Source organism: Euphorbia lathyris, chromosome 7, assembly GCF_963576675.1.
Source record: "Euphorbia lathyris chromosome 7, ddEupLath1.1, whole genome shotgun sequence".
Classification (NCBI taxonomy): Eukaryota; Viridiplantae; Streptophyta; class Magnoliopsida; order Malpighiales; family Euphorbiaceae; genus Euphorbia; species Euphorbia lathyris.
In genome coordinates this window covers 55,764,804-55,834,425 of record NC_088916.1, presented here as the reverse complement: position 1 = coordinate 55,834,425, position 69,622 = coordinate 55,764,804, and the positions used below count along the sequence as shown (strand labels likewise).

Sequence of the window (69,622 nt, the reverse complement as noted above, 5' to 3'; positions counted from 1 at the left end):
CGGTGCACGCAGTTATCAAGGCTGTTAAGACGCCTGGTGTAGAAAAAAGCATAAACGCTTTCACCACGGTGCACGCAGTTATCAAGGTTGTTAAGACACATGGTGTAGAAAAAAGCGAAACGCTTTCACCTTGGTGCACGCAGTTATCAAAACCGTTAAGACATATGGGTGTAATAGACCATGAATGCACACGGATCAAGGTTGTTAAGACACTTGGTGTAGAAAAAAGCAAAACTCTTTCACCATGGTGCACGCAGTTATCAAGGCTGTTAAGACACATGGTGTAAAAAAAAAAGCAAAACGCTTTCACCTTGGTGCACACAGTTATCAAAACCGTTAAGACATATGGGTGTAACAGACCATGAATGCACACGGATCAAGGCTGTTAAGACACTTGGTGTAGAAAAAAGCAAAACGCTTTCACCATGGTGCACGCAGTTATCAAGGCTATTAAGACACATGGTGTAGAAAAAAGCGAAACGCTTTCACCTTGGTGCACACAGTTATCAAAACCGTTAAGACATATGGGTGTAACAGACCATGAATGCACACGGATCAAGGCTATTAAGACACTTGGTGTAGAAAAAAGCAAAACGCTTTCACCATAGTGCATGCAGTTATCAAGGCTGTTAAGACACTTGGTGTAGGAAAAAGCAAAGCGCTTTCACCATGGTGCACGCATTTATCAAGGCTGTTAAGACACATGGTGTAGAAAAAAGTGAAACGCTTTCACCTTGGTGCACACAATTATCAAAATCGTTAAGACATATGGGTGTAACAGACCATGAATGCACACGGATCAAGGCTGTTACGACACTTGGTGTAGAAAAAAGCTAAATGCTTTCACCAAAGTTCAGGCAGTTATTTCTATTAAAGCAATATCCATAAAGTTCATCAAAATCACATTCAATTCAGATTGAATTTCAAGTGATTGGGGAGCAGGAATGATTGAATCTAGAAGAGTTCAGGTTCAAAATCAAATCAAAAGCATTGTTTACACTGAGCTCCTTGCAAAAGAGGAATCTACCTCAAAGAAGAATTTACATCAAAGAGGAATCTACCTCAAAGAAGAATTTACCTCAAAGAGGAATCTACCTCAAAGAATAATTTACCTTAAAGAGGAATCTACATCAAAGAGGAATTTACAGAGGAATCTACATTCAATTAAGATTGAATTTCAAGTGATTGGGGAGCAGGAATGCTTGAATCCAGAAGGGTTCAGGATCAAAATCAAATCAAAAGCATCTTTTACACTGAGCTTCCTGCAAAAAAGGAATCTACATCAGAGAGGAATCTACCTCAAAGAGGAATTTACCTCAGACAAAACAAGCTAACGGCAGAAGAAAAAGCTCAAAAAACGATTAAGATTAAAATCGTCAAAAAAAGCGTTGAAGTCATAACCTGTTAAGTCATTCACCAGGCTTAGGTATGAACTGTGGAGAATCTTTCGACAATTCAAACGTCAAAGAAACATTAAATTGTTGCTCAACCAAGGACGGGCTATCGACAAAATCAGATGCGGATGTCATGTCCGTAAGGCCAGGGTCCGTAGTTGTTTTTTCCGATGAAGAGCAAAAACTCTTGCCTTCTTTCGCAGATGTCAAGGATGGAGTAATCTCTCAACCAATCGTGATATGACGGAAAGCCTTTAAAAAGTGACTAAGAGGATTTTTCGCATACTGAAGAATAAGAATCTCAGATGAATATCTATCTAAAAGTTTGGAATGCGATGGACGTGAGACGCCTCGCCTAATCCAACACCAGCTCCATGAAAGAGGAATGTTCCATATCCTTTCAGGAGGAAAAACAACAATCCCTCTATCTTCATACTTCTCGATGGGAAGGAGATCATCGATGAATAATCCCTCCTCACACATATCGGTCCTCTAAAGAGAAAATCGCCTGGATTTGTCCTTGAGAGATCTAAGGAGGTAAAAAAGATGAAAAAGGTTGACGACTGGAACTACTCCCTTTTTCTTAACAAAGCGTGTAAAATGCCAGAAGCAATCTCCATCCTTGAGGATGAAGCTGAGACGGAGACAATTTGTTGCTCTTCAAAAATCCATGAAGAAAGAAGGTAAAGGAAAACGAACTCCCATTTCCAACAAGACCTCATGAATGGCAAACGATTCTGAAGGCGCAAAGGCAAAAGAAGTCTTCGAGTTTGAAGGGAGGCGGACCTCCCAATCAGATGGAAACAAGAACATTGTCTTGAAAGCACGAACATCATCTTGTGATAGACAAGTAGGAACACACAGGGCTAATACATCCAAGGAGTGTGGCCCCACTGCTTTGAATATGTGTCTTGATGTTTGCTTAGTGCGAACCACGATGAATATTTTCAGACGAAGTGATAGGGGTATTTTACCCCTATCTTTTAGCGTGATTTACGGGTTAATTTTAGAAGAAATAAATAAGTTTAATTGAAAAAATAGAGTGTTTTAATAAAATAACGAAATAAAAATAAATTCCGTACTTTCGGTTAATTTTCCGTATTTGTGATTAATATTAGAAAATAAAACGTCAAGCTAACTCGGCTCTCGAGAATTGTATTTCAGGTACGAGCAAGGAGTGAAAATCCACCACAACACGCGGGGCGTCTCATTCCTTACGCGGGGCGTGAAACACCAAGTCAGAAATAATTGCCCTATCCACAGACACCACGTGGGATCTACTCAGCATACGCCAGGCGTATACCACCATACGTGAGGCGTGGAACATGTGTCAGAAATGATTAGCCTAATCCTGAAAGTCAGACTGCATGGTCTCCCTGAGTCAACTATCCATACGTGGAACGTACCACCTTACACGCGGGACGTGTAAGGAAGTTCTTCAATGCAAAAAGTTCAGAGACTCATTTACGCGGGGCGTGCTTCAACTATGCGCGGCGTGAAAGACCCAATTCAAGCAATAAAATCTCAAAAACTCAAACACGCGAGGCGCATCCCAGTCTACGCGGGGCGTGTTTGAGACAACAAGATTTGGAATTGGTCCACATGCAGGAGATTTCTGACGGAATGGGCAAACACGCGGGGCGTTCCACACCCTACGCGAGGCGTATCATGGGAATTCTGCACAAAATCATGTTCCTCCATGCTTGCACCTTGTGGAATTACAATTTTACCCCTAGCTTGATGTGTATAAATAAGAGTGACTAGCACTCATTTGACACACCTTTACACACCTTGTAACATATACCTTCTTGAGATTAAACTCTTGTCATTGTAGTTTTAGATTTTGTTTTTAGGCTTTATATAGCTAAACTCTTCCCACCTTGAGAGCTTGTTCGTTGATTCCGGCATTCCATCAAAGTTCCGCTCCATCTCCGTGCACCAAGCTCGAAAGCTCCACCATCCAAGTCCTAAGAGACGGCTTTGAGTCCGGTTAGCTAGTTCCGAGGGTGGATTCTTCCCTTTACACTTGCTAATTAGCTTGCACTCATCCTATGTACTAGGCTTGGTTGTAATTCATATTTACATTCTCCATATTTATAATTTATGATTCATAATCTCTTTTTCTATATATGTGTTGATGTTTGTTACTTGTTTTGATACTCGTAATTGATTATTGTGTAGGAGAACGCGATTTTCGACGCCATTCGGGCTATCTTTAGGGATTCATATAGGTGTTGCCTTACCGGAAGTGATGCTCCGGAAACCGTAGGAATTGACAAGCCACGGAACTTACGGGCCCTAATTTCTGGTCCCAAGCATTAGACACGCCTTGACTAGGAACCACGCAGTCTAAGTACTTCACGGGTCGGTCACACTACACATAGTCGTCATTGCAAGAGTAAAACATTAACTGTATATGCATTAGGAGTCATTATTTATCATACTTATAACTTATCGCCATCCGCATCATTTTCTAGAGTTTCGTTATATAAATTCACCTCACCCGTAGTTAGGAGTAGTTTGTAGTTGGTCCCCATATCAACCTCAAAGTATTCACCGCTTAAATAACGTATAAAATCGAGTCGTTTAATAGTTGCAGTTATAAATCCCGTGGATTCGATACCCGGTCTTAACCGGATTATTACTTGATACGACGGGGTACACTTGCCCCTAAGTAGTGACGTCTAGTAAAGATAGAGCATTTAGAAAGATCACATCCATATCCATAGCACATTCACATCACGATACATTCATAAACCGCTATACTAGACGGCACGCCATCACGAAGTAAGCCAGCTGCAGAAGAAAAAGCTAAAAATGATTAAGACGAAAAAATGGAAAGGTTCGAACCATGGAAATCGTCAAAAAGCGTTGAGGTTCGATCGCAAAAGACGTTTGCGGGTTTGATTTTTTGTAAAGACAAAAATCGCAAGAACGTCATAGGATCGATCCACACTCAAAATAGAAAAAGCGCAAAAAAGGGCCAAGGTTCAAGTTTCGTTCAAAATCGCGAAACGTTGAGGATCATTTTTATTCGAAACGAAAAAGCGGTGGAGGCTTGAGTTTTGTTGAAAATCGCAAAAGGCGATTGAGGATCGATTTCATCAAAAACGAGAAAACGTTAGCTCGAGTTTTGTTCAGAATCACAAACGTTGAGGATCGTTTTTATTCAAAATGAAAAAACGGTAGAGGTTCGAGTTTTGTTCGAACTCGCAAAAACTTCGAGGATCGTTTTTATTCAAAACGAAAAAAAGCTGGAGGTTCGAACCATGGAAATCGTCAAAAAGCGTTGAGGATCGATTTCATCAAAAGCGAGAAAACGTTAGCTCAAGTTTTGTTCAGAAACGAAAAAGCGGTTGAGGATCGTTTTTTAATTAAAACAAAAAAGCGGTTAAGGATCGTTTTTTAATGAAAAATCGATGAAGGCTCGAGTTCCGTTTGAAATCACAAAATTCGAAACGAAAAATCATTAGAGGTTCGGTTTCTGTTTAAAATCGCGAAGGGTCAATTTCGTTAAAAACGAAAAACCATTAGAGATTCGTTTTCTGTTTAAAATCGCAAAAAGCGGTTGAGGATCGCTTTTTAATTGAAACGAAAAAAGCGGTTGAGGATCGTTTTTTACGAAAAAGCGGTTGAGGATCGTTTTTAATTGAAACGAAAAAGTGGTTGAGGATCGTTTTTAATCGAAACGGAATAGCGGTTTAGGATCGTTTTTTAATTGAAACGAAAAAGCGGTTGAGGATCGTTTTTAATTGAAACGAAAAAGTGGTTGAGGATCATTTTTAATCGAAACGGAAAAGCGGTTTAGGATCGTTTTTTTTATTGAAACGAAAAAGCGGTTGAGGATCGTTTTTTATGAAAAAGCGGTTGAGGATCGTTTTTAATTGAAACGAAAAAGAGGTTGAGGATCGTTTTTTAATTCAAACGAAAAAGCGGTAGAGGCTCGTTTTTCCATTCGAAAGCGTCGAGAGTCATTTTTTTTGTTAAGCGTTTGCCGATTCGGTTGTTTAAAAAAAACATAGAAGTCTGATTTTATTCAGAAGCGCAAAGCGTCAGGGATTCGAGGCTGTTCGATCCCAAAAATCGTTTGCGGATTCGACTGTTTGAAAAAACAAAAGTCGAAAAAACCTTATAGGTTCAGACTTATTCAAAATAGAAAAATCGCAAAAACGGAGAAAAAGAAAAAATGCACAGTCAATTATCTAAGTTACAGATTGGTTAAACGTTTTTCTCCTATTCATTTAACCGATATAACATATTTTTGCATTCCACAGATATAAAACTTCGGAATCAAGGGAGAAGCTAACCTGAAAACGAAGTTTTTCCCGAGGCCAAAGGAATCCAAGACTAAGCACAGAGGAGAGAAAATCGGTGCACTTGAGGTAAAAAAACAAATCCTATGCTAACATCCTTAAATACTGAGGATATCTTATGGAATCCTAAAAGGAATAGGATTCTTATATTTATTATTATTATTATTATTATTTATCCTATCCAAAACAGAATGGGATTTTATTTCCTACTAATATTCTAGATTATCCTGTATAATCCCAGACGGAGAGGATTCTGACGTTCGTTACAATTCTAATTTATCTCACGAGGTAGGGTTCTGAACCCATCTTTAGTGAAGATAGAAACTATTAAGGTTATCCTTGTCAGGGTAATCAAGCCAAGCTGTATCCCATGAAAACGCAATAACGGGAGAGAAAACCGATTTTTTCTATCTTATCGGGAGAGAACCCGATTCTTCTTCATTCCTGTTTCTAATTCTGTTTTCTCTTCTCGTGCAAAATTGATAATCCTAACAGGAAGATTCGTGCTGCCATTTTTTAAAATCATTTATCGAGCGGTTAAGGATATTTATTTTTCTCACTCTTATTTTGGAAAATAATCAGAAAATAACAGTGGGGAGCAATTGATATAACCACTACCCACATACTCCATTATCGTCCTAGATAATTGTACCCACGTTCAGCACGATCTTTTACCGATAGCTCACAGGTAACTTCCTCCCTTATTCCTATAAATAGGTTTAAAGCTGAAGAGGAAAGGGTTGGCTTTAGGAGAGAGAAAAGAATACTATATTTTAGGGTATCTGACTTAAGCATCGGAGCGTTTGTGGGAAGACCTTAATCCTCAAGGAAGATCAACCTTCATCCAGAGACGTTCAACCTTCATCCAGGGACATTCAACCTTCATCCAGAGACGTTCAACCTTCATCTAGGAGGTTCGATCCTCAAGGAACGTCGACCGTCGTCATCCTGATTGGAAGGACCGCCTTCCTTCAGAAGTTCAACATTGATCTCACATTATACAAATTTATTGTTTAGTTCAGGCTACAACAATATGTATATGTTCTGGCTTCACGATTTTATATGATCTGCGAAGCCTATTTTATTTCGCAGTTTGCGAAGTAAAATCATAAACCGCGAACCTGTTAGGGAAAATATTAAAACTCCAAATAAAGGTTCAATGCACAAAACTAACTTCATATACACAATATTTATGGTTTCAAAAGAAATTATGAATGTAAAATGAACATAATACTTATATGAAGAGCTTGGATCGTAGATTGATATATGAAAAATGAAAGATTCATAATGAATGAGTCTAAATGAATAGTACTATTTTTTGAAGGTTGGATTCCCAATATAAAAAGGAAGGAAATGTCTAAGTTATATATATATATATATGAAGAGACAACAAAGCCTTAGTCCCAAAATGATTCGGGGTCAGCTAACATGAACTATCAGATAAAACCGTGAAATCAAGTCGTGTCAGCGACACAAACTCTCTCCCTATATATATGAAAAGTATTATAGGTAATTCCTAAAATAAAATAGTCTAGAATGTAGATATATAATATGTTTTGTAATGGGTATCAATATGTAAATAGATCTCTAATTTGGGCCAGTTTTATAAATTTCGCTTTCATTTACACAACTTACATTTTTTTAATCTTTTAGGAGATTGCGGACCTCTTGTGCAAATTAACCATTGAAGTTTATTTAGCGCTTAAATTAAGAGACAATTACTAAACTAGCCCCTTTTAGGGGGTTAGTTTACATTTCTAGCTCCTTTCAAAAAAATTTCCAAAACTAACATATTTTAACAGATAACTTCCAACTTTGCCCTCGTCTTCTTCCCAAACATAACTTTGTGTCTTTCCCCCTCTTTCTCTCTCTCTCTCTCTCTCTCTAAAGAACAAAACAATCTACAGAACGACTACGAATACTACAACAATCAATCCAACCCACAGTTCATACAATAAGATTTCTACAATCATGTAAGTTTTTCATTGGTTTTTAGTTTCATTGAAAAGATTTAAAGCTTAGACCATTCATCGTTAAGATCTAGCAGTTTGTTTCTCTACAACCCAATGTGTTTTGGTTCTCTTACTTTTTCATGTTTTTCCTGGTCGTGCGAACCCAAAAAACAGTGGCATTGTTGTCTGAAAATGCATTTTGGTTGGAACATCAGTTTTGGATTTTTCCCCGACAGTGTTGATATCTGTCGATTTCTGATCAATATCGACAGATATGATGATATTGCATCGTATCGATATTGGTCAATATATGTCGATATTGTATTTGATATCGACATATATCGACTGAAGTTATATGTCGATATTGTATTTGATATCGAAATATATCGAACGAGGTTATAGTCTTCAATGTCGATATTTGTCGATATCAAATACAATATCGACATATATCGACCAAAGTTCCAAATAATATATTTTAGGCCTAATACACAAATAACCCCCTGAACTTGTCCAAATATTGCAATTGCCCCCTCCAACTTTCAATTGTAACAACTTACCCCTCAAACTTGTCCAATTGTAACAACTTACCCCTTAAACTTGTCCAATTGTAAAACACAACCCCAAATTACTGACATGGACTGCAATTGAAGAAACACGTGAAATACAAAATCTGCAACGCTCGTGGAGTATGATAATCAGATCTTTGGCATGATACGAATCCGGGGAAATTTTTTTACGGTTGCTTCAAATACGGGGTAAAAAAATTCCCAATTTGGGGTTATGTTTTACAATTGGACAAGTTTAAGGGGTAAGTTGTTACAATTGAAAGTTGAGGGGGGCAGTTGCAACATTTGGACAAGTTCAGGGGGTTATTTGTGTATTAGACCTATATTTTATGTTCTAAACCATATTTTGTGTTCCAAAAAATATATATTGGTTCTAAACCATAAGATTCAAATTGATAATAATATTTTTTATATTAATAAAAAAAACAACACAAAACAAAAAAAAGTACATAAATATAAAAAACTAAAATACCTAAATTAAAAAAAACCTACAAATAAGTATTATCAGGACCCAATATTGCATCAGCAAAGTCCTTTTTAGCTTTCTCCAACAGCCTTTTGAGAGACTTCACTTCTTTCTTCAATCTTCTCTTTTCATCCTCAACTGACTCAAGATAGTCAGTCATTGATTCACAGACAAAAGACATGGTCTTTGCCATGCCTTTCATGAATCTAATAATTTCTTCCGTGTCACCATCACGGAAGGAACCATGAAAATCAGAAATGAGTTTATCAAACTCAGGAAGAAGAACTGGTGGTGGAGGTGGTGAAGAAGGTGGCGCTTGAGATGCAAAAGTTGATCCTCTCTCCATCTTAAATTCTAAAGGGAAAAATGAAAGTTACTATAATGAAGAATTATGAACATACAAATCATATATTTATAGAAGAAAACACCGAGATGTTCATGGGGAATCTCAACAGCCAACACAAAACTTTAATGATAGATTGATATCGTGGGGAATCTCAACTGAAATGTTCATAGGGAATCTCAACTTTAATGATAGAAAACATTGAAATGTTCATGGGGAATCTCAACTGCACTTAAAAACATCTCTTGCTCTTCTATGAAATTTAGTGGACAATTAGATTGTCGATATCTATGTGATATTGATAATGCATTTTGGTTGGAACATTAGTTTCAGATTTTTCCCCGACAGTGTCGATATCTGTCGATTTCTGATCAATATCGACAGATATGATGAGATTGCATCGTAGCGATATTGGTCGATATATGTCGATATTGCATTTGGTATCGACATATATCGACCAAAGTTATATGTCGATATTGTATTTGATATCGACATATATCGACCGAGGTTATAGTCTTCAATGTGGATATTTGTCGATATCAAATACAATATCGACATATATCGACCGAGGATATAGTCTTCAATGTCGATATATGTCAATATTTGTCGATATCAAATACAATATCGACATATATCGACCGAAGTTATAGTCTTCAATGTCGATATTTGTCAATATCGACATATATCGACCGAAGTTATAGTCCCAAATGTCTATATCCATTGATATGTTTCGATAGCTTTCTTTAAGTTACAAATAATATATAATTCATTATTTATGAAATGCAGAAATATGTCCACCCCGAATACTTGTTTGTGTATGCTTTCTTGGGATGGAGAATGGAAAAAAGAGGGGCCCATGGACACAATGATATACATTGGTGGTCAATCGAAGGTGCTCCATTTTTCAACGCCAACTGATTATCAAACGTTAAGAGAGAGAATTTACGCTTCATTGAATGTTGATGCAACCTCACATGACATACATATGGCAATGCACACAACATACGGTCTAAATAAACTTTTTGGAAGATTAGCAGCCATAGTGGAGGACAATGATATTGTTGAATTCGTAGAGTTTTATCGATGGAATAAACCCGATGTGATGCCATTATATGTTTCTATGACACCACGAACAAGTGTTGCGGAAGTACATCGAACAAGTGTTGCGGAAGTGCGAACAAGTGTTGGAAGAAGAGACATGCTCATCTTTCTTCCTCTTTTGTCCACGATCATGCCGATAGCACTTGTCACGGGGCCCGTCCGAAGGCCTAGCCAATGCCCCGTGTGGCGCCGAGGTTTCCCCGACACTCGGCCAACCAACACCATCCGAAGGGGTCTATCCCCTTTTAACCGAAGGCATCCCGTCAATTCATATATCCGTAATCCGTCCCGGGGGGGTTTATCGTGGGTAAGCCTCCACGTATAAAGAACTCGCACTATGGGCCCACCCAAAGTGTCCGCCGGGATTCCACCCGAACGGAGACATCCGCCTCCCTTCCCGAAGGCCGGATGCCCGACTCTCCTAGTCCCTAGTGGACTAGGGTGGATCACTTAACCCAGTCCCGACAACTGGCCCAGGGGTTGGCGGAGATCCGACGCCTGAGACCCTGTCCCCCCTATAGTGTGTCTTATACCAACTCGGGTCATACTGTCGCAGGACATACATAAGCTCCATACACCACAAATATTCCAAAGGTACGTCTAGAGGTTCCCGTTTGTTCTAATCTTTTAGGGAGATTCCTTATAGGATATATTAAGCCTATAGCATTTGGATCATGCGGGGAAAGTTGCCCCATTTGGATATATCATAAGCTAACATACAAGTAAGCTAATAAAGAAGTTAAGCTAAAATGAGCTAACATAGGCTAAAATACCTAATTGTCGATATCTATGTGATATCGACAATTAGGTTGTTGGTATCTATGTGATATCGACACATATCGACCAAACACTTACCAATTGCAGATAGGATATCGATTGATATCGACAAATATATGCACGAAAATAGAAGATAAACAAACAAGGAATGGAGGGTTTGGCGATATCACATTGATATCGGCAACTGCAAACCCAGATGAACCCTAACACCAGAAGAAGTAAGCAAAACGAAAGATTCCTTCTCAAACCCAGCAAATGTACATACAATCAAGTTATTCACCATCTTTTTCGTCATTCCTTCTGAATCCGATTCGTTCTCTGAGCTTCGCGTTCTCGCCATGTCCACTCGAAGTTAGAGAGATTCGTCGGAGGAAATCGTCGGATTCGCGCAATGAAACGTCGGTAAGCTAGAGAGAGAGAGAGAACGGGGTGTTAGGTTAGAGAGAACGGAGTGTTAGAGAGATGAAGTTCATTTATTAATGATGAGGGCAAAGTTGAAAGAATTTATTGAAATATGTTAGTTTTGGAATTTTTTTGAAATGAGCTAAAAATGTAAACTGGGAAGGGGCTAGTTTAGTATTCTCCCTTAACTAAATTAATTAAGATTTGCCGTTTCAATGGTCATGATTATTTGAGGAAGAAAGAAAAGAAAAGATGATGGCATTGCGAGGTTCCACGTGGAACATCGCGGTACTGCAGTAATCATCAAACAGAATAACGACATCAATTGAACCCAAAGCATATCCATAGTTTCTGCAAATATTCACATGTTTGCTTGCCATTTTCATTCTCCAATTCGCCCTTCGCCTCTTCCCAACCACTATCAATGGCCTCCAAACCCTAACAGATCAATCTTCCCTCACTCCCTCACTTCATTCAGAACCCACCCCTCCAGACTCACCCCTACAGTTCTCCAACAAGGAGCTGAAGCTGTACCTGTATCCCCTGTTTCACTACCAGGCCCACAAATTGATGCTGATGGAGGTCAAGATGAGGTCTCCGTTCCTGTTAATGTCCTTGAAGATAAAAGCTTGGTTACTTCAACCAGAGTTAAGAAGAAAAGAGTAGATGTTGAGGATAGCTTCGATGATAGGTTCAAGCTTCGAAATGGAAGAGAGGTAATTTTTCTCATTTTTTGAATTGCTTGTGGTGATCTTTTATTTGTTAATTAATTCACAACTTCAAATGCCTTTGAGAGTTTTGTCCAATGAAACTAAGAATAGAGAGACTTAAAAGTTGCATCCATGAGCTCAAGAAGGAAACATTATTCCAAAGAGGGTTGTTGTTGTTTAATCTAGGGATTCGATGCTTGTTCGTGGTCGTTCAATTGGAAAATTTGGCTCTGGTAAATGCATAAGGATAGCCTGATATGTAGAAGCTTCTCTGAAAGTAGTCTGGAACAACGTTATCCATTGGTTGCAAAGTAATTTTTTTGCTTATTTAGGTATATGAAGAAAAAGCCTATATAGTGGGTGTTGAGCGGAAAGGTGATACGGTGGACTTTAGTATAGAAGAATCCCTGAAAGAATTGTCTCAGCTTGCTGATACTGCTGGATTAATGGTTGTTGATTCTACATATCAGAAGTGAGTATTATGTGTTTTAAAGTTGCTTTCAGCATAAATACTATTGTGAGAACAAATTTTATTGTGCATCTGTGCCATGTAAACATGGAGGTTTCTCTTTCTATATCTTCTGTAGCAATTGATTGCAAGCTTCTATTGCTTAATTTCTTGTGCAGACTAGCTTCTCCGAACTCAAGGACATATATTGGCTCTGGTAAGGTTGCAGAAATTAAGAGTGCAATACATGCCCTGGATGTCGAGACTGTAATATTTGATGATGAGCTTTCTCCTGGGTAAGATCAGTAACTGTACATCCTATTATTTTGTTGTTTCTGGACAAATAATTTTTTATTTTACAACTAATGCTTCATTTAGTCTGATGATTCGCCTACAAAAATCCCATTCTTCTATTCTAAATTTGAATCAACTATATTTTGATGCATTCTTGAATAGAAATTATCTACAAGCTTGGCCTAATTATAGGCTTTGCTGAGTTGAGTAGTTCATATTTTTGTTCTCCTTCCTGTTCATGTTCTTGTTGTGGTTGTTGTTGGTCTTCTTCTTTGCTCTAATCTTAACATAGGAGTTAGGTTATTATATTTATAATCCTAAACAAAAGTAGTTGTTAGTCTTGGTTCTCCTGGTTGTCAACATTCTGTTAATACCTTGCATATTATGCAAACTTTTCATTTTAGGCAATTGCGCAACTTGGAGAAGGCTTTTGGCGGAGATGTTAGAGTTTGTGATCGTACTGCTCTTATCCTGGATATCTTCAACCAGCGAGCAGCTACACATGAAGCGTCTTTGCAGGCAAGATTACTGCTCTGTTTTCATTGAAGTCTCCTAATACAGACATGAGTCAAATTTTTTAAAGACGATTTGGACACCATCAACAAACCCATTACTAGTGAAAGGAAAAACAGTATGGGAAATCGTAATGACATTGATGAGGCTTTTCTAGGTTTCATTAGCTCAAATGGAATACCAGTTACCTCGATTAACTAGAATGTGGACTCATCTTGAGCGACAAGCAGGAGGACAGGTGAAGGGTATGGGTGAAAAGCAAATTGAAGTAGACAAGCGTATCTTGCGAACTCAGGTATGTTGTGGTCTGTGGATTGTTAATAAATGAATTACTCTCTCCTTGATTAGAAGTCCCATGCCATCCAAGGAAGAAAGTAATTTGCTTTGCTATCTCATGTCTCTGCCCTTTGGAATTTATGGTTGTATTTATTTATTTATTTTACATATTTGTTATCTCTACTGAGTGATATCACTAGGACTTGTGATCCATTTGTCTTTCTAGATTGGTGTTCTGAAAAAAGAGCTAGAATCTGTAAGAAAGCATAGAAAGCAGTACAGAAACAGGCGTGTCTCAGTACCTGTTCCTGTAGTATCCTTGGTAAGTAAACATGGAAAAGAGTTAGTATTTTGATTTATTTTAAAAAAAGAGTAAGAAGATGCCCTTTTGCTGGAGTAACTGATTACTTAGTTATGTCATGCATGTGAGAACTTAGGTTGGCTACACAAATGCTGGAAAGAGCACACTTTTGAATCAATTGACTGGTGCTGATGTTCTTGCCGAAGATCGTTTATTTGCAACCCTTGATCCAACTACAAGAAGGGTTCAGGTTAGACAAATATCAATTTTCAGAGAAAGAGAGACTTTTCTAATAACATACTTATTGTTTATTTATCTTTCGAAACTTACCTATCTATTTAACTTTAAGTAAATCTTAGTGGATAATTTTTTTTTTTTCTGTCAAATACTTCTATGACTATCTTTTTCTCCAATTTCATAACTTCATAGAAATTTGTGCCAAAAGGATTTCTATCCAAGGCAGATCATTAAATTTAGTGGTAACATTACATTTCATTTGGTTGCTATCCAGATGAAGAATGGGAATGAGTTCCTTCTGACAGATACTGTAGGTTTCATCCAGAAATTGCCTACTACCTTGGTGAGACCCTTCTTTGTTTTCTTTTCTTTCATTTTTCTGTTCTTCTTGTCTTATTAGCTTAGTTATCAAGGGAGAGTTTGAATAAATTTACTAAGCAAATAGTGAAGTACTCACCCTAGGTTGAAGCTCAACTAGTTCCGTTGAATCTGTCTAATGACTGCTTCTCAACAGATTGCTGCTTTCAGAGCAACATTAGAGGAAATATCAGAATCATCACTCTTAGTCCATGTTGTTGACATTAGGTATAATATTGTCGTTCATCATATATTCAGTTTAATGTTTCATGATGATTGCTTTTGTGATCTTAAACTTTGTTACCATGCAATTCAGCCATCCACTAGCCAAGCAACAGATAGATGCAGTGGACAGGGTTCTGTCAGAATTGGATGTATCATCAATCCCAAAGTTAATAGTTTGGAATAAGGTACCTGTACATATTTTGTTAGTGATAAAAATACTGAAGCCTGTAATTGAACTGTTAAATGTTGTACTTGTCCCTTGTATGCTATCGTGAATCTTGAACTCATTTTTCCCCGCCTTTATTGCTTAATTTTGTGGAAGGGAATCACTAAAATGATCCTCTTTTTTTTTTTTCTGAACAGGGTATTTCTCAGTTTCTATCCTCACTTCACTTTTTTTTTTTTTTTTTTTTGTACTTTTTCTATATGATCAATTTATTGGAGGATAATAAATCCATGCACTTTATCCATCCTTCAAAGGCTGAATGCAGTATGCCTCAATTCATTGACTTTGGCAATCAACTGAGACACTATAGCAAACACTTCTTACTGTCTCTTAAAAATAACTTGAGAGTGATCATGTGATGATTTCTAGCTATGTGATAAGTCCATTTTTGTGAATAAGTCTTTATGTAATTGCTGACTTTCTAGACAAATGTTTGCGAATAATGTATAGAATCTGCTGCGATTCTTTATCCAACTGTTGGCTTTCTAGACAAATGCTTGAACTAGAGTTCTGTTAAAAAGTCAAGCCTGTTTATGAGGAGGATGATTATTTTTTAAGCTACTTAAAGTTATAATAAGCCGTTTTATACTTCTTATATCAGGTTGATAGGGTGACGGATCCTTCAAAAATAAAATTGGAAGCAGAGAAAAGAGAAGATGTAGTTTGTGTATCTGCTTTGAATGGTGATGGTTTGCAAGAATTCTGCTTGGCAGTTCAGGACAAACTGAAGGTATAATGTCAATTTATAACACCTTCATTGAAGTTTGCAATGTGCTCGACTTTAACAATGTAAGTTCTTTATTATAGGACTCTATGGTATGGGTGGAAGCTCTGGTCCCATTTGACAGAGGTGATCTTCTCAGTACTATACACCAGGTCGGAATGGTGGAGAGAACTGTGAGTCTTAATCAAATCTTGGTTGATCGATTTCAGTTTTGTCGCGAAAATTGATCTTATAACATTCGTTTCTAATAACTTTTACGCCTTGATGAATAGGAATACACTGAGAATGGGACATTGGTGAAGGCACATGTCCCTCTTCGTTTTGCGAGGCTGCTCACTCCTCTGAGGCAGCTATGTCAAGCTTAATGTGCAACTGTTTATTCATGTAGTGTTCCTGAATCCTGATGTTGTATGTATGTATGTATATAATGGCAAACAACCATTTTTCCTCTAGTTTTCACTTTGATTGATTGATAGATCAATTGAGAGAGAGACCTGCATTTTTATAGACATGTCTTGTCCCATTTGCTTCTATGCAGAAAGCATTTGTACATAGTATAGGTCCTTCAGAATGGAAAATAATATTTCAAGTCCTGTCAAATCTGATGTAGTTCTCTACTTTATCGTTGATATTTGACTTCTTCATAAGAAGTATTTATCTGGATCATAAATATTTAACGAGCATCTCAAGCCAATATTGTTTTGCATGTTATATTCTTGATTGCCCTTGCTAGACAAATAATTACTAGAGTTGATTATTGGTGGTGTCAGAAACCGATAATAAACGTTTTTTTAGGCCTTATCAGTTTAAGTTTTTAGGTCAAATGATTCTTTGGCATGATGTCAGAGCCTCTTAAATCAAATGGTTGAGAATTCAGAGTTCATCTCTTGATGACTCCATTTGTGAATGGAATTTTAACACATAACAAGATGAACATGTGTTGTATATGCTTCAAGCCAAGGGGTTTTTTGGTATGCGAGGGTAGTTAGAAATAATAATAGAAGTTACTCTTTAGGTTTTACCATTCAATTTAAGCTTTTACATATAATGGTTCCTCGACATTGGACAAGAGAGCTTAATGTCACGGAGTAAAAGTTCTTGCGGAAAGGCAATATCCATGTTGTACCTCAAGTCTCCTGTATATCTTGAGGTTAAGCCTTTTTCTATCTCCGATGCTTGTTAGGGGAGTGGGGATATGCTTTTACGTATAATGGTTCCTCCCATCGGCTTGTCAGGGGAGTGGGGACAACTCCCGACCAGTGTGGTGTATAGTCTAGATAGCACGTTCATTCTTTATGGTCAAGTTCTAGACTTGCGACAAACTTTCTAGACTTAATTAGGTTGGTATGTCTAACTCAATATAGTTAAACATCCACGACATGTATTCACAATTAGCATTGTCCCGTATCGATATTTAGACTCACCCATATGCATTTTGCTTTTACACCTCTGTATCACAACTAATGGTTCATTACATATCCCATATTTAAGCTCACTAATATGCATTTTGGTTTTACATCTCCTAATGGTCCATTATATTAAGTTCAAATTTATAGTCCGTTACATTAAGTTCAAATTTAGAGATGAGATGAGAATTTAAGATGTTAAAGGAGACTGCCCCTACTTGTTTAAATAATTGGTTAGTTGTTTCTAGATCACCCTATAGTATAGTATCTACGTTTACTAAGGTAATAAAAATGTCAAAGGAAAATGGAGTTGTTGATGCAAGTTAAGCTCATGACAATGAAACAATCAAAACCACCGAATTGAGATAAAGATTCACACAGAAAAGGGTCAATACTCTTGGGAGCAGGTGATACTGAAAACACTGAAGCAGCTACAACTGCACATGCTAGAAATGGTCATAGCTATTCTGATCAATTCTTTAGGATTTGGAAGGGAGAGTGGTTGGATACATCATATAAATATTATAGACAACCAACCTTTAACTCCATCACTAACAATTGATCCAACACTTGCTATTCTCAATGGCTATTTCAGATGTTGCTCTCAGTTTCATTGCATTGATTGCTCTTTCATCCCAAATGTGTGTAGCTCACCCCGGTTTCTTCGGTTGGGGCAGCCCTTTCGCTGGAGGTCTGTTTCCCGAGTTTTATCAGTTTTCATGCCCTCAAGCCAATGACATTGTCATGTCAGTCCTAAGGCAGGCTATCGAAGAGGAGCCCCGGACGGCTGCCTCATTGCTCAGGCTTCACTTCCATGATTGCTTCGTGCAGGTTTTCTACTTCACTTAACACTTCATCTATGTGACATTGTAGTGATTTACAAATGCTTATTGAAAACCAGTCAAAATGCTGCATATCCTTGCAGCTTATGACGGAGGGTTAGGAGGGTCTTTTGGAAATCAAGAAAATTGCTGACGGATATTTCCGTCTGTAATTCAGAATCTGACAGTGATTTGATATCATTGATGGAATCTGGACGGAAATATCCGTCGCTGATGCTTAGTTCATAAAAAATCTGTTATTTTTAGCAAACTTTTGTCTATTGACCCCTGAATATTTGGTTCTGGTTCCGGCACTGCTTGCAGGGTTGTGATGCATCGGTGTTGTTGGACGATAGTTCAACGATAGTGAGCGAAAAGAAGTCCAGACCAAACAAGAATTCTCTTAGAGGATTTGAAGTGATTGATGAGATAAAGGCCAAGTTGGAAGAAGCATGCCCGGAAACTGTGTCTTGTGCTGATATTCTTGCCTTGGCTGCTCGTGGCTCAACTATACTGGTAAGCAAAACGACCTCAAGTTCTGAAATGTGTTAAACTTTAACTAGTTGTTGCTAACATTAATGTGGTAAAAAACACAGAGCGGCGGACCCAATTGGAAGCTTCCACTTGGAAGAAGAGACTCAAAAACTGCGAGTCTGAGTGGCTCAAACACCCAAATTCCAGCACCTAACTCCACCATCCAAAACCTCATAACACTTTTCAAGCGCCAAGGCCTTAATGAAGTTGACCTTGTTGCACTCTCAGGCAAGCCTACACTTTTACTCAATAACTAGTACATATATTGTAGGCAAAAAGCATCCTGAGGTCCCTGATCTTTCATTATTTGGTGCATTAAGCCCTCGATCTTTTATTTAGACACATTAAGCCACTAAGCTTTTATCATTTGGTGCATTAAGCCCTCGATCTTTCATTTAGACACATTGAGCCCTTGATCTTTCATATATGGGTGTATTAGGCCCTTCCGTAAATCAATTAATATATAGGTTTATTAAGGGAATGTTTGGTTAGGTTTATATAACTGCAGCGTTTCACATTTTCTCTGGACACTGCAATATTTTGGAGCTTTTCACGAAAAGCTCTTTTAATGAACAGTTGTTTGTAGTTACTTGTTATTGATAAAATTACCCTTCTTATTTCCACAAAATGTGCTTCAATTTTAACATTATTTTTATTTTTAGAACATAATTATCGAAAAACAAGGTTTTATTGTGTTCAATAAATTTTTTATTTTTTATTTAAATTATTTTTATTAATTTGTATAATATATTTTTTATTTTAGAATTTGTTATTTTTAGAACATCATTTGTTGTCACACCAAACATGCCCTTAATAAACCTATATATTAATTGATTTATGAAAGGACCTAATACACCCATATATGAAAGATCAAGGGCTGAATGTGTCTAAATGAAAGATCGATGGCTTAATGCACCAAATGGTGAAAGATCATGGGCTCAATGTGTCTAAATAAAAGATCGAGGGCTTAATGCACTAAACAATGAAAGATCAGGGGCCTCAGAATGCTTTTTGCCTATATTGTATTCCTTATAAGAGGGATAATGTCCAAATTTACCTAAAACGTTTTTAGAAAAGTGCATTTAGTCCTCAAAATCTCCAAAATTATCAAAACACTCCAAATTTGATGCATTTAATTGAATAATGCAGGAGGGCATACAATAGGGGTAGCAAGATGTGTGACCTTCAAGCAAAGACTGTACAACCAAAATGGAAATAACCAACCAGATGAGTCTCTGGAGAAAACATACTACTTAGGATTGAAGACAGTATGTCCAAAAGCAGGTGGTGATAATAACATATCTCCTTTAGATTTTGGGTCTCCAGTGAAATTCGACAACGCCTATTTCAAGCTGATTTTGTGGGGCAAAGGGTTACTTAGTTCAGATGAAGTTCTATTGACAGGGAAGGTTGACAAGACTATGGAATTGGTTAAGAGGTTTGCTGAGGATGAGACACTGTTTTTTGACCAATTTGCTAAGTCCATGGTTAACATGGGGAATGTTAATCCTCTTACTGGTTTTAATGGCCAAGTTAGGAAGAATTGTCGCCGTGTTAATTCTATTTAATTCATGAATAAAAATGTTGTTAGGTTTGTTTTCTTGTATCCATCTCATTGTGTGTTAACGTATCTGATTTTAGTGAATCCATTATCCATTTATGATGCTTTGTAGCAAATTGGGCATCTTTTTGCCAAACAATTTACTTCTTTGTAATGCCACTTGCTTTCCATTTGAAGTTTGGCAAATAAGAATTTTACAGATTCATTCACAAGTTCAACACATAAAAAGTATTAAATCGGTGAAAACACATAAATATTTACTTTGTTAAAAATAAAGTAAGCATATAAAGCAACTAAGTTTAATTATTTACCTATTATCTATGCACTATATAACAAGTTCAATAATAATTTAAAATTTTGAGATATTATTCGTTATTTGTTGGGTATGGTCTAACTATCAAGTTAACTTTTTCGGATGCTTGTTGACATGTGTTACACTTTGATGCAAAAGTTAATGACCAATTATAATAAGGAAAGTGGAATATCATTATATAAAGGGAGTGAAAGTAGATACTATTCATTTATAGACGGTTATAAGTGTGAAAGTATTGTTCTGCTCCTAGATTGGGGGACGGTGAGGTAGTTTCCATTATGTTGGGCTTGATGGACTTCTTTATGAGTAGGGTTTGTCATAATGGGATGTGATTCAGAAAATAAAGCGGCCTTTATTTAGATTAAGTCTGAAACATATGTCCCCCTTTTATCTTCCGATCTAAACATCGATGTAAAAGAGCAATTAATGAACTATGTCTATATTCCCAAGGCTTACTTGTTGTCTATCGAGGAGGAATGTGTACCGTTGATGTAATACTGACGATAAATTTTAATGATGAAAATGTATATAGACTCGGGCTGAGTCATAAGAAACATTTTCATCTCCAGTAGTTCTCGAGCGTAAGGCATAAATGTTATTCTATATTTGCATTTGAACTTCCCAACAAAAGAACCTTTCCAAATTCAAGTAATTTCTTCATTCCCACCCAACCCAACATATTTCTGCTTTCTATTCATGTCCCTTAGACTTTTATTTCTAAGGATTCATAGTTTGTTCTTTTGCTTTCTCGCAAAATGTCCAAACTTTCTTCTTCCCTAAACATTTCTTAGACCCACAACCCTAGTGAAGGATATTCTTCCCAACCATGGCTAAATACAAAAAGAAGTATTTCATTTCTTAAGCTTCCAACAACTCCAACACTAATATATGTACTTTATATAAAAAGTCAAAGAAAAAGTTATAGAAGTAAAGAGAGCTTATATATGGTTTTACATGCTAGATTTAACTATTGTCGTAGTCCAACCCTTCCAAAAAAGTGTTATCCAATTAATGATGTTTCTAGCATACTTACCCTAGAGGACTTGATATTAATCGCCATAGTATATTGAATTGAAGGTGCTTTTACATTAGAGATGTCTAGACCCGTGTTCAAACTAACAATGTAATGGATGACAATGCATTCATTTTTTGTATGAAACACATCTTGAACATGACTTTCAAGTTCCTTTATTACCATTTATTGTAGAAATTTTGGAAGACTTAAGGTCCGTTTGACTTTCAAGTTCCTTTATTACTATTTATTGTAGAAATTTTGGAAGACTTAAGGTCCGTTTGTTTTACCTACTGTTTGCTGTTTACTGTTACGGTTTGCTGTTTGCTGTTACAGTTTGCTGTTACGGTTTGCTGTTGCTGTTTGCGGTTACTGTTACGGTTTGCTGTTTGCTGTTAGAAAAAGATGCTTTTCCAAAAAGCAGGGATTCTCTGCTTTTGTAAAAGGCTGCTTTTCGGGTGTAAAAGGCAAACATGAGATCACTAACCAAACGCCTAATGCTGCTTTTCAATTATAAAAGGCAAACAGGAGATCACTAACCAAACATCTAAAACTCTCATTTTTAAAGTGAAAAGACAAAAGGATGCTGAAAATGAGAAACCAAGCACCCCTTTAATATTGCTCCAAGCTACATAACTCTCATTGCTTGGTCCTAACTAGTTCCCATGTACCAATTTTTTCGGCAAAGTTGATATGGATGAAAAATCCTTAAAATTTTATACGATTTTTAAAGTCTTTTGATCTGTTTTAAACTATTTTTCTTAGTGTTCTTAGTAATTTTCTGTTTTGTTTGCATTATATAGTTAATATTGATTTTCTAATGTTTTTAAACTTATTTTTAAGTTTTAGTGTGCCATTTTTAAGTTATTTTTAGTCATTGGGATTTCTAGTTTTATTTTAATCACTTTTACCTTAGTAATTTCGTTTTTTATGTTTAGGATAAAATAGACTTTTACCTTGTTTTATTACGGGATGTAAATGAGCCGAGTCGCTCATGAGCGGCTCGATAAAAACTCGATTGTGTTCGGTTCGATTTGTAAACTATTCGAGATTGAACACGATGAAACTTGGCTCGAAAGCTCGTAAGAGACTTGATTATAGATTCATGATAAGTATATAAATAAGTTCAATTATACTAATATTTGTGAAATTTATGAATATATTTATGAGAAAACTTGATTCTATTTTTTTTAATAATAATATTTCTTGAAATGTATAATAAAGTAGTTTGGTCTAAACTTTATTAGATATAAAGGAGAAACACATGTATTGGGCCATGGCCCAGCCAATTAGCCTCTTCCTCGGCGTCGCCTGCATTTTGAATCGACCATAAGCAGAGTGTTCATTTTAGTTTACTGGGCGTAGAAACAGTTTTGGCGGTGATTTTCAGTCCGATTAGCGTCTTACTTGTGATTCTCAACTGTTCACAAATTGCAATACTCAAAAATCAAAAGCCCTAGATACGGCGAAGTTGAAGTAGAATGGCAAAGCAATCGAGCGGGTGGATTGTAATGCAAAAGAAGAGATGGCCGCTGATGATTCTCACATTGTTCACTTTATCTTCTCTTATGGTGTTTTTCATGAGATCCGCTTTCGATTCATGTCATTCTAGCTCTAACAGGACTGGCTCTAGTACTAGTAATCGTTTTGGAGAAACGAAAGAAGGTTCTCAAGTTCAGAAACAGTCCATTTCTTCTTCACCTGTCAATGTAGCTCCAAATCCTCTTGATTTCATGAAATCGAAACTCGTTCTCCTTGTCTCTCACGAGCTTTCTCTTTCTGGTATTTTCAGTTGCTCTTTACATATGTGGTTTGTTTTCTGATCGATTTTGGGAAAATGAGTGGTGGTTTTGGAATATGCAGGTGGACCATTGTTGTTGATGGAGTTAGCTTTTTTGTTGAGAGGTGTTGGTGCTGAAGTTGTTTGGATAACTAATCAGAAACCTCCAGAACTTGACGAGGTGATCTACAGTTTGGAGAATAAGATGATGGATAGAGGAGTGCAGGTGATTTTCGAACTCTGTATCTGTTTATTGGTTGGTCTCAATGGTTTATTTTGGTCTGCTCAAAATATTAGGAAACAACTTCCACAAAATTCATTAGACAGCAAATTGGTCGTTGATGTTTCTTCTAGATAGATACACGAGTTAATGTGAAGAATTTTATGCGAGTCTGAGAATTTGAGGGAATTTTAGTAGTCATGGGATTGATGCCAAAAGCTTAAGTAAATGCAGTTGCCATTTCATGCAATGGCTTTGAGATCTGTCATTATCTTCTTAATGATGGGAAAACAAAATAAGCAAGATTAAGATTATATCAGCCTTTTGACACTACTAATGTGTATCTAATGAAAGCTTAGAGATATTATAACGTTAATATTGATTAAAGAAATTGGAGATTACATTTCGGACTTTGCCTTTCTTCTTTTTTTGCTGTCTTTAAGTTCTGTAGAATTCACATTTTATTTCTTGAATGCACAAACTCCTGAATTCAGATTGCTTCATTTATTACCTTTCTGATGCTCAGTTTTATTCTGATTAATAGATCTTCCCTGCAAAAGATCAGAAAGCCATAGGTACAGCTCTTAAGGCTGACTTGGTTGTTTTAAATACTGCTGTTGCGGGGAAATGGTTGGATGCTGTCCTGAAGGGGAAAGTTAAACAAGTTCTACCAAAGGTTCTATGGTGGATTCATGAAATGCGAGGGCATTATTTCAAACTAGAGTATGTTAAGCACCTCCCTTTTGTTGCAGGTGCTATGATTGATTCACATACAACAGCAGAATACTGGAAGAACAGGACACAAGAGCGGTTAGGGTATGCTTCTTACTTTGTAAGTGTCTGTTTTACTATACATTGATTCACACCAGAACTTGTCAATTTCTTATCTTTTTGGGATCCACATTGTAGATTATTTGTGTTTCATTTACATATATGTTTTGTCATGTTCGTACCTTTATTATTTGCATCTGCAGGATTAGAATGCCTGAAACCTATGTTGTGCACCTTGGAAATAGCAAGGACCTCATGGAAGTGGCTGAAGATAATGTGGCCAAACGGGTTCTACGTGAGCATGTTCGAGAGACTCTTGGAGTGAGAAATGATGATCTGCTCTTTGCTATCATAAATAGTATGTTCTACAATTACTGATAAATAGATTCACTTGGGGCTTTCTGTCAATTAGAGGTTTTCTTAATGAAAAGAATTGACAACAAAATAAAATGTAGTTGAGGGATGTCAAGGGAGGAAGTAGCATTGGAGTCCAATGTACAACCCAAAATATTTTGGCGAACACAACTTATGGAAACAGAGAGAGAAAGAGAATAGAAATAATGCTGATTGCCTTTACTCAAATAGAAAGAAATTATTGATGACATAAAACAAACACAAAACTAGGTATGCATTGAACTCACCCAATCCCCAGGAATTCTGTAGAATTCCTAGTCTGCCCCATAAGAACATAGACGAGCACAAAATCATCAAAATTATTAAAAGCATGACCCAAAAGTATAGGTAACCTCTAGCTGTAAACTCTCGTTAGTCCCCTCATTATCCTCCAGCTCACTGTGCCAAGAGACCTCCCTAGGCAGGCATAACTAACTGCCTATTTTGCTGTCAGCTGAGTAGCTCTTGCTTCCTTTCTTCCTGTATACTCTCCAATCCCAAGGTCCATTAGGTGAATGATCCAATTGGTGGCCCTCATATACTCCTCTATCAACAATTAGGTGGTGTGGTGAACATTGATCTATTTCATTCTATGGGGTTTGTTTATCCTTTTCTTAAACGAAAACGAACATATTTCCTTTGAGGGAAAGAGACTCGTTAATTGTCAAATTTAATGAGGAAAAATACCTTTGTCAATCTCTTTAAGGGAAAGATCAGGCATGTATCTATTCCTCCAGGGGAAGTAGCATACTTAGATAGCAATATTCTTGATAGCATGCGAGAATTGCGAGCATTAGGCAGGGTGTTTAATTATGTATTACATCAATTGTTGAATGCAATGAACATCTCTGTATTGTGTTATCACTTGGTACATATCCCTATTTTGGAAATTCTGTTATATTTTGACAAAAAAACCTTGGCTATTCTCTCTTCCTCCTTGTATATTTACTCTTCTTTGCATTATTATTTTTTGGTATCCGAGACCTACTCTACCATGCAATGTATTACTGGTTGGGTGCTGCATCCATAGAATGCGGTATTGTGCCTGCCACAAGTTTGATTAGCTGCTTTCACCAGGCTATGCCGTTTAATTTGTTACAGTATGCTAAAAGGCTAAATTCAAATTACAACCAGTCCTCATAGGATAAGTAATTCATGCAACTCTTCAATCTGTTGAGCATTAACATATGCCATTGCAGGTGTTTCGCGTGGGAAAGGTCAGGACCTCTTTCTTCGTTCTTTTTATCAGAGTCTGCAACTGATCCTGGAGAAGAAACTGCAGGTCCCATCATTACATGCAGTAGTTGTGGGAAGTGACTGGAATGCCCAGACAAAATTTGAAGGAGAACTTCGCAAAATTGTTCAGGAGAAAAAGATTCAAGATCGTGTTCACTTTGTGAACAAGACCTTGACAGTTGCTCCATATTTGGCAGCTATCGATGTTCTTGTTCAGAACTCTCAGGTTACTTGAGCATACTCAACTTCTCATTTCTATTGTCCCTTCTTTTTTTCACATTTCATCCTGGATGCAGGAAGGTATATCAGGGGCTGTCTTTAATCATTATGAACTGAATATTCATAAATTTATGGTGCATTTGGACTTTGTTTTCACAATTTTCTGTTCGTGCTTTCTTGATTTGAACATAAGATGGGATATGCTACCATCATCCCAAGGATGGTCAGTGGCAAAGAAGAGTTCACTTTTGTTAAAAAGAAAATAATCGTACAAATTCCCTAGTATTTATGTATAGTTTGCAACTGCAAAAATATTTCTCTAGAGAACCTATCTAAAAACCAACACCTAAGTCGATGAACTATTTTATTTGACAGATGTGCATCTTGTTGATGTTGCATCTATGGAAAACTCTGGAAATTACATATGATGTTAGCAGTAAAAACGGTGGATGTAATTGTTCGGAAATTGTTCATTCCAGCTGGATGACTCAATAAGCATTTGGCAGCAATGCATTTTTTTGGCATTGCTGCAATATTTGTGGGAGTTTTCTTTCATTTCACATCTTCTTCCATACAGCTTTCCCATTTTGTATATCACTGAAATTGAAATTTTCTATTTGTGTAGGGTCGGGGAGAGTGCTTTGGGAGGATAACCATTGAAGCTATGGCCTTTCAACTGCCTGTTTTGGTAAGCCTCTTAGTCAAAGAAAAATACTCTGCCTATCTTCCATATTTGTTGATTAGAAGAATGTAGATATAAAGCACTATTTGCCCCTCCAAAATGTTGGATAACCACTGTTATATATGGATTTGATTTATTCCTCTGAATTGCAGTGCATATGTAAAATTATTGGTGTCTTAAAGCAGCATTATCATATATATAATTGTTTGGATGACTATCCATTACAGGGAACTGCAGCTGGAGGAACCATGGAGATAGTAGTGAATGGGACAAGTGGGTTGCTGCATCCAGGTGGGAAAGAAGGTGTAATACCTCTGGCAAATAACATAGTGAAATTAGCGACACATGTAGAAAGAAGGCTGACAATGGGAAAGAAAGGGTACGAGAGGGTGAAAGAGCGGTTTTTGGAACACCATATGTCTCATAGAATCGCTTTGGTCCTCAAGGAAGTATTACGGAAGTCCAAGTCTTAATAGCTTGTGATCTCTCACACACTCTCACGGTTTTGTTAGTTCCTTGTATTATACGTGTTAGCAAATTCCACGGGTATATTGAAAACAAAGGTTCTTCGTGTCTAATGTTTATGACCTAATTACCATCAGCAACAATTTCATTACAGTGGAGTTTAAGTTTTAACTTGAAAATCAGTGTTTTCAGGAACCCACCACCTATTCCCTCCCTCAACGGCAATCATCCGTGCCCCTAAACTATAACATTATTAACATTAGATACATAAACTTTATTTAACATAAAAGTTTTTAATTTCTACATTATACTAGCATTAATATCTAAATTTAACCAATTTATGACATGTGAATATACATTTGCCTATAATAGGGAACAAAGAATTATGTAATTAAACTTGTTCATATTATTATTTTTTTAAATAGATTTTGTTTGATTTGGATTTTAAAGTTCTAGATTATTTTTTTAAACAAGTTCTAGAAATAAATTTAGGGTATTAAGGGACAAATAGCCTCAGATTTTTTAAAACTGTTACTTTAATCTCAATGTTAGTCTCAAGGTTTATGAAAATTGAGGTTCAAATAATGATAACATTTTGTCATTAATATTTCTTCAGAAAATGTAAAACTATCTTAGTGCCTTATTTCTAATATTACTAATGCAATAGTACAGCGGTCATGATGTATTTTGCCCGCAATCATCAATATTCAAGTTTAGTTGATTTAGATAGAAACATGGCATTCATTAGCTCAGTTCTTTCACATATGTTATTTGATAGAACAATTGTTAGTTAAATTGCTTTGTTTGTTTCTACAAAAATAAACTTAGAGTGCGTTTGGTATGACGTAATGCAATGTAATGTAATTAAAGTTGTAATGTAATCAAATTTGTAATGTAATGGAATGGAATGGTGATTCATAGTTAAATGTAAAACACCTATGTTTGCTTAGTTAAATGTAATCGTAAAATTTTATTTACATAATTAAAATCAACAAAAAAAAAACATGAAAATCATGAAATTAGTATATAATTTTTCTTGTTTTCATAGTATTTTTTTACATTTTTCTCGTTTTCTCGTTTTCCATTTTTCTCTTTTTTTCATGTTTTTATTTTGCTTTTTTTTTTCGTTTTTAGGTTTTCTATTTTTGTGCGTTTTTTAGAATGATGAGAAATGAGATTTGACAAATGAGAGGTTAAATGGAACTTTAAAATATTTAATCTATGGATTTCTCATTCCATTACAACAAAATTTTAAAGTGCAACCAAACATGGTAATGACCCTTCAATGTAATGGGCATTCCATTACAAAGCCCATTTACATCTTACCAAACGGACCCTTAGTACGAAAGTAATCAATTTGCGGAAAGTGTGTTGTATGTATATTGGAATGTTTACATAGTTTACAGAATAAGTTAAAACATATTAAAAAGGAAGTTACTTGTTTAATTGTAAAATTTGTCTTCTATGATATTAGAACCTCATAGTTTGACGTTGGTCGTTTTACTTTTCCAAGATATGTGCAACATACCTTGTCAAATGCATGTGTAACACATCTTCCACTTGCAATTTACCTTTTTTTTTACCGTTGGATTTGACTATATTTTAAACGAGTTGAGGAGACTATCAGAGAAGTTCAAGTGTCAATCAAGCTTTTTGAATAAATTCGGAAAATGATGTATTAATTTGTTTTTAAAAACAACCTTATTATAACTTGTTGAGCCTTATTATTATTATTATCTTGAACTTTATAATTTTAACTTGTTTTTTTGTTAATAAATATAATTTAGTTTTTTTTTAAAGAATATAATTTAGTTTTAATGATTATTATGTAGGCATATCTATAAGCAAATTTATTATTTTAACTATATTAATTAATTTTTTACTTCTTTTTTTTATAAAATTAATCTTTTACGTTTTTTTGATATAAGCAAAGCAATAATAATTAAATTAAATTAAATTGCAAAATGGGGTGACCCAATTCTCAAGCTAGCTCCGGTGCTTCGTTTAACTTAGATTGGAAAAGAAGAGTGATAATAAAAAGAGTAAATATCGAAATACCCTATAAAATCATTTGCGAACCGGAACGATGAGCAGCGACGGAGAAGAGGCAGTGCGACGTCGGAATGCGGTGGCGGAATATCGTAAAAAGTTACTCCAACACAAGGAGTTGGATTCCAGAGTGCGAGCTGGTCAGTCCATTTCTTTCAATTACTTCATCGCTCTAATACAGCTTCATTGATTTTCGTTTTTCTAACTTCTGTCGTCATTTCTTTAATTTTCCACAAACTAAATAGGTATATGCTTTTTCGCCGTAGGTTTCTTCTGATGAAACTTGATTTTTTTTTAATGGAGTTGAAAACTATTTTTGTTAATTCCCTGAAATTTGGAATGATTAATCTGTGAGTTGAAAAGGCTTCAAGTTTCTTTCTGAATTGAGTTTGAGGTTTGAAAGATGTGCTATTTAGGGTGAGTACTTTTTAGATTTTTTCAGTTTCATGAACTCTAATAGCTTAGACGGTTCTTTAGAAAAGAGGGAAAAAGGTCTAATGCCAAAGAGTATCAGTAATGTCCAGTTCTGCACTCCTGCTCTTACTGATAATTGTAGTTATTTGATTTTTTCTTAACATGATTCTGTTTATACTGTTGGCTTCATTCCTCTTTTTGTTTATTCTATAATCAATGGCTAGTCCTTCCACTTCAACAACATAATTTTTGGAACCCTATATGTGCTATGAAACTTGATTTTATGCATCGCATTGCACAAATGCTTCTAATTCGGCGAATTAGGCCTTTGTTAATTGGTGGTGACTGATGGGGGATACTGAGTTGTAATTGTGTTCGTACAGTGAGGGAGAACCTGAGATCTGCAAAAAAAGAATTCAACAAAACAGAGGATGACTTGAAATCTCTTCAAAGTGTTGGTCAGATCATTGGAGAAGTTCTAAGACCTCTTGATAACGAACGCTGTAAGCTCCTTTTCCATTCTTATTTTTCCTGTTAACAGAAGTTTTCACATTTCTTCTAGACTGGACCTTTATATATACATGTAATGTTTGGCTGCATTTTCTTGTTTGAAAATGTTGGGACTTGACTCTTGAGAATAACTTAGTTAGATCTTTTGTGACCGGCTTGACTGTTTTTCATTGGATAAATTGCATAAGTCTTGTTTTAAACCGTCTTTGATTCCATATATAATCTCTACTATAAAAAAGGGCAGCCCGGTCGCATTACGCGTCCCCGCTGAGCGAGGGTCCGGGGAGGGGTCCCACCACAAGGGTGTACTGGGGGCAAGCCTTCCCCTGCCAATTTATTTGGCAAGAGGCCGCTCCTAAGACTCGAACCCGTGACCTCTTGGTCACACGACAACAACGTTTACCGTTGCGCCAAGGCTCGCCCTCTATATAATCTCTACTATACTCTCCTTTATTTGGCTTATGCACCTTTAAGACAATCGATAATTATACAGTTAGTGACTTCTATTATGTTTCAGTGATTGTTAAAGCAAGCAGTGGTCCCCGTTATGTGGTGGGCTGCCGCAGCAAAGTGGACAAGGAAAAGCTAACTGCAGGAACTAGAGTGGTTCTTGATATGACGACACTCACAATCATGCGGGCTCTTCCACGAGAGGTAAGTAATCCGATTTTTCATTCTTTTCTGGCAGCATGACAAATTGAAGAAATGCCAATTGTAGTTCGTTTTTCTTCTAACTGTCAACCATGTATTTGATTTCTTATTTATTGCTATATGAAGTGCCACTTGATGTAATATGTACCTTCAATTAACAGGTAGATCCAGTTGTTTATAACATGTTGCATGAAGATCCTGGAAATATTAGCTACTCAGCTGTTGGTGGTTTATCTGACCAAATTAGAGAATTAAGGGAATCCATTGAGCTACCGCTCATGAATCCTGAACTTTTCATCAGAGTGGGGATTAAACCTCCCAAGGTATCAACAGCTCTGTCTTTACTTGCATTTTATAACAATTTGTTAGTCGTTGTCCCATTGGGATAAAGTTAGTTATCTTCTTCTCAATTCTCACTCTTTGCATCAGGGTGTTCTTCTTTATGGACCTCCTGGTACTGGGAAGACGTTGTTGGCTAGGGCCATTGCTAGTAATATAGATGCCAACTTCTTGAAGGTCAGATATAGTTTCTTATATTGATTCTTCCCCCTCTAGACTCTGCTTTTTTCATTTGGCTCTTTATGACATGTAGTTTTGAATTTTGATGAAGGTTGTTTCAAGTGCCATCATAGACAAGTACATTGGAGAAAGTGCTAGGTTGATACGAGAAATGTTCGGATATGCACGTGATCACCAAGTGAGAATCTCGGGTTTCCTGGATTATTATTTTTTCTCTGCAGTATATGCCTCCAGAGGCGAGCCTTGGCGCAACGGTAAAACGTTGTTGCCGTGTGACCAGAGGTCACGGGTTCGAGTCTTAGGAGCGGCCTCTTGCCAATTAAATTGGCAAGGGAAGGCTTGCCCCCAATACACCCTTGTGGTGGGACCCGTCCCCGGACCCTCGCTCAGCGGGGACGCGTAATGCGACCGGGCCGCCCTTTTTTTTTTTAGTATATGCCTCCAGAGTATTATAACTAACATTTATTTTTCTAGCCGTGTATCATTTTCATGGATGAGATTGATGCAATTGGTGGACGCCGTTTTAGTGAAGGAACAAGTGCTGATCGTGAAATACAAAGAACACTAATGGAGTTGCTCAATCAACTTGATGGATTTGATCAACTTGGGAAGGTAACTTTCGTATAAATTGTTCATTCAATCCAGCATTATAAACTTATAGTCAAAAAACTATAACGTGTATGTTCTTTGTATGCTGTTATATACTTATATGAGCTTTTTTTCTGCATGCTTTCAGTTTCATGCTTATCCAGGGGAGTTGCTTGACCATATTTTGTATTGATAGACTTTTTGATTGATTAATTATTATACATAATGAGTTTCATATTGGAACGATTTTCTATTGGCAATTTACAGAATAATATGGCACTTTCTTCAATATGCCCTCAAAGTTGAAATCTGTGAACTCGTATCCCTTACAATTGAAAATGTTTCTAAAATTGGATCTTTTTGCTGTCAATATCATGTATCCATAATCATGGTGTTGTGAATGTCTTAAGAGCTACTATTTACACATTTTCACGTCGTGTGTACAAATCTCTGCTTTAGGTCCTTTGTATATTTGGTGAAAGAAACATCATTTTTCTTCTGACTATCTACCGTAGGTTAAAATGATAATGGCAACAAACCGACCTGATGTTCTTGACCCAGCACTTCTACGGCCAGGGCGCTTGGACCGAAAGATAGAGATTCCATTGCCAAATGAACAATCAAGGATGGAAATTCTAAAGATTCATGCTGCAGGCATTGCAAAACATGGGGAGATTGACTATGAGGCTGTTGTGAAACTTGCAGAGGTAAGTCAAAGGGTAAGCTTTGCCTGTTTAACGGATCATGTGATTGGTGCTAATTTTAAAGATTGCTGCAATTATGTCAGGGTTTCAATGGAGCTGATCTCCGCAATGTTTGCACTGAAGCCGGAATGTCAGCAATCCGTGCAGAACGTGATTACGTTATCCATGAAGATTTTATGAAGGTAAAATTGATCTGGCAACCTTAATTTGTGTGGAGGGGTTTGTAGAATGTGGTATTAATTTAGATACGGGGTGTTGCAGGCTGTAAGGAAGCTTAACGAGGCAAAGAAACTGGAGTCAAGCTCACACTATAATGCAGATTTTGGTAAGGAGTAGAATTCCATTTGATTTGTGGAGCCAAGGAGTAGATGGCAGTGCATTTCTTTGTTTCAATGCGACTCATCTTACAAATATTTTACTTATTTTCATGTCATACTATAGAACTCTTGTTCCTCATTGAGTCTCAACTACATCTGTTGCTATTGGATATTATGTGTAGCTATTTAGAGATTTTTTTTTTTGCCATTACACACTTGGAATATATAGTTTTATCTTGTCTTTTACACTGCTATTAGATTGGTCTACCAATCATTTTGAGAAAAATTAAAATATATTGGTTGAAATTTTTCATTGATTAAAGTAAAAATACTAAACACATGGATTCAAATTTTTTTTTTCCCCTTTTTTGGCTTACAGAGTTTGTATCACGGTATGATTCTTGTGTACTCGGATTTTAATTTTCTAAGCTTTAAATTCTAAGCACTGACAATAGCATTATAGTTTTTTTTTTTTTTTCGAAAAGAATGCATTTAATAAGCCTCTACCGGACAATCAATGTTAAGTACAGATTGCAAAAAAGACGGAACAACATCAAAAAACATGGGACAAGAATAAGAACGAGAGGACTTCGCTAAAGAGTGAGCCACCCTGTTCGCTTGCCGCCTTGCAAAACAAACAGAATAATTGTTGTTAAGAAGAAGAGAACGACAACAGGACACCAACGAACCAAACTCTGATACATCGCCAGCTTTGGAATTAATAGCATCGACCACAGATTTCGCATCCGACTCAAAAACCACCTGGCTAAATCCCTCTTCCGCCACCCACTTCAATGCCGAAAAAAGTGCTAACGTCTCACACTCTTGCACCGACGGTAATCCAACTACAGTTGCGGTTCTTGCTGCAACAAACCTTCCATCCTTGTCTCTTAAAACAGCGCCCAACCCAACCTGCATGGTATCCCCAAAACAGGCCGCATCCACATTACATTTTAGACCTAAGGACGGCTTCCGCCACTGAACTTCAGACAGACCCACTGCTGCCCCCGAAACACCACACCTTGCAGCAGCTCTCGCCTTTCTCCAGTCCCTCAGAACCTCGACAGCCACAGTAATAGCCTGGAATGAGCTTTCCACTACATTCTGCCACAACTTTTTATTTCTGCTTCTCCATAAACTCCACAATATCATTAGGAATTTCTCTCCATTAATCCTGGATAAAACAGTCATAGCAGCAAAAATAAAATCCAACAAACTATTAGTCGCTTCCGCCAAGGGTTGCAAAAGCAACAATAAACCCGCATCCCGCCAAACACTAACAGCAAAAGGACATAAAATGAATAGGTGCCAAGCATCTTCAAGATCATTACCACATGCAACACACCTATCCACCGGAATCAATAATCCTTTCCTGAACAAATTAAAACGCAATGGCAAACAATTTCTACCAAGACGGCAAACAAAAAAATCTAACTTTGTATGGAATATTTGCCATCCAAATTTTGTCCCAATCACCCATAACAATCAGATGATTACTCGGAGCCACCACCTCTGTTGCCAATGCGTAAGCACTCTTTACCGTATACGAACCCGTCTTGCTTTCATTCCAAATTGGACTATCCGATGCAATTCCAACTCGAGGAGGGAGTTTCAGAATTTCCTTAACGTCTCTCTCCAAAAATAGCTCTCTTAACAACTCAACATCCCAGTCAGAAGTTCCATGAATAAACAAATCACTAACCTTCAAATCTTCAAGGGCATTAATGATTGGCGATTCCACCTTCAACTTTCCTTTATCACGGAGCCAAGGATCATTCCAAACATTAATGGATTTTCCATCTCCAATCTTCCACCTAAAACCTTCATTTAGCAACAATTGAGAGCTCCAAAGACTCCTCCATACAAAACTCGGGGAATTACCCAAACGAGCTTGAAGAAAATCCCCACCAGGGAAATATTTTGCTTTGAAAATTCTACTTACAAAAGAATTTGGGTTTGACAACATATGTCATCCATGCTTCCCCAACATTGCCAAATTGAAAGCCGTGAAATCACGAAAATCGAGTCCTCCTTTAGTCTTTGGAATACATAGCTTCTCCCAACTCAACCAATTTAGACTACATTCACCCTCCTTCTTCGAACCCCACCAAAAAGAGTTGAGCATCCTTTGTAACTCATCAGTAGTAGAAATAGAAAAAAGGAAAACATTCATATAATAAACCGGAATAGCTTGAGCAACCGCCTTAATGAGCACAGCCTTCCCCGCCTTTGACATTGTTTTACCCCTCCAAAGTTGTAATTTGTTCCACAGTTTATCCCGAAGATGAGCAAAAATAACCCTTTTTTTCCTACCCACCAAAGAAGGAAATCCCAAATAACGCCCTGTATCAATAGGCTTATCCACCCCAAGTAAAGCCGAAACAGCCATATGAAGTTCAGAGGCAACATTGTTACTACACATAAAGCCCGATTTTGAATAATTCACCTCGTGACCCGACGCCTCAGCATAATCTTCCAAAATTCTCTTCACAACCCTACACTCCCCAATTGATGCTCGAAAAAATAAGAGGGCATCATCTGCAAAAAGCAAATGAGTAATTGTCGGAGCCCCCCTCCCCACTCTACATCCATGAATTGTTCCCTTCCTTTCTTCCTCTGAAATTAAAGCCGTCAGCCGCTCAACACAAAAAAGAAATAGAAACGGAGATAAAGGATCCCCTTGACGTAGACCCCGCTTTGGAGAAATGGGTCCCACCAACTGATCATTGATTCTAACCGAGTAACGAACCGTTGAAACACAAAGCATTATCAATTTAACCCATTGATTGGAAAAACCTAACTTTAACATGACTGCCTTCAAATAATTCCAGTCAACCCGATCATATGCTTTGCTAATGTCAATCTTCAAAGTGACATCACCCTGCTTTTTGTTAACATTTCTCCGCATACAATGAATGACCTCAAAATCAATTAGAACATTATCCGTAATATTTCTTCCTTTAACAAAGGCTGACTGAGATTTAGAAATCAAGGAAGGGAGAAGATTTTTGAGCCTGTTTGCCAACAGTTTAGAGAAAATCTTATATAGGACATTGCAAAGAGCAATAGGCCTAAGATCTTTCATAGTTAGAACTTATAAATGAGTGTTAATTTTTTGTTTTGCTTATGGAGAATAACCATTTGCAATTGGAAGCGGGCTTTGCTGTTTGGCCCAATTAAGAAATTAACTGAATTTTAATTCAACTTGATTTTTTTAAAATAAAAAGTTCATGAAAAAATTCACTAGAGAAACAACACTGTAAGTCGTTGTTTTCTATCACTTGCTGATGATGCTGAGTCAACAAGTCAGCATTGTAAGTCGTTGTTGTTTTCTATTACAAGAATGATGCTGGGTAATCAAGTCAGCATAATTGTAAGCCAACCAGTCAGCATGAGTATTTCAACAAGTTAGCATGGCTGTGGTCAGCATGGTACTGAGGTGTTAATACAGGTCAACATGTTCGTGCTGTGTTCAGGACAACATGGTCTTGCTGTGTTACCACTGGTCAGTAGGTCTTGCTGAGTTAGTACATTTTGAGTAAGGATATTTTGGGTATTTTCACAATCTTGTAAAGGCTATAAAAGGTCTGGGTTGGGAAGTAGTTTCATACGTGAGATTATTCTTAGACTAAGTCATTAGTGTACACTGTGATATACTGAGTTGGGGATTGGGAAAACACGAGAGTTTCTAGAGAGGAAACTGTTTCAACCTTGTTGTAATCTCCATTGATTAGTGAAGTTGCTGGATGTAGGCAGTTAAGCCGAACCAGGGTAAATTCTGTGTGTATTCTTTTGATTGCTGTTTCAAGATCCAATCTGTGATCTTTGTGAACTTTGTTTATCTGTGTGGTTGATTGATCGTTCGAAGTATAGCTCAACAATTGGTATCAGAGCTAATCAAGAACAGAGCAATGGGTTTTACAAAGATCGAGATCGAGCGTTTCAATGGTAAGGGAGATTTTGCTCTATGGAGACAAAGGATGAAAGCAATCTTGGTTCAAATGAAGGTTGCGAAGGCTCTGAAGGGCGAGAAAGAACTTCCGGTGACAATGACGAAGGAGGAGAAAGAAGATCTTCTTGAATTGGCTTACAGTACGATCGTCCTGTATCTTGGCGACAAGGTGCTGAGAGAAGTCTCGAAGGAAACCTCAGCTGCTGGGGTTTGGCTCAAGCTTGAACAGTTGTACATGACGAAGACACTCACCAATCGGGTTTATCTTAAGGGAAAGCTTTTCGGCTTCAAGATGAACGAGGACAAGCCAGTTGAAGACTATCTTGATGATTTCTCAAAGATCATAATTGACCTAGAGAACATAGAGGTAAAGATAGATGATGAAGATCAGGCCATAATGATCTTGAATTCTTTACCCCAGTCTTTTAGTCATTTCGTTGCAACCATGAAGTACGCTAGAGAAACACTAAGTCTGGAAGAAGTTCTTATGGCTCTAAAGTCAAAACAGATTGAGGCCAGCACCAACACTGAAACTGCAGAAGGATTGCTTGTTCGTGGAAGGTCTGAGAAAAAAAGACTCTCACAAGCCAAAGAACAAGAACGGGAAATGGTCCAAAACTCCATCCTCAAGCAATAAAAAAGGCAAGGTCTACAAGTGTTTTCACTGCCATAAGGAAGGACATTTCAGGAAAAACTGTCCTGAGAGGAAGAAGAGTCAAGGTCAGCCTAAAGATCAAGGCGAAGCCGCTGTGGTAGAAGAAGGTTATGAGAGCGCTGAAGTTCTTGCTGTCACTGATAAAGATCCAAACACTGACTGGATCTTGGACAGCGGATGTACGTTCCATATGACTCCCAACAGGACGTGGTTCGAAGACTTTCAAGAAGAAGGTGGGAGGGTTCTTCTAGGCAACAACAAGTTGTGCAAGGTACTGGGTCAAGGCTCCATTAGGCTGAAGATGTTCGATGGTCACGAAAGGATTATGACCGGTGTGAGGTATGTGCCAGAACTGAAAAGAAATTTAATTTCTTTGGGTACGCTTGATAAACAAGGATACAATTATAGAGCCGAAGGGGGTATCATAAGAATAGCTAGAGGATCTTTAGTTGTTATGAAAGGTACCATGAGTAATGGCCTATACACACTCTTAGGTAGTACTGTGTTAGTCTCTACAACAAATCTCACCGAGTCTAAAATTGATAGAACCAATCTTTGGCACCTTAGACTAGGTCACGTGAGTGAAGTTGGTTTACATGAACTTAGGAAGCAGGGTTGTTTTGGTAAAGATCACATAGGAAAGATAGATTTCTGTGAGAACTGTGTCTTAGGGAAGTCAAGTAAAGTCAAGTTTCCTAAGTCAGCAACACATAGAACCCAAGACATTCTTGAGTACATTCACTCTGACCTATGGGGGCCAACAAGAACTAAGTCTCATGGTGGGAGGACCTATTTTATGACCCTTATTGATGATTACTCTAGAAGAGTATGGGTTTATATTCTAGCTCATAAGAATGAGGCCTTGCAAACGTTCAAGGATTGGAAAGTGCTAGTGGAAAACCAAACAGGAAAGAAAATCAAAAGGTTGAGAACCGACAATGGTTTGGAGTTTCTTGACAAAGATTTCATCACTTTGTGCAAGAAGTCCGGTATAACCAAACATCACACCGTTCCTGGAACTCCACAGCAGAATGGCCTAGCAGAGAGGTATAATAGGACTATCCTAGAGAGAGTTAGGTGCATGTTAATCCAATCCAGTCTCCCTAAGTCTTTCTGGGCTGAAGCAGTGCAAACTGCGTGTTACCTAATCAATAGGTGCCCATCATCTGCTATAGGTTTTAAAACACCTATGCAAATGTGGTCTGATCACCCTGAGGATTATGAAAAACTTAGAGTGTTTGGTTGTTCAGCTTTTGCACACGTTAGACAGGAAAAATTAGAACCTCGGGCTCTAAGATGTGTTTTTATAGGCTACCCTATAGGAGTCAAGGGCTATAAGTTGTGGTGCCTAGAACCTGGTTATAAGAAATCCATAGTCAGCAGAAATGTTGTGTTCAATGAGATGGATTTTCCTTATCAGAAAAACCAAGAGAAAACTCAGTTAGAACCGAGTAGTCCTGAGTCCATTCAAAACCTTGAGAGTGTTAAGAATGAGGTGGAGCTTGAAGAAAATAGTGAAAACACCCGTAAAACCGAGCAAGAAATTAGTGATGGTAATTCTACTGAGTCCAGTCAAAGCTATAGACTTGTTAGAGACCGTGAAAGAAGAGTCCCTAGGGCCCCGGTTAGATATGGTTTTGAGGACCTTGTAGCTTATGCATTTAGTGTTGCTAAGGAAGTTCAAGAATCTGAACCTGTAACCTATAGGGAAGCTGTGAATTCGGTTGACAAGGAACAGTGGCTTAACGCTATGAAGGATGAGATAAAATCCCTTGATAAAAATGAAACTTGGTTTTTGGTAGATAAACCTCCTGATAAGAAGTTGGTCGGTTCAAGGTGGGTGTTTAAAAGAAAGGAAGGGATACCTGGTGTAGAGAAACCTAGGTTTAAAGCTAGGTTGGTGGCCAAAGGGTTTACTCAGCAGGAAGGTATAGACTTTAATGAAATCTATTCACCGGTTGTTAAACATAGGTCTATAAGGATTATTCTCTCTCTTGTAGCTCGTTTTGATCTAGAATTAGAACAGTTAGATGTCAAAACAGCTTTTCTTCATGGAAACCTGGATGAGGTCATATATATGCAACAACCAGAGGGTTTTGAAATAGGAGATAAAGACCAGCGGGTATGTTTGCTTAAGAAGTCTCTATATGGTCTGAAACAGTCCCCTAGACAGTGGTACATGAAGTTCGATGAGTTTATGATAAGTCAGGACTTCCATAGGTCTAGTTATGACTGGTGTGTGTATAGTAGAGACCTTAGTGATGGCTCTAAGATTTATCTCTTGTTATATGTTGATGACATGCTTATAGCTTGTCACAACAAAGCAGCCATAAATCAGTTAAAGGCACAACTAAACACACGGTTTGAGATGAAGGATCTCGGGTCAGCACGGAAAATTTTAGGGATGCAAATTTCTCGAGACAGAGGAAGAAAGAAGCTGTTCCTAAGTCAGTCAGTTTATCTGAGCAAGGTGTTAGAACGTTTTGGTATGACGAATTCAAAGGCCGTTCTCACTCCACTTGCAAGTCACTTCAAGCTGAGCAGTAAGCAAAGTCCTCAAACTGATGAGGAAAAGGAAGACATGGAGAGGGTGCCATATTCTAGTGTTGTAGGCTGTCTAATGTACGCGATGGTCTGTACACGTCCAGATTTGGCTCATGCCGTGAGTCTCATTATCAGGTTCATGACAAATCCAGGAAGAGCACATTGGTCAGCGGTGAAGTGGGTGCTGAGGTATGTCAAAGGCTCACTGAGTAAAGGTTTGAGTTATGGTGGAGCTGAAGCCCTAGTGGGTGATGTAGCAGGTTTTGTTGATTCTGATTATGATGGTAGCATTGACACCAGAAAATCCCAAACCGGGTACGTATTCACTGTGTTTGGAACAGCAATAAGTTGGAGGGCAAGTCTACAGTCAATTGTGACTCTGTCAACAACCGAGGCAGAGTTTATTGCCGTCACAGAGGCAGTAAAGGAAGCAATGTGGCTGAGAGGAGTCTTAGCGGAACTTGGAGTGACACAGATTGATGGTTTGAAGATTTACTGTGATAGTCAAGGAGCTATACACCTGTCAAAACACCAAGTATTTCACGAGCAATCCAAACACATAGATGTGAGAATGCATTTCGTCAGGGATGTGATTAGCACTGGTACTGTTCAGGTGGTGAAAGTGGGAACTGAGGATAACCCAGCCGACATGCTGACCAAATCTGTTTCAAGTAATAAATTTGAACATTGCTTGAAACTGGTTAGGATGGTCAGTGGTCCTTGAGTGTATTTTCTTCACTAGTTGATGGAGTGATTAGAAAGATAAGGTGGAGATTGTAAGTCGTTGTTTTTTATCACTTGCTGATGATGCTGAGTCAACAAGTCAGCATTGTAAGTCGTTGTTGTTTTCTATTACAAGAATGATGCTGGGTAATCAAGTCAGCATAATTGTAAGCCAACCAGTCAGCATGAGTATTTCAACAAATTAGCATGGCTGTGGTCAGCATGGTACTGAGATGTTAATACAGGTCAACATGTTCGTGCTGTGTTCAGGACAACATGGTCTTGCTGTGTTACCACTGGTCAATAGGTCTTGCTGAGTTAGTACATTTTGAGTAAGGATATTTTGGGTATTTTCACAATCTTGTAAAGGCTATAAAAGGTCTGGGTTGGGAAGTAGTTTCATACGTGAGATTATTCTTAGACTAAGTCATTAGTGTACACTGTGATATACTGAGTTGGGGATTGGGAAAACACGAGAGTTTCTAGAGAGGAAACTGTTTCAATCTTGTTGTAATCTCCATTGATTAGTGAAGTTGCTGGATGTAGGCAGTTAAGCCGAACCAGGGTAAATTCTGTGTGTATTCTTTTGATTGCTGTTTCAAGATCCAATCTGTGATCTTTGTGAACTTTATTTATCTGTGTGGTTGATTGATCGTTCGAAGTATAGCTCAACAAACACTTTATACAAATTTAGACTAAAGTCACACAGGGAAGAAAATAATTCACAGAGGGAAAGAAAAGAGAACATAAAATTAAAAAATGAATCACAGGTTGAATGAGATTAATATTTTTCATAAATTTTCATCACCCTTCCAATAAATAGATTTGTATTATTGAAATTATGTAGATGTAATAATTTATATTCCACTAATAATGAATTGTCTACTGAATTTGAAAAGGAAAAAATGAAAGACAACATTTTTTTGATATTTTTTTTATAGAAAGAAAAGAAAGAAGAGAGGTCCTGGAATAAATTGGCTCCATTCAACTCGAATCCAAGTTCAAATGAAAATTAAAGAAAAAGGTTGATTCTAATAATTTTCCTAATTAAAAACTATGGTATGCACTAAAAACTCAGAATTAGAAATTTGTAAATTAAGTGGGTTCATCCAAGTTTCTTGTGTGTGTTTTTGTTTGAAAGCTTGTACTTGACCATCCTCACAATCTTGTAGAACCAGAAGACACTTACTAGCTGTAATCCCACTGCCATTGCCTGAAAATTAATTACACAAATAATTAGCAATTATAGTCCAAATTAAAGATGATTAATTACAAGTAAGTACCTTCATAATTAGTGGATTGTCAGCAGTCAAGGCCAGGTGAGTAAGGTAAGGACCACCTATCATTCTCCCACACGAGAATATTACTGCAAATGACATCTGTCAACAAGTTTTATAAGTGCATGTCCCCGAAATAAGGTAACAATTTAGCTTCTACATATAAAACACTCACAATTTCATTTCCAATTGTCTCCACTAACAAAAATTGACATATTAAATAACTGTGTCGTACATCTAGCCACCACATATTTCGGTTCCATTATCATTTATATATTTCAATAACAAATTAACTAATGTTTATGTCATTTGATTTAATGTGTCAGTTTTTACCGTTAATAGTTTTGGGATTTTAACCCAAAATGAGTCTCTTAGGATAATTCCTCATTAGAGCCCAGTTAAAAAATATTCACAGTGTGTGGTTTTTTTTTAACTGGGCTCGAAACTGGAAGACAAGCTTCCGGTTTTTATTTTTTATATTAAAAATAAATAAATAAAGAAACCGTAAGACTATCTTCCGGTTTCTTTGCAATTTGATACCGGAAGTTTGTCTTCCGGTTTCGAGTCCAGTAAAAAAAACCTCACAGTAAAAATATTTTTTAACTGGACCCTTGATGAGGAATTATCCTCATTAAGAGACTATTTTGGGTCAAAATCCAGAGTTTTGATTGTGCAATTCGAAAAAAAAAAAAAAATTGAAACTATTTTATTTTATGTGTAAGCCCCAACTTTTTTTTGTTACTTTATCCTTTATACAGGGTCTTTTAATCTGTTTAGGTAACAGTGGTATATGGAGAAAGCGATATATGTACTTTTCTTTTCTTTAATTTTATCAACTGCGGAATTTTTTTCATTTAATGCCAGAAAAGGTCAATTTTTGTGTTTTGCAAAATTTATTATTATTATTTTGGTCCTCTGTTTTTTTTTTTTTTAATTTGGTATAAATGTACACTTTAAAATACAAAATAATCTAATATTTGCCTCTATGACAGAAAATGTAGCCCAGTTTTAAGTTGTACCCTTTATATGTAATGATTTTCATTGGTATTTAATTAGAAAAGAACAAAACTTATCTATAATTTTTATTCTAAAATAAAATTGAGTTAAAATTTCTACCAGATTGATGGTTAACCTCCTTTTATAACAAAATGTTAAAGAAATATTGAAAAATGGAGAGGTAAAAAATGAGAAATTATGAAAATAAAATAAAAGTATAGGAGTGGATAAGAGAAATTACATCAGCAGCGAAATTGAGGGGAGTGTCTCTGTAGCCAAGCTCTTTAAGAAATTCCCTTAAATGGAGGAAAGGACTTGACACCTCCGTTATCCATAACGCCGCAACCATCTCCGATGCACACTTCCTCAACCAACATTAATCAACATTAATTAATTAATTAATTATCACTTAATTTCACTAATAATAAAGCAAGCATGATACATGATGTATTACCACGAATCCAATCTATGTAGTTTACCTACTTACCTAACTTTTAAATACTACTCACAACCTAATTTTTTTAATTTTTTTTTTAATTATTAGGAAAGAGCTTCTAAAAAACCCGACCCACAATTCAGAGACAAAAATCGTCTGGATGACATAAAATGAGGACAATTTTATGGTTTACATATACAAGTTAAGATGCTAATATACTATTACATTCCATCTGTTTCACAGTACATGTCTTTCTAGATTTTTTTATTTTTTATTTTATAGACACACGTTTTGATTCAATTTATACATATTAATTGTTTTTCACCAAGTATACTTTTATTTTAAATTATCGTTTTATTTTTTGAATAGATAAAACTTTATTAGTTCATACAAATAATACGAGAGTAATAACATCTTTTAATTAAACTAATTATATTTATTAATTTTTGTACAGTCTCCTAAAAAAACATTTAGGATAAAACACAGATGTAACTCACAAAACCGTACAAATCAATATTGATTTAATAGTAAAGATAACTTTTTTTTTTTTGGTTATAATGGGGGGCTAACCCCGAGGAAAAACCAAAAACAGACCGACCTTTAAAGACAGGTCATTCTAGGAAGCCTAGATCCATAAAAATCAGAAAAAAAATGTCATGGATTCCTGCAGGAGGCGCATCACACTCGTGAAGACCTAAACTCAAACTCCCTGCGTAGTTTGTCATCCAATCAGTTGCCCTATTCCCTTCCCGTAGGATAGTAACGATAACTTTAGTTATTTAAGTTATTAAGTTAAATCTTAAGTTGATTCCTAAAATGCGCATTAATAAACCTTAATTAGAAGATGATAATGTAATTTTAGAAAATGTAAAGAAAGTAAAGAGAAGAGTGAGTACCATTTGATAATAAAAACCAGCTCCGAGACCAACAATGCTAACCAAATGATGAATACTATTATCCACATTGAATCTCTTATTATCAAAAAGGCAACAAATCAAATCATATATCAAATACGATATAGTTATTCCCAACACCCGTGCCTGCATGGATCCATCCCATCATTACTTCAATAATTAACCAATAATACACCCGACCAATAAAAAAAAAACGCACACATACATACCTGAGCAGGGGAAGCTTTAGAAGCGAGAGGACAAATGGGACAGCTCCAACTTTGAACAGAGAGAGTAGCTAATCCGACAGCTAAAAAAGCGTGAATAGTTGAAACCATACGATTACAGAACTCGAACGAACGTTCTTTTAACGTTATTCTTATCAATATAAAAGTTAGTCCCCATGAAATAACTCCTAAGATTATCATATTAACAATATTAACATTCTCCTCCTCCATTGATTTTATTGAATTGGAATTCAGAGAAAAAAGAAAAACAAGAATCTGAAGGAGTTTGGAGTTGTTTTATTAGTTGAAAGTCATTTAATTTAGTGACCCAATGAGCAGGTGGCAGTTGGCTGCAGTTGCATCGCCCAAACGGTATTATTAATTGAGAATATAAATTAGATTGCCACATAACCATAAACAGGTTTATTTTCTGTTATTAGCTTCAAAATCAATGATTAATTCATCATTTTTAAAATTACGTGTTTAACCTTGTTTACTATATAAAGGTTAAGTATTAATGTCGCCCTTGAATGCACAAACTATTTTTAGTTGATTGAGACTAGAGGATGCTTTTAGGAATAATAGACCCTTCTGGGTTTTTTGGTGTTGGGTGTGTTTTGAGGGTTGTGAATTTTGTTTTGATTTTGTTTAGTGAAATGACAGATTTGAAATGATTTAAGTTATCTGTTATAAATACTAGCTAGATAGAAAGAAAGAAAAAAAAAAATGAGAGAAAGCTAGATTAGGAATGCAAATGGGACGGGAAATCCCCATTGATGACCCGACCGAAGGGGAATCCCCGATAAGGATCCCCATGGAACGGGGATAGGGATACTTTTGTTTCTTGTGACAGGCATGGGGCGGGGATGGGGATGAGGATCCCCGTCTCCGCCACGTTAATCCCCGATGAGGATCTTCGATTATTCCCCGTGATAATTGATTTTTTTGGATGATTTAAGTACATTTTAATTAGGTGGCGGGATGTTTTCAATTTTTAGTTTTTTTTTATTTGAGAATGATTGTTAATACTTGGTATTATTAGTCAATGTTTCTTAAACGTTTTTATCTTTACCGATTTTTTAAACATAAACGGTGATTCCCCGTGGTGAATGGGGAATGGGGAATGTGGATAACGTTTTTGGAACATCTGTAAACGGGGAATGAGGATCCTCGTGGGGACGGGGATGGGGATAAGTTTTTCCCGTTTAGCTCGCGGGGATGGGGATAGTGAATCCACGACTAGTCGGGCACGGGGATGGGAAATGCATTCCCCGTCCTATTTACATCCCTAAGCTAGATAGAAAAAGTTATTAGACAAAAATATCGTCTGATTTTCACAATATTACCAAAAAAAAAAATCAATTTTTAAATATAAAGGGTAATTAATTTATTAGTCTCTATATTTTGACAAAATACACTGTTTAGTCCCTGTATTTTCAAAAACATACAGTAAGGTCCCTAACCTTTTGCTTAATAAACTGTTTAGTCCTTCCATTTGTTTGTTAGATTTTTTACCGTTTATGAATTCGGAAATGACTAAATTACCCTTTACTATTTATCAGTCAAAAGTAATTCACATCTCTATGTCTTTCTCTCACAAACCGCGCTGGAAAAAATGGAGAAATGATTGATTCTCTAACCCATAATCGACTCAAATCAACCAGAAGAACACAGAAATGAGAAACAATGAAGATAATGGTCTTATATATTTAATTTTGTGGTAAACGTAGTTATTTTTTTAAATAGATTTTGACTTAAATCCGAATTGATTAACAGAATCTTCATTGGAGTCTAACGGTAGGGACTAAACAGTTCACGAAGAAAAACGTTAGGGACTAAACAGTTCATCGAGAAAAATGTTAGGGACCTTACCCTGTGTTTTTGAAAATACAGGGACTAAACAGTGTGTTTTATCAAAATATAGGGACTAATAAATTAATTACCCTAGTTTAAATGGTTCTATTCTATGATATGGTATCAGAGTTTTTTTAGATCAAACGGTCGAAAGAATGAGTCTATGTTATAACTTATACATTAGAGTGTGTCAGAAATAAAAAATAAGTATAAGATCTATTTTATAGTTATATTAAGGGTAATTAATTTATTAGTCCCTATATTTTGACAAAACACATTGTTTAGTCTCTATATTTTCAAAAACACACGGTAAGGTCCCTAACCTTTTTCTCGATGAACTGGTTAGTCCTTCTGTTTGTTTGTTAGATTTTTTATCGTTTATGAATTCAGAAATGACTAAATTACCCTTTACTATTTATCAGTCAAAAGCAATTCACACTTCTATGTTTTTCTCTCACAACTCGCGCTCACAATTTAGAAGAAGAATCTATTTGTATGGAGAACAAGCAAAAGAACACAAACTCAATGCTTACGAATCTGAACGATTAAGAAAAAAAAAAAAAAAAAAAGAACATTCAAAGTTGATTTCAGATGCAGTAGAGTCTAATGAAAAGGAAAATAAAGGAAAAGAAGAACACAGAAATGAGAAACAATAAATATAATGGTCTTATATATTTGATTTTGTAGTAAAGGATAGTTAAGGCATTACATTTTTATTTAAAATAGATTTTGATTTAAATCCAAATTGACTAACAGAATCTTTATGAGAGTCTAACGGCAGAGACTAAACAGTTCACCAAGAAAAACGTTAGAGACTAAACAGTTCATCGAAAAAAAAGCTAGGGACCTTATCGTGTGTTTTTAAAAATATAGGGACTAAACAGTATGTTTTGTCAAAATATAGGGACTAATAAATTAATTACCCTTTAAACTAAGAACTTAAGCTAATCATTAAGGTCTAATCATAGATCTTATATTAATCTTTAAAAATATAAACAATTTTTAAAAACCTTGCCTATCAAATTAATGTAACAAAAAAAATAACTATGGTCGTATCAAAAAAAAAAAAAAATAGTCACATCAAAACTTTAAAGACCAGAAAATTGATAACATTAAATAAATATTATTGTTATAGTGATAGGATGCAGAATGCATTTATTATTAGAAATTTTTCTACCAAAGATGTACTTATATAAAAATTAGATGATTAATTCAAAATTTATTGCTTGCACTAAAATGCAAGTGTGAGGGAAACTTTTGTTTACTAAAGACAAAAAATATATAGTAGAAAGAAGTATAATACTGCTTTCAAAGAAAATATAAATATATATAAGGATCCGTTTTATCTGCTTTGTTATTACCATTTGTTGTTGGAAAATACTGGTTTTCTAAAAAGCAGGGATTCCGTGTTTAACTAAATACCTAAAACTCTTAGAAGCACAAAAAAAGCAACAATCAAACACCCTCTAGCTACTTCCCTTCCACCACCACCGCAATTGAATTTTAGCCTAATCTATCTAATATTTTTTGAATACTCTTGCACCAAATTTTCAGGGCTCAGAACACCGACAAAGTGGGTAGAATAAGAAGAAGATGCACAATAATTATTCTTCAACTGGGAATTCCAACAGGAAGCTGAAGAGAGGATTGGTTGTATTATTATGAGAAACTGTAGAAACATTATTTCACAACTAATTAATTTAGCAAGTACAGGCTTAACGTAAATGATCAGGATCCACCAAAATCCAAATGATGGAAGGACTCTGGGATACTTCTTACCAAATCTTAAAGAGAGATGAAGGTTTAGAGGTTCTGTTATTTCCTAGCCAATGCTGCATATGGATTCCAATTGCATTCAAATAAGCTCCACACTTTCCATGGAATCCAACCACTTTTCCCTCTGTGGTTGTTGATGTGAAAAATGTACCAATTTCTTCACCAAATGGACCATACTGTCCTCTGCTCGTATAAAATGTCACTGACTTTACAACTGTTTCCTTTTCCTCTTTACTCACTGCCCCATAGTACCCTGATATGCGTATCAATACTTCATGCGGGTGCTCCAATTTCACCTGCACAATTACCACCAACTCAATTTATCATAATCAACCTTATTTTAAAGGAAAAATAAAACATTATGAGTTAAATGTCTTGTTAGATCAATGGTTCAATGTGACAAACTGAAATATCATGAGCTCAATCATAAAACTCTAAAAAGAATAGTCACCATACTTTCTTTTATAGTTTAAAGAGATAAGGTCCAAATTTACCTCTAATGCTTCCGCGGAAGTGCAGATAAACATTTAATGTAAGAAATGGTAAAATTTTATCTTTAACGTTTCCAACTTGAGCAGTTTTAGCCCTAGGTAACAGTGCATGAAGCACTTTTGGACTCGTAACCGAATCCATAAAACAGGACTTTTACATGCTTCAGAGACGGGGGCATATGGGGTGCACTTGGAAACCACCCCCTTATAGGAGTGGTTCCTCCCCTTCTCATACCTCTATCTCATCTGCGGGATGTTGATTGCACGCCGAGTAGATTAAGGTTGTGCATTTTTCCCAAAAAATGGCGTCGTTTTGGCTTGGATGGGAGAAAAAGAAAATTTAAGCCCAGCTCATAAGCACTAGGGTTTATTTTTTGAATTTCAAAAAGTTAAATGCCGACTTCAGTCCAAAATTACTCTATATTAGAATTGTGGAGACAAAATTTTACCATTTCTTACATTAGGATATATCTACAATTTCCCAAAAATATTAGGAGCGAATTTGGACCTTATCCTTAGTTTAAAACATGAAATGGTCTTATTATCAAAAAAAACAAAACAACATGAAATGGTCTTACCCTATTTGTGGCAGTTCCTCCATGGCCTCCATGTTTCACAGACCAGACAGATTGTCCATTTCGATCATACTCTATCTGTATTGAACAAATAGCTTCAGCTCTAGTTATAAATATCTGTTTTATCCCAGAAAATACTCCATCGTCCCATGGTCTTCCTCCATCTCCACCCCAAGGCCCCGGACCGCATGGAGCTGGTTCTTTTACCACACCACAAGCAACCTGACAAAAATTAACAAACGTTAAACGAACCCATTAATTGTTTATGCTATTGTTTCCTTATTTGGTTTATATTTATGACATTATGTATTACCTCTTCGGTTGGTCCTCGTTTGGCAACTACTAGTTTATTGGACCAAGGAGAGTTATCAATCTCAGCAACATCTGATTCTGTTTTGACAATTGCATCAGAAAGATAATGCTTGGCAGGTTTCACTTTTCCTTCCAGCACTTGCACACCAATGGCGTCTAAGAAAAAACCCTCCTTTCCATGGAACCCAACAATCTTTCCTTCATATGGTTTGGTTGAGAAAGAGGGACCTTGTTCTTCCCCAAATGGCCCATGCTTCCCCTTGTTGGTGTAGAAAGTGAGTGACTTCATAATGTTAGGTCCCATGTACATTAGAGGACCATAGGTCCCTGATATGTGTGTGAGAATTTCGTATGGATAATCAAAAGTTATCTGCAGAAAGGGCATCAAGAAGATAACAAGAACATTATAAAGCCAAGAAACAATTTTTCAGTAAGAGGAACTATACATATAGAATAGGTGGAGTCACCTTGTCAGTTTTAAACCCTCCAGTTCCTCCATGTTTGCTTCCCCAAACAGCTTCCCCATCACGATCATACTGAACTCGCATATATACAATTCCAACATTGCGCGACAGATAAATTTGCCTGATTCCTGTGTAAATTCCATCATCGAAACGGGAGCCACCAATACCTCCCCAGGGACCATATGTTATCACCCCATCAACTTTTGAAGGCAGACTTTCGATTCTCGGTGTCTGGAATATTCAGGCTATTGGTTTAGAACTCGTAGGATATAAAAAATGAAAAAATATATGAATTGAGCATAAATTTGGAGACTCTAGATCCTCACCTTGTCATTAATTCCTGAATCACCAGATTCAAAAGAAATGTGTTTACGAGGTTTACTTTGCATAGGGCTGCCAAATTCCTCTTTCTGCCTCACAGCAACAACTATGTCATAATTGTTGCCTGCACTTCCTTGTATCACAGAGTAGCCCATATTTTCCGTCCCACTGTTGACAAAACTCTTTGCTTGAACAAGAGATTTGGAGCTCTTCTGCTGCTGAGAAGGCTTCAGGTATATACCAATTGCATCAAGAAACCAGCCACTCTTGCCATAAAAACCAACAATCCTGCCTCCAGTCATGGGAAAAGAGAAGTTTGTTCCTTGTTCAACGCCAAAGGGTCCATATGTTCTCTTATTGCTTTGGAAAGTAAGTGAACGAACAAATACAGGCCCCCATCCATTTACGTTACCATAGTGTCCATGGATGGAAGTAAGATACTCATTTGGATATTCAAGCTTGACCTGAGAAAATTGAATTCTTTGGCATAAATAATACATTCAAAAAATTCGATTGGTGTCTGTTTGGGTTCAAACAAGAAAACAACAAAAGCATAGCAGTAAGAAAGATCTAAAAAAGAAGAAGAATGGAGTGAATATATACTGAAATTCTCATATTTTTTTGTTCTCACTTAAACAAAGTTCTACAGACACTTAAATGTGAAAGTAATGCATAATCCTAAATCATAGCAACAACCAAAGTAGTGCAACACACATCTAGCAACATTTTAGGCACATCTAGCGGTGTCTAATATGACAAATAGGTAAATGGCAAAGAAACAATTTCATAGATCATGACTTGTTACTTACCTTGTCTACTTTGTTGCCTACATGTCCACCATGTTTCTCTGACCATATGGAAGTACCTTTCTTATCATACTCAATCTGGATAGAGTCAATACCTGGACCATGAGATATCACCAATTGCCTAACCGTGGAGTATACACCATCATCCCACTGTTGTCCGTCCTGACCACCCCAAGGCCCTACAGCTATGGGTTTCTTCTCGATGTCCTCACAGCTCTGCAGGGAGATTTGTTAGCCCAGCACAACAACTTCAAATAAAAAGCATCAAATTATATTTAAGAACTTTTTACCATTTGTCAGTGTAGACCTAAGGCTTGGAGAAGATCAAGAGTGAAGAGCTCAGGAAGTGGGTTTAGTGTCACAGGAAGCACAAGGGAAGATAAAAACCTGGCATTTATGAGAAGGAAAAGGATGTATTTGGTGAGTGGAAGTTTGTATAAAATAGCTAACTTTTTCAGAAGCAAATTCTCCATTCCACTACCAAGGGAAGCAATTGAAGAGACGAGAATCAGATCCAACAAAGATAAGAATTCACCATCATGACAAACAATTCCATGAATTTATAACCATCATATATTGGTTTTCTTTCTCATTGTTTATTAAATACCGTGCAGTTTGGTCAGTGCATGGAAATGCAAACAGCTAAGCCGTGTATTCCTTGCTTCAAATAATTAAGCTTTTACATATTCTAATAATCACTATACTATTACTAGCAATAAACTATGTGATTATAGAAATATCGTGAAGCAAACAACAATCAAATATCCCCTGGAAAAGATATTGTAGAATTGCTTTTAATTATTCCCTGCTAATAGCCACCTACGTACAGAAATTTTCCTTTTCAAAGAATTTTATGGTGGGGTATGGGCACACAAATGAGGTGGAGAATCTATTATAGATTGTTCCTTTAAATGGGTTCTTTCAACAATATAAAGTCTAAACGTAAACTCACTTGATACATCAGCTATCACTGATATAAGTGAGTCCGATTTATGAAAATAATAAAGGAAAAAAGCATCTTCAGATCCCTCATCTATTCGATTTTTGTTGATTAAGCTATTAATCTTTCAATTTGATGCATTGAACCCTCAATCAATTATAATCGCACACATTAAACCCTCGATTATCAAAAAAAATTAGCAGTGAATATAAAACTCAATTAAAAAATTTATTATTTTCTTCAGCATTTGAAACAACAGTTCAAAATCAGTTTTTTTTTTACCTACTTGATGTAGCTGTAAAAATACTGTAAAACCTCACTTTCAGCTATAAAGAAGATGCATATGAAATGTACAACAATTTTTTCAACTGAGTTTGATGTTGACAACTATCTTTTCTGTTAATCAAGGGCTCAATGTTGCGGATTATAATTGATCAAGAGCTCAATTGATCAAATTGGACCGAAAGCATAATCAACAAAAATCAAAAAATGTTTTTTTCCAATAATAAATTATTTCTATTAATGAAGGCCGATAATTTTTTCAATGCAACTAGTTCCGTCGGATTTACAGCATTTTCAATGGATGGACTCTGTTTTTGAAGTTCCCACTATGACCTATTCTAACATCTCTTTTTCAGTAAATATTACTCTTACAAAAACTTCACAAGAATGAATAAATATAGAGATAGTGAAAACCCTTTTTTCAAGATACTGGGAACTAACATAATATATATCTCTCTCTCTCTGCCGATTTTATCTGGATGATGAATGCTTGCCTGATTGTGCAATCCACTGCTTTGAGCTCAGCGGGGAAAACCACTGTCCCTCATCTGTGATCTAATGGTTCATATATCTTTGACCTTTTTGAAGTCATGTCCCTGGAAAATACTTTATGAGTCCAATTCATGACATGACAAAAAGCAATCTGCTACAATATTCTCTCCGTAAAAATAGAGGTGAATAGTAGAGTAATGATAATCACTTCTAGGAGGAACAACTTCTTACAGAATATCTCTACCACAAAAGAGATGTGGATGAAGATGTATGCTCCCCTGCAACAACTGTAATTTAGATGATGCTGACGGTTAAATCATTTAGCTCTTCACATGTTACATCTCTTCCTCCGAAGACAATATTTTCATGTAGAAGTTCTGCCTTTCCCGAATCTAGCATATGCACCAGCAAAGTACAAAAACTTCACTGAAAGAAGAATACATAACTGCAGTTAGCTGTAAAAATTCATAACCGGGGACCCCCAAACCATTGTTAAAAATAGTGGCAACTAAAAATAGCGAATTGGTAATACCTGATTCAACATAATCCATTCCAGATGGGGGCACAAAGTCATTGCCAGAAAAACTACGGATATGTCAAAATACCATCCAAGCTATGCAAATTGCAGTTAACCCATTTCTGGAAAACGGAAGGCAAAGGGTTAAATAGAAAAATTAATCATCTGTTATGAATCCAGATAAAAAATCAACTAGAATCGGTGTCCCAACTATCAGTTTGGAAAATACTATACCTGTTAACACAATTGTTGTTTGATGTACACTGGAATACCCTTTGCATTGTAAACCTGATTGGTGTACGTCCTTGGATGGTACTTTCAAGTTCCAAATGACTTCATCTCAAACAAAATGCAAGAGACACATAGGACCGCAAAGATTCAAATTGTCTGAATCTTATGGAGGTAGAGGCAGAAGCATATTATGGCAGCTTGAACAATAGCCAGAACGCTCATGAACCACTGTGGTGCACCAGAACAGAGTTTTCATCCATATTCAGTCATCACGTTCCACTCTACCAGTAATTCCTGCAGGAACAATGCCCAGCTTTGAAATGGTGGAAGCAATTTGAGTCACTCACATATATTTCACATCCATATTTCATAGAGATATATTTAGCCATGTTATGACAATCCCCACACATTCTCAGGTTTTTCACAATTCTTATGGTTTGAGGTGGAGAAGATGCACAAACAAAGGCAAATGCCAATGCAAGTTTTTCACTATGTATTCCAATAATTTCTTCCTTGTCTTCTTCCTCAATGGAAAACCCGTCCTGTAGATCATATGCTTTCATTTCTTTTGATATGCTTTCAACCCAACAAAATAGGAGGTCTGAGTATGATTTTGAACTATCACCAGAAACGAAAGAATGCACTACGTTTTTTACTTCAATCCAGCTATGTCCAACAAGTTTCACAACTTTGTTATCTTTCTCAAGCCTTTTTACTTCCAAAGAATCTTCAGCTCTTCCACAGAGTGTATATGCCTGAAAAACTAACCAGTGTATCAAAAAATTCTCTGGCTCTAGGTCAAGTAAATTTTTGCCTGCATGGATTGCCAATTCAAAATCTCCATGAATGAAGCAGGCAGTTAGTAAGGCGGACCAGATAGAGAAGTCAGGATTGACTGGCATATCGTCTATAAATTCCATGGCCTCTTTGAGCTTCCCAGAACGACCATACAAAACTATCATAGCTGAATAATGTTCTAAAGATGGTACAATGCAATAATCTTCCATCATGCTAGAGAAAGCTCTCTCCCCCTCATCAATCATTCCAGCAAGACCATATGCAAGGATAATGCTCAGGAAAGTACTTCTGTTTGGCTTAAATCCTAGCTTTCTCATCTGATCAACAAGATCAAGTGCAACATCTGAGCGACCAAGTAGAACATAACCAGCAATCAGTGAATTCCAGGTGATAAAATCTTTCGAAAATGTTCTATCAAATATAATTCTTGAATATTCTAGCTTCCCCGACTTTGCATAAGTGTCTATCAGCGAATTTGTAATATGGAGCACAGATTCTAAATTTCTTCGTAATATACAAGCATGGATCTCTTTTACCTTATTTAGAGCAAGTAAACTTGCAAAAGCAGGTAAAACACTCAAAATGGTAACAGAATTGGGACTGAAAAAATTAAATTGCATTTGTCGAAACATGCTCAATGCCTTGTGTTTTTGTTCAATTTGCAAAAAACCAGAAATAAGAGAGTTCCATGATGCAGTATCCCTCTTGATATTTCCATCCTTTTCCATCCTCCAAAATATATCCATGGCTCGATCCTCATCTCCATTTTGTATATATCCCGATATCATGTTATTCCACGTGATGGCATCAGGTTGCATTTCAGATTCTTGCATTTTCATGAAGAGCCCATAAGCTTTACCACAATATCCAGCTTGACAATACCCTCCAATCATCGAGTTCCAACTCCAAACATCTTTCTCTGACATCATATCAAATACCTTCCAAGCAGATTCTAGCTCCCCACACTTAGAGTACATGTCAATGAGTGAATTGCAAATTAGCATATCATCAAAAAAACCCATCTTAATAGCAACCGAGTGAGATTGTAACCCTTTATGTAAGGATTTTGAAAATGCACATGCTGAAATTACACTAGCAATAGTTATTCCATTTGGTTCAACCCCAGCTAAAATCATCTCACAGAACATGTCCAATGCCTCAATTGTCCTACTGTTCTGGGCAAGTCCTGATATCATAGACGTCCAGGTGACAACATCAGGATTTACCCCAGACCTTTCCATCTTCTTCATCAATTCCATTGCAATGTCAGAAGACCTTGTCTGGTTATAACCAGCAATCAATGTATTCCAAGTCACCAAACATGGTTCAATCCCTTCTTCACACATTGCATCAAACAATCTTTGAGCTTCCTCAATCTCGTCATTTTGGCAATACCCAGATATCAAGGAATTCCAAGCCACTCTATTTCTTCTATCTGTGCTCTCAAAACACTTTTTAGCCAAGCTCATATTACCACACTTCGCATACACAGCCAAAATCGAATTATTAACAAACGGGTAAGTATCAATTCCACATTTGATCGCCAGACAGTGTATCATTTTTCCTGTCTGGATATCCCCACAATTTCCACACGCCTGCAATATCTTAGGCACCAAAAACCAATCGGGTAAACAATTGTCTTCTATCATCATATAAAAAATTTCCACAACTTCCTTCCACCTGTGCTCTCTCGAATACGCACCGATCATCGCGGACCATGTGTACAAGTTTCTCTCACGCATTTGGTCAAACAGCTTACGTGCATCACTTAAGCAGCCGCATTTGGCATACATGCTGACTAACTTGGTCTCAAGGAAGGGGTTTTTATCTTCAACCAAATGAATGTGGGCATGGACTTTGCGGCCAAGAGTAAGAGAATTAGAGTCAATGCAGGACTGAAGTAAATTGAGGAAGGTTTTAGGGCTTAACCTGGATCCATGTTGAGCTAAAGATTCTAGGGCTGTTATGGCCTCATCTAAGCGACCAATTTTGCAGAGATGATACAATTGAGAATCGGTAATTTTCTGGCGAGCATTATTGGTGAAGGAGATAGAGGATTTGGTGGCTTTAGGCAGTGAGAAATCTGAAAGAGTGTCTTGTTTATTTACAGCTGGTACGGGGAAATTTGCAACGGAGGGTATGATCAAATTCTCCATATTTCAGTGATAGTGGTGGAGCTGAAAGAGGAATAGCGGGAAAGTTTCTGCGCGGTATTCCCACCATATCCACAAGAATTATGCCACATCTCCATTCACGATGGATAAGGGTATCCAGTAAAAGGAAAACGACACGTCAGATTACCGACCATACGGATTGGTTCTTGGAACGGAGTGAGAATAATATTCTTACTGTGCCTTATATTGTCAAAGTTTATCGCTGTAAAAAAAACAAAGATTTAATTTATTAAAAACAAAATAAACATAATGTTTATTTTGTTTTTAATAAAATAAATTTTAATTTGTTTTTTTTATAATTGGATAAGATTTAATTTATTAAAAACAAAATAAACATAATGTTTACTTTTTTTTTAATAAAATAAATTTTAATTTGTTTTTTTTACAATTGGACGAGCTTACATTGTCAAAGTTCATCACTATCCAATAGTAGAAAAAACAAAATAAAGCTTACTTTATTAAAACAAAGTAAATTATACATATATTACTTGATTTTTATTTTAAACTTGAATAGTTTTTACTAACGTTATTTTGTTGGTTTTTACATTTTTCCTTTTGCATTATTTTTAAATAATATATTAAATATTTGAATAATTAATTTTAATAATTAAAATTTTAAAATATATAAAAAAAATATAATTATTTAAAAAATAAAATTAGATATTTTTTATTCGATTTTATTTCATTCATTCCAACAAACATAATATTAATAGTATTATTTTTAAGAAATATATATTCTATTTCTATATTTATAAAAAATATATCGTGAACCAAACGACGCTATATATTAATATATGTTGTTGAATAAAAATGGGAAATTGTTGTTTTAACTTTTAAAAATTAAGCCTTCCATCTTTAATCATTAGGCAAGTTGAGCTCTTCCTTATGTAAAAATTAAGATCAGACACTCAAATTTTAAATTTTTAAAAATCCAAATATTGCTAAAAAAATCATTAATAAAAGTTAGAAACTTAGAATATAATATAAAACAAATAAAATCATGAGATCTTAAAAATCATTCCATCAGTCTTGATATAGAGTATGCAGTTTAAGCAAATTCATAGGCTACACTATTCGCAGAACGGTTAACGAAATTGACACTAACGTTATTTAAAGAACTTAACAGATATTTGCACTTTTCTAATATAAAACCATAAGTAAACCTAAAAGGTCATTCCCTAAGATTAAGTATCTTACCAGTATCCGATTCAATCTCACATCTTCTCAAACTTTATTTTTTAATCAACTTAGTGCTTCCTTTATACTCACTGCTTCTCTATCTCTAACTTGATAGTTGCCTTGGAAAAGTTTAAAAACCGCACCACAGAACTGGCCTTCACTATTAGAAAGTACATTCCCATTTTTTTAGGGTTAATTACAAATAACTACCATGTGGTTTGGCCGATTTGCGATGTGGTACCTGTGGTAATTTTTTTGCAAACATAACCCTGTGGTTGTCACCGTTAGCAAAATCAAGGCAAATTGATGGAAACTGTTAAAATGATGACGTGGCAGAGGGGTAATTTGGGAAAAACGAATTTTATTTTATTTTTTATTATTTTTCTTTCTCCCTCTCCTCAATCCTTCTTCTTCATTCTTCTTCATCTTCTTCTTCCATTGTTCTTCATCATCATCATCTTCTTCTTCCTCCTCCTCCTCTCTTTTCTTCTTCTTCTTCCTCCTCTATCTCCTCTTCTTCCTTTTTTTTCTTTTTCTATTTTTTTAAATTCTGGAAGTTTTCCAGAATTCTGGAAATTTTTCAGAAATTTCCAGAATTCTGGAAATCCATCTGGAAATTCCAGACGTGAACATCTGAGAATTTCAGAATTTTTAAAAAAAAAGAAGAAGAAGAAAAAGAAGAATGGAAGAAGAAGGAGAGAGGAGAGAGAAGGAAGAAGAAGGAGAGAGGAGAGAGAAGGAAGAAGAAGAAGAAGAATGGAAAAAGAAGGAGAGAGGAGGAGAGAGAAGGAAGAAGAAGAAGGTCAACTAAAAAAGTAAAAAAAACAAGTCAATTTTTTTTTCCCGAAAATGCCCCTTTGATTTAACAGAATTTTTACCGTTTTCTTGATTTTGCTAACGATGACAACCTCGAGATTGTGTTTGCAAAAAAAAATACCACAGGTACCACATCGAAAAATCGGCCAAATCACAGTGTAGTTATTTGTAATTAACCATTTTTTTAACATTGTTTGCAGACCAATCTGACATAAAACAAGTCGCTTTAGCTAACACATCGGCAACATTGATTGCAGACTGTTTGATAAAAGATACATTACTATTCTTATGTGGTAGGCTCACAAAGGTTGTGTTCTTCGCAATTCATAGCAACAAGGAATAGTATCATCTCTTGCTATATCGACCATTTACTTACCGAGGGTCTTAATATGAGGGAAGTCTTTAGTTGGATTAAAAATTATGGTCTCAACGATATCATTATCGAAACAAACTCACAACTTCTAATATTGCTTTTAGAGTTTGGAAAAGGAATAATAAGTGTGTCATTAATTGTCTTAATATATCTAAAAAATAATAAATATGAATATATATTCTCATTGAAAATGTTCAAGCCCATCCGACACATCTAGACTGGCCCAAGTTTGCCTCATTTTTTTTCTTTGATAATTTTTGTTTATCAGAAAAAAAAAAAAAGAATAGACAAGAAATTACAATTTATTTTATAAATTATAAATAAGATTGGCTGGTTCAGCACAACCCGTTTATTAATATTCATTATTTTTTATTTTTTAAATGTAAATTTTAATTTTATATATAAAAACTTATTCGGATTCGACCTGAGATTTAGTTTTTAAGTCTGGCCCCCTAAATTAACAATAGTCTAAACTAAGTTGGAATTTGATTAAGTATTTTTAGACGAAAGTCCATTATATCCTACTTCAGCCCGACCTGGCCTATGAACTATGTCCAACCGTTGAATAAATTGATATAAAAAAGTTAAAAACTAAAATATCCCTAACGATAACTTTGTGTTTTTGACGTTAATTAATAAGAATTCAAAATTATACTCACCAACTAATATATTTAAAATATACATTTTTAAAATTGATTAAACTAACTGTTATGGCTCTTTTGTAGTGGAAATAGAATTATGCGCGTGCCATTGGTTAATAGTATAAGAGCACTTCAGAATGCGTCGAATCTGGGAATCAAACGATTGTTAGGAATAAAATGAACCGAATAATTCCTTAAAATCCGGAGTATCAAGAGGTAAACCAAAGAAAAATAAGTAACTTGCAAGAAGGTTACGAAATTGTAAGAAGGCCGGAAATGTAAAGTATAAGAACTGAAATTTGATTGTTTGAATAAACTAAAAATTACAAGGAAATGTATTGAAATTCAAGAAAAAGTAGAGAAATTCAAAATTGAAAGTAAAATTCTATAGAGTTTAAGCTTGATTTCGGATTTTTAGTTGTCCCCAAACGAGGAGGAGATTAGCTTTTACAGACCCTTTAGGTGGATCCTCTTCCAATTAAAACATTATGGATATGCTAGAACTCGAACTCAAGATCTACCTTAAATGACTTAAGACTCTTAAGCATTCAATAATTGGTTGGTATTAATTAATTAATCTACTCATATAATAAAAAAATTTATCAAATTATACATTAATTCTAATAATACAAATAATTAAAAATAGTGTGTACATACAATGTATAAGCATTTTTATAAAATCTAACTTACAATAAATTGAGTGCATCATTTTTATATTATTATAGGTAAAAAGAATTAATTAAGTCTTGATTAATCCTTGAACTTTTTATGGTGTTAGAAAATCCTCATTTTTAATTTTCACACACATTAAAATGGGAATTGAAAATTGATTGACATGTCATAAAGATACTATTGTATCACGTCAGTAAAATCAACATGTCACATCATAAAAATAACATAACATATCATCAAAACATCAACATTTCATTTTGTGGCCGCATCAAAGTCAACTATATCTCTATTTGCAAATCAAAATGGGTTTTATTTGCATTTTTTCCTATGTTATATATAATTCAAATAAGTGGTTAAAAGTGTTATTAACAAGTTGATGAATCAATTTGTTTGTGATCTAACTTGTTTGTTCATGTTAATTGTGTCGATTCATTATGAACTAAATCCATTAAATTTTAACTTTAATTCATTTAATTTATGACTTATGTGGATTATGTTATTATATCATAATTCTTTTTCAAAAGCTAATATGATATGTTTTATTTAGGAGCACTACACACATTCGCAAAATATAGTAGTCCTTCTAGTCACTTATGTAACAACTACCAATATAAGTGGGATAAATTACACCTATGGTCATTAAATTTCATTCATTTTCACTATATAACCACTAAATTTTAAAACATAACATAAAAGTCACTCAATTTTACACTTTCTAACATTATAACCACTAAAGTTTAACTAATGCGCCAAATGATTGTTAACGAACTCAAAATAAAAACGTTCAAGAATTAAAATTGTTTACAACAACGTTACCATGAAACCACATCTTTTATTTTTCAAACTTACCATTTTCAGTACTCTCTCTAAAAATTCACTCTCTCCTAACTAAACATCTAAATAACCCCAAAACGAAAATTAAAAATTAAAATTGATTAGAATATCATCAATTCTTTCAATTTTTATTTTACTGTCAGTAACGGTCATTTTAAAGCTTTAATTGAAGTTGAATGAATATAATGTTAGAAAGTATAAAATTGAGTTATTTTTATTTTACGTTTTGAAATTTAGTTGCAATACAATGAAAATGAGTAAAGTCCATGCATATAGCTTACCCAATATAAGTTAGTAAAGGGGTGCTTAGTGATGATCATCATCTTACAAACAACCTGCCTTGCAGAGGTTCTTATATTCATCAATTACTAATATTTATTACTATGATGATACTTTATTTTCATCAGCATACATTGATACAAGCAACGGAAGACATATAATTTATGTTGCACAAGTTAATTAAACAGCTTATTCATAATATTTTTGATAATTGGTCGTTCTCCGAAGCTTTCACGTTCACGTTCACCGGACCATTGTTGCATATGCACTCCAATACCATTCAAGTAACATCCACTCCTCCCATGGAACCCCACAACCTTACCTTGTGCCTTTGAGGATGTAAAAAAAATCCCAAATTCCTCTCCAAATGGACCATATTTCCCCTTGTTTGTAATGAATGTTAGGGACCTTATTACACTGTTGCAATCATCCCCAGTAAATGACCCATGATACCCATTCACACTTGTAAGAATCTCATCTGGGTAATCAAACTTTATCTGCTTTCATTAACACAAAAATGAGTTAATTGAATAGATTATAAAACAAAAAAAAAACATTAATTATAATGTTTACCATGTGAGAAGTTCCTTCACTTCCACCTCCATGTCTAGCTGACCAAACGGATTGGCCATTTCTGTCATACTCAATTTGAATACAGTATATAATAGATTCTCCTTTTGCCAAGAATATCTTCTTAATCCCATAGAATATTCCATCATCCCAAGCCTTACCTCCATCTCCACCCCATGGCCCTGAACTCCATGAACAAGCCAAGGGTTCTTTCACCCTTCCAGGGGCAGGAATAACCTCATTTATTTTGTTGGAGGTTTCACAGGGAGTGCGAGAATCTACTACAGCATGGACACCGATACTGTCTATGAACCATCCATTTCTTCCATGGAATCCAAGAATTATTCCAATGTTGGAGGAAAATGAAATCCCTTGTTCATCACCAAAAGGTCCATACTTTCTCTTGTTGGTGTGAAATGTCAAGGATTTTATAACAGTTGGTCCTCTTAAGATTGTTGATCCATAGTATCCACTTACTTGAGTTAAGATTTCAGATGGATAATCAAAAGCTATCTGTTCCAATCGTACAATAAACTAAATTAACACAAGTGAGCTAGACATATAGAGAAATTGAAGTTAATAAAAAATTTCTTTTTTTTTTGGTCATCACCTTGTCTAATCTAATGCCTCCGCTGCCACCATGTTTGTTTCCCCAAATTGCTTGGCCATTCAAATCATAACAAGCTCGAATGGAAACAATACCTCCATAGCGTGTTAAATGAACTTCACGTACACCTGTATAGACTCCATCATCAAATATTATTCCACCATTACCACCCCAAGGTCCATCCGAAATTGCCTGTCTTGGCTTCACTGGTCTCACAATGGTTGGGTTACTATTAAACACCACCTGCAGATTGTTTATGTGCAGTTCAGAGTCATAAGTAGTGTCTTTTCTTCTATCATAAGTTGGAGCTGCTGCATATGTTTGCTGATATGGTAAAATATTGGATGGAGGACATTGTTGCACAAGACAAGTTTGAGCTGCTGCATATGTTTGCTGATATGGTAAAATATTGGACGGAGGACATTGTTGCACAAGAGGTTTTAAGTAAAATCCAATTGAATCTAGATTCCAACTGCTCCGGCCATGGAAACCAACCACTTTGCCACAAGATAATGGAAATGAAAAATGTGTTCCGTGCTGAATACCAAAAGGTCCGTACTTTCTTTTGTTGCTTTCAAACATAAGTGAACGAACAAGTATTGGACCAAAATCAACTACGCAACCGATATGGCCACTTACAGATACAAGATATTCATCTGGATAATCAAACTTCACCTGAAAAATGAGGAGGTGATATCATATTATTCTCATATGTTATAGCTAGAAAGGAAGGAACATATATAATTAAATGACGGGACAACCTTATTAGTTCTGACACCGCCGGTTCCGCCGTGCTTGTCGGACCAGACAGAGGTGCCATTTTTGTCGTACTCAAACTGAATGGAATCAACTGCAGCTCCATGGCAGATTATTACTTGCTTTACAGTGTTGTAAACTCCATCATCCCACCGAACTCCATTCTGGCCTCCCCATGGTCCAACACAAATGCGGTTGCTCTTGGTTCCTTCATTACTCTGTCTCAGGCTCAGCAATTAATATATATAAATTTAAGCAGATTAAAAATAATTAAATCAAATCATAGAAGAGTTAGTTACCATAGTATATGAAGAATGAAGAGTAGTGCAGGCAAAGGGATGGAAATGATATATGGAAATCTAGTTACTGCTTTGCTAAGTTGAAGCTATGAGGAATATATAGAAAAAAGTTTAAGTTAATCTAGTTATTGCTCCAATATTGACCAGAAAAAAGATGGAATCCAATTATCAGATAACCCTCTTGTTGATTAGAGAAAACGCAATCCAAGGTGTCCCAAGAATACACCGCCTTTTTTCAGGAGTTGTTTGATCAGTAATACTTTTATGTAATATATTCTCATCATAGAAGAATTTGCAAACGTGGCTATTCCAGTATTGCTTAATATTCTAGGGAATAAATATCTGCCTAATATTCTAGGGAATTTCTATCACTTTTATGATATCCTGGTGGATAAATTACACCTATGGCCCTTCAATTTTGTCTTACTTTCTTTATGACCCCGGAACTTTAAAATTGGACATAAAAGTCCGTGAACTTTGCCATTTACTAACATAAAAGCCATTTAACCTTTGATCACTCCAATATCAAGTAACCCTCCATTTTATAACTGATCGAAATGATATTCTAAGCAACTTTATTTCTTGAACTTTTGGGTATTAAGGTCATTTAGGTGTGTTTTATTAGGAAAGAGAAAACCCCGAAAATAATGATTTTGGAAATCGGAAACGTGGTTCCATAAAAAAATGTGGTTCTAGACAACTTTAATTTTGAACTTTTTCATTTTTGAGGTTGTTTAACGTTTTTGAAGTTCCAGGACCATAATGAATCAGAATAATGAAAATAAGACCAAAGTTGAGAGATCATGGGGTAATTTACCTTATTCTGGTAGGGAGCATCATTCTTTTGTCCTTCGAAGGCCATCTTTCAACTGGCATAGGTGCTTTTTTTTCTGAATTTATTTTGGATACGTACATTTTCTTAAGACAACTTTAACCTGAAAACCTTCTCTCTATACTCCTTCCAATAAGTCTCCTAAGCCATCTATAGTTTTTCTTTAATTATCTATCTACCACTATTAAAAAAAAACAATAAATTTCAAGCAATCACAGGATTTTAATTTTCATATTAAGTAGTATTTAGAGAAATTTTGCATATTTTGTTTAGATTATGAAGTAGTATTTAGAAAGTTGGGATATCATCAGCTAGATGCATTTCCGTTTCAACCAAACATAAACCCTTATGATTTTTAACCAAGAAGAGTGAAATTAGAGATTACTACCTCCTATAGATACACTAACAGGGTCATCTCGTCCACCACCAAATGCTTCCAAATTCACCAAAAATGGCATCTGCACTAACGGTGGTTTTCACCTGGTCAGTGATCGACCAAGTAAATTTAGTCAGTCACCATTAGATCTACAAGGTGTAAATCTAAGCCTTAGGATACTTTTAATCTCCACCACATGATTTTAATAAGCCTTGATCTAATGGTGACTGACCAAATTCACTTGGTCAGTCACTGATCAGGTGAAAATTACTGCTGCACTAAATGCAACTTCAGTGGCTTCCCTGTAAGAGAAGAGAGCAAAATGAAAAGCAACTAATTACCACATCAGCTGTCTACAAAATCACCTACAGATCAATTTGACTTGGATGTTAAAGAACAATTGAAACAAAAGTATTAAAGAAAAAATCAAGCATATTTGAAGTTTAAAATCTACTTCCAACTCGCTCTTTTGAAACTTCTATTAAAGGTGAAAAAGTAAAAACATAAAAGAAAAATTATGAAATATTATGCCAGAAAGTTCAAATAGAAAAACTACAGTACATGCTTGCACAATGAAGCTAAAATATTTTAAGATAAAAGCGGAATTCATACTGTAAAAGAACAATGAAAGGAAAATAAAACTTATATCAGACAAGGTTCTTGTATTTTGAAGATTAAATTTCTTTGAACTTTGCTATAATTGTTTACTGCTACCTCAATGCATACTCTTAAACCAAACTCCATGTTTTCACTTCTCTCTTTCTAGCAAAACTTGAAAGTTTAAAATTCTTCAATGGAGGGACAAGCTATTTTCATAAGCTAATGAAAAATTAATTCATATAGTTAAATGTTTTTTCAAGTAAACAATCGACTGAATCGTTCCAAAGAATGAGAAGGAAAAAATATAAGATATAATTACATAACTATTATCTTAAAAAAAATTCAAACTCATACCTCATAAGCACAAGTAGTACTATTAGCTTCATCAAATTGCATTTGGGAGTGTAACAACTTGGTGGCTGAACATTGGAACTTCAGCATTAGTCTTCATATTTTGAATCACTTGTACATTTTGAAGGCATGGGATTTACGTTCCGGCTGCTCTGAAAACTAGTTACTATACTGCTAATGGCTATGTTGCACAAAAACATCATTTCTAAAACATAACCTTCACAAATAGTCTTCAAACGAAAACGGACACGGACACAGAAACACTACTAAAGAGGAGTTTCCATGCAACATAGCTATTTGGTGAATGGAGTGCATCTAGATCCTTTCAACTATCTCTTATTATGCAAATATTGTTCTCCCATTACAGTAAAGTATAGCATCGGATATAGGTGATGTCTCTTCCCACTTTCTGGCCAAATAATACTTTGATAGGCTGAATTTGTGATATTCATGAACAATTTCTTCTGGTTGACATTGGAGTGGTTATCAACCAACACTTGTAGAACTAATCCCATATTTTGAAGATGTGTCTCCCAAGAGCTGATCTATATCACTAGCTGTCAAAGAAGAGTTGGTTGATATAGATCAGCTCTTAGGGGACACATCTTTAGCACTTGGTAAAAGTGATAGGCAGCATATCCAATTTTTGCCAGTGATCTGATAGACATTGGTAAAAGTTAAAGACAGTATGTATGTACAGCCTCGTAAAATTGTTAAAAGTTATCAAGCAAGTACTGAACATTTGTTAGTTTGGTTCTTAACGAACAGAACTACAAAACTAACCCAATAGAAATTTTTTTGAAGATAAGGAACCAAACCAGATTGAATTTTGTGTTATAACCGAACACAAATGGACCATTGATTCAGTTTGGTTCCGCACAGATATAACCGAAATACATTAAGCTTTCCATTTCATGATGACCAATGTTCTAAAATTCAATCTTATTTATCCCCAATCTCAAAAGTATACCTAATTTGAAGCATTTTCAACATTCCTTAACATATAGGTTTTGTTACTTCAGTAACCCCAAAAAAGATAAATGCAACAATCATAATTCATGCACCGTCATCAGTTAACTAAAAAACTGTAGTTGAAATTCACACAAAAAAGAAGCTCTAAACTTGACCACCAAAAGCTAGATTCTAAATTTATAATCTTCTCAAAGGTTATGTACATAAACACTCAAAGCTGCACGTTTACTCAGTCAAAAGCAACAGGGTGCTAAACATGAAAATTCAAAGCATGATAGAAACAAAGAGTTAGAGATTTAGGGATTACAAACCTTAAATTCCTTTTCACTTCTCACGAAGTGGACCGGTGGTAGGGAATAGACAAGTAGCGTTTGGGAATTGACTTGGGGAAGAATTGTCTAAATCTAATTATCTAAAAAAATTTTGGTAGAAAATCTAATTATCCAGCGCAAAAGTCAAAACGACAGAGTTTAGTTTAGGCGTATACATTCATGGGCCGGGGTTGAACGGGCTTAGACCGGAGTTAACAGACTTCCATCTAAAAATACTCGATCCATGACTAGTTTAACCCATTTGGATTTGAAATTTCAAATCCAACTAATATGAATCTACTTCCAAAAATAAAATTAGAAATTTAATAAAAAAAAATTGAATTCCTACTTAGAAATAAATAACATAAATTCTAACAAATATCTTAAGTTCTTTATTTTAAAATAATATACAAAATGCAATGCAATACTTGGGGATGATTTTGATAACTTGTGGTTGTATCCAATCCTCATCCTAGTACCTAGTATTTCTTTTGATACTTTGCACCTCTTTACCTAAAAACATTAAAAACATTTAAAAATATGATAACAACCCAAATTATTCTTGAATAAGGAATAAGGGAAAATTAATATAAATAATGGCAACCCATTATTCCTTCTAAAAGAGATATTTATGCATGATTAATGTGGAATTAATGACAATTATTGCAGGATCAATGCAGGGGTGAATATGCAAATAATGGAGAAAATGAAGGAGTTTCTAGCATTATGCCACACCACGTGTACCATGGCGAGATATGCCATAACGAGATACGCCCGATGAGAGCGAGTAATGGGGACCCGCCATAGCTCTCAAGGAAAGCGTACATACGCCTTGACTGATCTAAGAATACCAAAAGGCGCATTTATTACCATCCATGAATGAGAATAAATACAAGGGAAAAGTATAAAAATAAACCTTGTGGTTACGCCCATTTTCGAACAACACCCATGTGGTTTAAAAGTTTGCAAAGTGGTACCATGTACTTCATTCCGTTAGCAAACACATACCAAATTGACTAACGGTGTTAAAAGTCAAAGGGAAAAGAGTTAATTTGGTACTTATATTTATTTATTTTTATAAATTGACCCCCTTATTATCTAATTATCACAAACAAACCACAAAATAAAAAATAAAAGTCAAATATACAATTTTCTCCATCTTTTTAATTTTTTTTCTTCTTTCTCTCTTCTCTCTCTCTAAAATAAAGCTATCACCATCAATTCTGTTGTAGTCTCTTAATGGTTATTTTAGTAAGAGTTTTTGTGCTTGTTCATTCAAGCAGTTGTGAGGATAGAGACCTCAAATTCTTAACGTTAGCAGTTGAAGAAGCATACAAAGGTGTTGAATGCGGCCATGGCTTCCCTTTTGGTGCAGTTATTGTTCGTAATGATGAAATTGTCGAGGATTTACTGTTGAAAATTAACCGATCAGTATCAAAATAGTTATCAATGGCTTACATCCGCAGTATCTCCACCAGGGCAAACCTTCTTACACGACGGTGCCACCCATCATTTGGTTACGTTCTTCATCGTGAAGATGATACCAAACATGATTCCATCCCCAAACGACCATCTTCGCACTATGGGACTAGCAATTTCTTTACTAATTCATCCTTACTTGGTAGGATATGCATTGATTTCTCCTCTCTTTCACCAAAAATTGGAATCATAGCTTCCGTTTCTCGGCATCTGTCAACCACTATTGGTGAAGGGACGGAAAAAATTGAGTTGATCGTTGATGTTCTTTCTGATACCTCTGTACAAGCTGATGTTGCCTCGCAGGGACCTGCTCTCAATGAAGTTGATATTGCTGCTGCTGATTCTTTTTTCCCTGTTGCTGTACTTCAACATTTTATCGATGCTGTCCATTCCTTTACCGGCCTTAACTGGTAAGTATCTGCAGAGCTACGTTAAGAATTTGAGGTCTCTATCCTCGATAGCTGCTTGAATGAACAATCACAAAAACTCTTACTAAAATAACCATCAAGAGACTACAACAAAATTGATGGTGGTAGCTTTATTTTAGAGAGGGAAATTAAAAGAGAGAAAAGAGAAAGAAGAAAAAAAATTAAAAAGATGAAAAAAATGAAAAAAATGGTATATTTGATTTTTACTTTTTATTTTGTGGTTTGTTTGTGATAATTAGATAATAAGAGGGTCAATTTGTAAAAATAAATAAATATAAGGACCAAATTAACTCTTTTCCTTTTGACTTTTAACACCGTTAGTCAATTTGGTATGTGTTTGCTAACGGAATGAAGTACATGGTACCACTTTGCAAACTTTTAAACCACATGGGTGTTGTTCGAAAATGGACGTAACCACAAGGTTTATTTTTGTACTTTTTCCTAAATACAATTAAATGGCAATTAATAGCCATTAAAAGGGAATAAAGACTTGACTGTTCGAATACTCCAACTCTGAGGGTTTCGATGCTAAATGTTGGGATTAATGGAGAATTGATAGCAATTAAAGATGAGTAATGACATGACTCTTCACCTGCTTCCCCATTAATGCTGAAGGTTACAGAAACCTATATAAATACCCCAGCTTCCTAAGATCAAAGGTACACTTACTGATTCTCTACTTTTGTGCTTACAGTTTATTCTCAGAAATATTACTGACTTT

At 35.8% G+C, this 69,622-nt stretch overlaps 7 protein-coding genes across 14 annotated transcripts; 4 read left to right on the top strand and 3 right to left on the bottom strand.

Moving 5' to 3' along the window:
• Positions 1-11,606: 11,606 nt before the first annotated feature.
• Positions 11,607-16,331, top strand: LOC136235322 (uncharacterized). Its single transcript, XM_066024921.1, has 13 exons — positions 11,607-12,030; positions 12,357-12,496; positions 12,652-12,768; positions 13,171-13,285; positions 13,437-13,574; positions 13,782-13,877; positions 13,993-14,106; positions 14,368-14,436; positions 14,608-14,678; positions 14,767-14,860; positions 15,503-15,631; positions 15,709-15,798; positions 15,898-16,331. Exons 1-13 carry the CDS (start codon positions 11,680-11,682, stop codon positions 15,988-15,990), a joined length of 1,617 nt encoding a protein of 538 aa, XP_065880993.1. The 5' UTR covers positions 11,607-11,679; the 3' UTR covers positions 15,991-16,331.
• Positions 16,332-17,606: 1,275 nt separating this feature from the next.
• On the top strand, positions 17,607-20,063 carry LOC136200863 (peroxidase 9). Its single transcript, XM_065991349.1, has 4 exons — positions 17,607-17,862; positions 18,177-18,368; positions 18,449-18,614; positions 19,536-20,063. The coding sequence occupies exons 1-4, from the start codon at positions 17,614-17,616 to the stop codon at positions 19,952-19,954; spliced, it is 1,026 nt and encodes a 341-aa protein (XP_065847421.1). The 5' UTR covers positions 17,607-17,613; the 3' UTR covers positions 19,955-20,063.
• Positions 20,064-22,574: 2,511 nt separating this feature from the next.
• Positions 22,575-27,189, top strand: LOC136235323 (uncharacterized). Of its 2 annotated transcripts, XM_066024923.1 has the most exons (8): positions 22,575-23,054; positions 23,136-23,278; positions 23,817-23,847; positions 24,025-24,088; positions 24,247-24,401; positions 25,636-25,898; positions 26,517-26,579; positions 26,801-27,189. In XM_066024923.1, the coding sequence occupies exons 1-8, from the start codon at positions 22,754-22,756 to the stop codon at positions 27,044-27,046; spliced, it is 1,266 nt and encodes a 421-aa protein (XP_065880995.1). In that variant the 5' UTR covers positions 22,575-22,753; the 3' UTR covers positions 27,047-27,189. The 2 variants fall into 2 exon arrangements, with proteins under 2 accessions (XP_065880995.1, XP_065880994.1); XM_066024922.1 differs by having other exon boundaries at positions 22,576-23,054; positions 23,817-24,088.
• Positions 27,190-29,021: 1,832 nt separating this feature from the next.
• LOC136201338 (26S proteasome regulatory subunit S10B homolog B-like) lies at positions 29,022-33,036 on the top strand. The gene is made up of 10 exons (XM_065991990.1): positions 29,022-29,227; positions 29,885-30,004; positions 30,529-30,665; positions 30,824-30,985; positions 31,092-31,178; positions 31,273-31,359; positions 31,656-31,793; positions 32,285-32,476; positions 32,557-32,655; positions 32,735-33,036. Exons 1-10 carry the CDS (start codon positions 29,125-29,127, stop codon positions 32,807-32,809), a joined length of 1,200 nt encoding a protein of 399 aa, XP_065848062.1. The 5' UTR covers positions 29,022-29,124; the 3' UTR covers positions 32,810-33,036.
• An 8,593-nt stretch (positions 33,037-41,629) lies between these two features.
• On the bottom strand, positions 41,630-44,764 carry LOC136200686 (uncharacterized). Its single transcript, XM_065991108.1, has 5 exons — positions 44,497-44,764; positions 44,270-44,413; positions 43,179-43,298; positions 41,948-42,043; positions 41,630-41,877 (listed from the first exon to the last, which is right to left on the bottom strand). Exons 1-5 carry the CDS (start codon positions 44,722-44,724, stop codon positions 41,770-41,772), a joined length of 696 nt encoding a protein of 231 aa, XP_065847180.1. The 5' UTR covers positions 44,725-44,764; the 3' UTR covers positions 41,630-41,769.
• Positions 44,765-47,980: 3,216 nt separating this feature from the next.
• On the bottom strand, positions 47,981-56,578 carry LOC136235283 (jacalin-related lectin 3-like). 6 transcript variants are annotated; one of them, XM_066024885.1, is made up of 11 exons: positions 53,558-53,820; positions 53,339-53,445; positions 53,038-53,232; positions 52,756-52,910; positions 51,383-51,479; positions 51,096-51,308; positions 50,292-50,750; positions 49,969-50,196; positions 49,503-49,871; positions 49,193-49,411; positions 47,981-48,419 (listed from the first exon to the last, which is right to left on the bottom strand). In XM_066024885.1, exons 5-11 carry the CDS (start codon positions 51,383-51,385, stop codon positions 48,123-48,125), a joined length of 1,788 nt encoding a protein of 595 aa, XP_065880957.1. In that variant the 5' UTR covers positions 51,386-51,479; positions 52,756-52,910; positions 53,038-53,232; positions 53,339-53,445; positions 53,558-53,820; the 3' UTR covers positions 47,981-48,122. The 6 variants fall into 6 exon arrangements, 4 of the variants coding, with proteins under 4 accessions (XP_065880957.1, XP_065880958.1, XP_065880960.1 ...); XM_066024886.1 differs by having other exon boundaries at positions 52,809-52,910; XM_066024888.1 differs by lacking the exons at positions 51,383-51,479; positions 52,756-52,910; positions 53,038-53,232; positions 53,339-53,445; positions 53,558-53,820 and adding an exon at positions 54,604-56,575 and having other exon boundaries at positions 51,096-51,299.
• Positions 56,579-61,365: 4,787 nt separating this feature from the next.
• Positions 61,366-67,062, bottom strand: LOC136235284 (jacalin-related lectin 3-like). 2 transcript variants are annotated; one of them, XM_066024890.1, is made up of 7 exons: positions 66,995-67,062; positions 65,715-66,368; positions 64,773-65,062; positions 63,259-63,471; positions 62,501-63,172; positions 61,894-62,403; positions 61,366-61,817 (listed from the first exon to the last, which is right to left on the bottom strand). In XM_066024890.1, the coding sequence occupies exons 5-7, from the start codon at positions 63,077-63,079 to the stop codon at positions 61,497-61,499; spliced, it is 1,410 nt and encodes a 469-aa protein (XP_065880962.1). In that variant the 5' UTR covers positions 63,080-63,172; positions 63,259-63,471; positions 64,773-65,062; positions 65,715-66,368; positions 66,995-67,062; the 3' UTR covers positions 61,366-61,496. The 2 variants fall into 2 exon arrangements, with proteins under 2 accessions (XP_065880962.1, XP_065880961.1); XM_066024889.1 differs by lacking the exons at positions 64,773-65,062; positions 65,715-66,368; positions 66,995-67,062 and adding an exon at positions 63,553-64,029.
• Between the last annotated feature and the right edge of the window lie 2,560 nt (positions 67,063-69,622).

Excerpts from the sequence above, each read along its gene's own strand:
- LOC136235322 (XM_066024921.1), top strand. The coding sequence starts at position 11,680 with ATGTTTGCTTGCCATTTTCATTCTCCAATTCGCCCTTCGCCTCTTCCC. Across the intron at positions 12,769-13,170 it reads GATGATGAGCTTTCTCCTGG|GCAATTGCGCAACTTGGAGA; the intron begins GTAAGATCAGTA and ends TTTTCATTTTAG. Across the intron at positions 13,286-13,436 it reads CACATGAAGCGTCTTTGCAG|GTTTCATTAGCTCAAATGGA; the intron begins GCAAGATTACTG and ends AGGCTTTTCTAG.
- LOC136200863 (XM_065991349.1), top strand. The coding sequence starts at position 17,614 with ATGGCTATTTCAGATGTTGCTCTCAGTTTCATTGCATTGATTGCTCTT. Across the intron at positions 17,863-18,176 it reads TCCATGATTGCTTCGTGCAG|GGTTGTGATGCATCGGTGTT; the intron begins GTTTTCTACTTC and ends CACTGCTTGCAG. Across the intron at positions 18,369-18,448 it reads CTCGTGGCTCAACTATACTG|AGCGGCGGACCCAATTGGAA; the intron begins GTAAGCAAAACG and ends TAAAAAACACAG.
- LOC136235323 (XM_066024922.1), top strand. The coding sequence starts at position 22,754 with ATGGCAAAGCAATCGAGCGGGTGGATTGTAATGCAAAAGAAGAGATGG. Across the intron at positions 24,089-24,246 it reads AGGACACAAGAGCGGTTAGG|GATTAGAATGCCTGAAACCT; the intron begins GTATGCTTCTTA and ends TTGCATCTGCAG. Across the intron at positions 24,402-25,635 it reads GCTCTTTGCTATCATAAATA|GTGTTTCGCGTGGGAAAGGT; the intron begins GTATGTTCTACA and ends ATGCCATTGCAG.
- LOC136201338 (XM_065991990.1), top strand. The coding sequence starts at position 29,125 with ATGAGCAGCGACGGAGAAGAGGCAGTGCGACGTCGGAATGCGGTGGCG. Across the intron at positions 30,005-30,528 it reads ACCTCTTGATAACGAACGCT|TGATTGTTAAAGCAAGCAGT; the intron begins GTAAGCTCCTTT and ends ATTATGTTTCAG. Across the intron at positions 31,179-31,272 it reads TAGATGCCAACTTCTTGAAG|GTTGTTTCAAGTGCCATCAT; the intron begins GTCAGATATAGT and ends ATTTTGATGAAG.
- LOC136200686 (XM_065991108.1), bottom strand. The coding sequence starts at position 44,724 with ATGGAGGAGGAGAATGTTAATATTGTTAATATGATAATCTTAGGAGTT. Across the intron at positions 44,414-44,496 it reads CTAAAGCTTCCCCTGCTCAG|GCACGGGTGTTGGGAATAAC; the intron begins GTATGTATGTGT and ends GGATCCATGCAG. Across the intron at positions 41,878-41,947 it reads ACAATCCACTAATTATGAAG|GCAATGGCAGTGGGATTACA; the intron begins GTACTTACTTGT and ends ATTAATTTTCAG.
- LOC136235283 (XM_066024888.1), bottom strand. The coding sequence starts at position 56,508 with ATGGAGAATTTGATCATACCCTCCGTTGCAAATTTCCCCGTACCAGCT. Across the intron at positions 50,751-51,095 it reads TAGGCAACAAAGTAGACAAG|GTCAAGCTTGAATATCCAAA; the intron begins GTAAGTAACAAG and ends CAATTTTCTCAG. Across the intron at positions 49,872-49,968 it reads GAGGGTTTAAAACTGACAAG|ATAACTTTTGATTATCCATA; the intron begins GTGACTCCACCT and ends CCCTTTCTGCAG.
- LOC136235284 (XM_066024889.1), bottom strand. Across the intron at positions 63,173-63,258 it reads GCGGTGTCAGAACTAATAAG|GTGAAGTTTGATTATCCAGA; the intron begins GTTGTCCCGTCA and ends CTCATTTTTCAG. Across the intron at positions 61,818-61,893 it reads GTGAAGGAACTTCTCACATG|ATAAAGTTTGATTACCCAGA; the intron begins GTAAACATTATA and ends TAATGAAAGCAG.